Source organism: Eumetopias jubatus, unplaced genomic scaffold (genome assembly GCF_037043125.1).
Source record: "Eumetopias jubatus isolate StellerSeaLion01/CBP00866 unplaced genomic scaffold, mEumJub1_p1.0 scaffold_6, whole genome shotgun sequence".
NCBI classification, from domain to species: domain Eukaryota; kingdom Metazoa; phylum Chordata; class Mammalia; order Carnivora; family Otariidae; genus Eumetopias; species Eumetopias jubatus.
The window spans coordinates 18439231-18511319 of NW_028274812.1; the positions used below are offsets into that span (position 1 = coordinate 18439231).

The 72089-nt window shown below is 39.9% G+C and overlaps 1 protein-coding gene and 1 pseudogene across 1 annotated transcript; one reads left to right on the forward strand and one right to left on the reverse strand.

Moving 5' to 3' along the window:
* Nucleotides 1-8863: 8863 nt before the first annotated feature.
* On the forward strand, nucleotides 8864-10273 carry LOC114209294 (U2 small nuclear ribonucleoprotein auxiliary factor 35 kDa subunit-related protein 2). Its single transcript, XM_028103350.2, has one exon. It carries the CDS (start codon nucleotides 8879-8881, stop codon nucleotides 10271-10273), a length of 1395 nt encoding a protein of 464 aa, XP_027959151.1. The 5' UTR covers nucleotides 8864-8878.
* Nucleotides 10274-24666: 14393 nt separating this feature from the next.
* LOC114209220 (pre-mRNA-splicing regulator WTAP pseudogene) lies at nucleotides 24667-25362 on the reverse strand (annotated as a pseudogene).
* Between the last annotated feature and the right edge of the window lie 46727 nt (nucleotides 25363-72089).

The following is a 72089-nucleotide window of genomic DNA, read 5'->3' on the forward strand; positions in this document are numbered from 1 at the left end:
GAACAAACTAAGCCCAATAATAGACAAATCTTAAGCTAGACCTATCAAGAAAAAAGAGAACTCAAATAAATAAAATCAGAAATGAAAGAGGAGACATTACAACTGATACCATAGAAATACAAAAGATCGTAAGAGATGACCATGAACAATCATCATCAACAAATTGGACAACCTATAAACCCTCAGGTGGGCAGGTCTAGTTCCTGGATCTAGGGGGCTGGGTCTGAAGCCTAGTTCACTGGGGTAGGTCTGGCACTTGCATATGTGGTGGTAGGCCTGGGACATGGGTCCATGGGGGCTGACCCAGTGCTGGGGCAGGCTGGGAGCCTCAGTTTACAAGAGTCAGCCTGGAGCCTGGGGCTTTGGGAGGACTGCCTGAAGATTGAATCCATGGGAACCAGCTTGGAGGCTGAGACCACCCAGGGCAGCTCAGCATTAGGCAGACAAGAAACCTTAGTCTACAGGATCCTTCCTAGACCCTGGAACTGTAGGAGCTGAGGCAGGCTGGAACTGGTCTAGAGGCTAGGTCCACGGATATTGGCCTGGCACTAGTGAGGGCAGGGGCTTGGGCTCATGGAAGTTGGTCTGGCACTGGAGGGGCCCTGGTATAGGGTCTTTAATGAAATCAGATGGTCACTTCACTCTCTTTCCCCCATGGAAGGGTGTTTCTCTCCACGCTGAGCTGCCTGGGCTTGGAGAGGTGATGGGGTAATGTATCTTTTCTTATTTCTGTGCTCCATTCAGGTACTATAATTCCTACCTCTTGTGAAGGCATTTTTGTGCATGGATATTGTTCAAATTGATATTTCTTGGAGGAGACATGTACTAGAAGTTCCTATACTGTCATCTTGCTTATATCACTTTCCCCATTTTCCTTCTAAAGATTATACTTTTGGTGTCAAATCTAAGAATTTTTTGCCTAGATTTAGTTGCCAAAGATTTACTCCCATTTTTTTCCTTAAAAATTTAGTTATATTTTGTATTTAAGTTTGTAGTCCATTTTGAGTTAACTTTTTTATAAGGTGAGTCTTCAATCTAGGGTCACTTTTGTTGCCTATGGATGTCTGCTTGCCCAGTACCATTTCTTGACAGGGCTATTATTCCTGTGTTGAATCGCTTTTTCATCTTGTCAAAGTCAGTGTGAGTCCTATTTCTGGATTCTCAGTTCCAATCCATTGTTCTGTGTGTCTGTGAACAGACAACCTTGCCTTATTTCTGATCTTAGGAGAAAAATATTCAATTTTTCACTATTAAGCAAAATTTTAGCAAAAAGTTTTTTTGTAGGTACTTTTAATTGAGTTGGGGAAATTGTAGAAATTTTCTTCTATTCTTACTTTCCTGAGAGATTTTTTTTTTTTTTTTGTAATCAAGAATAGGTGTTGAATTTTTTGAAATGCTTTTTCTGCATTAATTGTCGTTTTACTTTCTAGGTAATTTTTCTTCTTTAATCTCCTAATGTGGATTATATTGAACTAGTCTTATATCTCTGGAATAAATCCTAATTGACCATGGAGTATAATTATTATTTTTTATTTTTTATTTTTTTAAAGATTTTATTTATTTATTTGAGAGAGAGAGAATGAGAGATAGAGAGCACGAGAGGGAAGAGGGTCAGAGGGAGAAGCAGACTCCCTGCTGAGCAGGGAGCCCCATGTGGGACTCGATCCCGGGACTCCAGGACCATGACCTGAGCCGAAGGCAGTCGCTTAACCAACTAGGCACCCAGGCGCCCCGGAGTATAGTTATTTTTATATTGCTGATTTCTATTTGTTAATATTTTGCTATGGCTTTTTACAACTATATTCATGAGAAATACTGGTTTGCAATTCTCTTTTTTGAATTATCTTAGTCTGTTTTTGGAATCAAGATAATGCTAGGTTAACAAAATGAATTGAATATATGTTCCTCCTCTTATATTTTCTGGAAGAGATTGTGAGAAATTAATGTCTGGTATAATTCCCCCACTTAAACACCTGGATTTGGGCAGGCTTGCTTTCTTTTTCTTTCTTTCTTTCTTTCTTGAAGTTTTTTAAATAACAGATTTAATTTTCTTAGTAACTTTAGACATTCAGCTAGGTTCACTCTTGTTGCCTATGGATTTCATATTGGGTGAGCTGTGGTAGATTGTGTTTTTAAGAAAGTTGGCCTATTTGTCTAAATTGTCAATTTTATGGGTATAGAGTCTTTTGAAACATTTCTTTGTTGTTCTTTTGTTGCTTGCAGGGTATTATGGGTTGCATTGTCCCACAGAATTCATAGGTTGAAGTCCTAACCCTCAGTACCTCAGAATGTGATCTTATTTGGAGACAGGGTCTTTAAAGAGGTAATAAAGTGAAGTCCTTAGGTTAACCTTAATTCAGTGTGACTGGTATCCTTATAAAAAGGAGGTTTGGACAAAGAGATATGCATAAAGGGAAGACAGCCATCTATAAGCAAGAAGAGAAGCCTGGAACAGCTCTTTCTTTCAAAGCCTTCAGAAGGAACCAAACACGCCAACACCTTGATTTTGGACTTACAGCCACCAGTACTGTGAGACAATAAATTTCTGTTGCTCAAGCCCCTCGGTCTGTGGTACTTTGTCAGAGCAGCCCTAGCAAACTAAAACACAGCGTCTCTATTGATATCCACATTTTCATTCTCAATACCAACCATTTGTGTCTTTTTTCTTTGTTAATTTTTATCAATTTTATGTTTGCAAAGAATAGCTATTTTACGGATTTTCTATACTGGTTTTCTGCTTTCAATTTCATTGGATTTTGGCTTTATTATTTCCTTTATTCTGCTTAGAGTTTATTTTTCTCTTTTCCCCCCTAAATTCTTGAGGAGGGATTCTAGAATACAGATTTAAAACTTTTTTTCCTTTGTAATGTGTGTTTTTAGTACGATAAGTTTGCCTCTCAGCACTGCTTTAGGAGCCTTCCACAAATTTTGATATACTGCGTTTTCATTTTCATTCAGTTCAATGTGTTTTTTTAAAATTTCCCTCCTTGACTCATACATTTAGAAGTGTTTAGTTTCCAAGTGTTTGGGGATTTTCCTGTTTTCTGTATGTTCTTTACTGCTAGTTTTACTCCACCGTGGCCAGAGAAAATACTGTATAATTTTAATTCTTTGAAGTTTGTTGAGGTTTCTTTTATGGCCCATGTTATGATCTGTCTTGATGTAGGTTCTGTGGACACTTGAAAAAAATGGTTAGTCTGCTATTGTTGGGTGGAATGTCCTATAGATATCAATTAGATTCTGTTAGTTGATGGTGTTACTGAGTTCTTTTATATCCTTGCTAATTTTCTTTCTGGTTGTTCTAGCACTTGTTGAGAGAGTGGTGGTAAAGTCTCCAATTAATACCATAGATTTGTTGGTTTCTCCTTTCAGTTTTGTCAGTTATATCTCCACATATTTTGCATCTCGCAGATCTTTCAGCTGGAAGCCACTGTTATACTGGAGCCCTGTTGGTATGGTGTTAAGGTGTGGGGAAGAGGGAAGTCTTCTATAATCTTATGATTAAATCTTAGTCTTTTAGTGGGCCTGCGTCCCTGGGCTGTGACTCTCACAAGTGTTTCTTAGCTCCCCTTCTCCTTGAGCTTAAGGTGAGATAGGAAGTAGAGGAAGCTGCTCTTATCTGATACATTGAAGAGTAGAACAGAGCAATTGTTGTCTAAAAGACTTTTGTCCCTTTCTTAGCCCTTTGGCAACAGAGAGCAGGCTTTTGTTGGGGCTGTTTTTATCTGCACCTGTTGATGTTTCTAGATTACTGACTTCTTCAACAATAAATCTTGGGCATATGAGGGGGAAAAATTCAGCAAACTCACTGCTGTGTTGTTCCTTGGGTCTCAAAATCCATAGCTAATCTGTGTTCTTCTCCACTTTTCAGAGTCTTCTTATGTTTGTCTTATATATGTGTTTGGAGTTCTTGCTGTATTTAGCAGAAGGAAAATGGAAAAGTATGTCTACTCCATCTTTCCATAAGTAGAAGTCCTCCTGTTAAATTTTTTTAAGATCCTAAATATCCATGCCCTGGCTAAAAACAGATTTGACATCTCTACTGGTACTATAATATTATTAGGAAGAATCTATTTAGAAAATTGAAAGTTTTGAAATTTTTTTTTCTAGTTGATAATATCACTATCCTCCTAATTGACTTACTTGGTAGCCTACCTCTTAAATAAGGTACACTTATATTGTATAGTAATTCTCTACATTTTAAGTTAACACATAAGTTCATTTAAACTTGACCATCCCCCCGCCAGAAGTTGATAGTACTGTACACAGTTCATATTTCATTATATTTTATAATGTGTCAATACACAAATTTGGAAAGGCCTTTGTACAATAAAGATCTAATTACAGCTGATTTTGATCCTTAAGAAATAAGGAAATATATAAACTATAGAAAAGGTCTTTCCATTACTGATCATACAGACTGTACCTAGTACAGTGCCAGGCATACGATATATACTGAAAGAATGAATGAATGAAGATGGCATTGGGAATTTTTTTTTAAGATTTTATTTATTTATTTGACAGAGAGATAGGGAGATAGCACAAGTAGGCAGAGCAGCAGGCAGAGGGAGAAGGAGAAGCAGATGCCCCGAGCGGGGAGCCTGACATGGGGCTCGATCCCAGGACCCTGGGATCATGACCCGAGCTGAAAGCAGCTGCTTAACTGACTGAGCCACCCAGGCGGCATGGCACTGGGAATTTAATAAAGGTATCTTTTCCTCTGAAATAACAAAATTTTTGGAACTAAGATGTATATAGAAAATCTAAAAGCATCTAAGGGGAATTTATAATTGTATGTAGAGATGTAGTTTATGCATCCATACATAAAGTATTTTCGATTATAAAGTCTCGTATTTATTCCTTCTGTGGTAGATACACAGAAATTTTTGAAATTTTTTTAATCAAAGAATCTTTTCTTCTTTTAACATCATCCAAAACATGAGAAAATTAACAATGACAAAGCTAGCTCTCCTCTATCTACAATAAAAGTTAGTTTGTGGTTAAACTTCCTGAGCTCACTGAGAATTATTTTATTTCAAAAGATGTTTAAGGATCTGGTCACTGTCAGAAAATTCCTTTTTTTTTTTTTCCCAAGCAAAGAAATGACTTTCCTCCTTTTGCTTTCTAGGTCTCAGGATAAAGTGTTTCCAAGTGGTGCAGTTCTCAAGCTGGGCTTCATCTGAGCTCTGTGGATTAAGCCTAATTGACAGGCAGAGAATAACTAGAAAAGCAGGCGCTGGCCCAACCGACACAAATCCAGTTTTTCCCGCCCAGCTCTCAAGTGCCAGCCTAGTTCATTTACATTCTTCATGGGCAGAGCTATAGTTGCTAAAATCACTTATATCTAGATGTGCAATGTAAAAGAAACCCTTCTGATGGCTGCAAATGTTCCAGGCAAAAGAAAGAATTCTGCTTCAGGATGTTCATCTGGTTGAGTTGACTACTTACAGAAGATGAAGGAGAGCTGTATAGAAAATCTTGGCTTTCTTCCCTATGGACAAAGTCAAGATTTTCCACAGTCATGCAGGAAGTGGATTGCATGGCTCTCTAGTGCCTTAGGTCTTTAATCTCATCTTTTCTTTTTTTTTTAAATTTAAATTCAATTAGCCAACACATAGTACTTCATTAGTTTCAGAGGTAGTGTTCAATAATATAGCAACACCCAGTGCTCATCTTTTCTGTTGATACCTTTTCTGGTTACACTGCTTAAGATTTTACCTACTCTTTCCCCTTCAACACAAAAATATAAATTCATTCCCAAGTTCCTTTCCCTGTCTAATTTTTCTTCATAACTCTTATCATTATTTTGTGTGCTGTATGTTTTGCTCATTTATGGTGTATCTCATCTGTCTCACTCCACTAGAATGCTGACCCTACAAAGGAAGGGTTCTGTTTTCTTTGTTTACTTCTGTATCCCCAACCGGCCTTGTGCATAGTAGGTGTTCAGTCAATATCATAGGAGAATGGTTGAATGCATTATCAAGGAAAAAAGACAACTGTCACAAATAGTTGAACCATCAAAATGATGACTGCTGATTGTACAATTCAGTTGGTTTTAATCACAAAGGAAGCTTCGACAGAGGGAGGGAGTACTAAACTGGGGATAAGGCACATCTAGGCTGTCACTCTGTTATCTGAGCAGGTCACTTGGCCTATCGGGGTATCAATTTCTCATCCTTAAACAAGGATGACTAAGATAGAAGATCTCTAAAGCACCCTCCAATTCCACCATTCAGGCATTCATTTGCTTTTTATTTCATGGTCCGTGAGAGACTCTAAGGCCAGAGTCTCAGGGAAAATAAAGATGGTTTCATTATGGTGTTTTGCACCTATCATATATCATAAAGTACGGTGACAGAAGTTAAATCACAAGAGATAGGCCAAAATAAGAAAGTATAAGGTAGTTTAAAATAGAGCCAAAAATAAAACAGAGGAGCAAAATAGAGCAAAGAAAAAAAGAGAATAAAAGTGGAGGTGGGGACTATTCCATTGCATAAAAGGAAGCACATAGAAAGGATGATATCAAGAGAGATGGATTTCTAACAGTGTATGCTGATCACAATCCCATAATGAATCGTGATTTACAACACAATTTTTGCAAATAGACTTGGTATATCGAATTGTTCTAACAGATCATGTTTTTAAATGACTTCTGAATGTTTAATAATAATAAAAAAAACTTAACATGTGGACCTTGAGATTACTGCCTTGCCATAAAACAAGGTGATTTTTCCTTAAATGAATTATTTCCTTAAAATGAATTATTCTCTGTGAGCCACTGCAAGGCCTATGGAGCACTATTCACACCAATTCTCTTTCTTTACACACTTTTTGCTCTTCTCCAATCATAAGTCATTGTACCAATGGAATTTACACTTGCATATAAAGTGTCTGGTGCCATGGACGTATTTACTGTCACTTTTTATAAAAAGACTATATGTTTTCAGCCATGACAAGAGACCAGCTGGCTAATTTAGAGTGCCTGCTGAACATTTGAGGAAAAGTAATCATTTTATTTTTCACTGGCATATTTAGAAGGCACATGCTGAATATGAATGATTAGAAATACAAGAATTGTACAGATGTATGGGGGGTATCCAAATGTTATCATAGGAAATGCACAGCAATCCTCTTCATGACTCTCTGGTGTTTTAGACTAAAGCAATTCAGAAATGCTTATTTTTTAAGCAACAGACAAAGGTTTTAAAACTGATTACCTGGCATTTTACACTTTTAAAGGACAGTTTTACTGTTGGTAATTGTGTCTTCTTAAAAATTTTATTAATTGACATAGGTTCTAAGTATAATAGTCTAATTATTAGTAAACACGGTCCCTCTATTGATTATTCAGCAACCCAAAGTGTGAAATTTCATTATTATAACATTCACACGCTTAGCATTTAATTTCAGAATCCAATTTAAAACTTAGGAATCCTCTACCATGTCTTCAAGAACAAAATCGTAATATGATTCCAGTGCAAAATGAAAATACTACCTTTTATTTAAATTTATTTTATTTCATTCTTTTCAATTTCTATTTTTAATGGTATAAATAAAAAGAGTACTGCAATGATGTATGCATATACTATGTAAATAAACAAATATGCATAAATTGGAGAGTGCATGGTTAAAACTACACAGCAGTTAAAAAAGAAAGGCTACTGCTCTACAAAACAGTAAGTCTGAGACACTGTCATTTCTATTTGCTGCCCATCACCAGAACATATTTAACTTCCCAAATACTTTTTATGAGACAGGCATTATGCTAGGCATAGTGTGTAGAATTACTAATAGTAAAATAGATGGCCTAGGGTTTAACAAACTATACACCATAAAATGAACTCAAATGAAATAATATAGTATAGGAACTAGCATGTCACTTCTCCAGAGATCCCATTATGTGGCTGCCTGAAATATATGAGACTCCTAAAGGCAGCAAAATCAGGCTGCTGTGTTGCCAAAATAAATGCCTTCAATCCCCTTCCATTTTAAAACAGTCACCTCTTAGGTTCTGACTCACAATGTCTCCTAATGATCTTGATAGTCTAGCTTCCCAGAATAGTAGAGACAAGTCAGAAGGGGTTAGAGGGTATAAAAAATAGGGGATCAGTAATAGGAGGAAATAGTGACAACTGAAAAGTAAAGGAAGATTTAAAAATAAACTCAACTGTTATCTCACATTATATTAAAAAATTAACTAGAAAGAGATCATATCTATACATGAAAGTTAAAACTATAAAAGCTTTAGAAGAAAATATAAGACAAAGTCTTTGCACCCTTGGTATAAGGAACTATTTTTTTAGATGTGACACAAAAGCATGAACCATAAAAGAAAGCTTTGATAAGTAAGACTTAATCAAAATTTTAAAACTTTGATTTTTGAAAGACACCGTTAAGAAAATGAACAAGCTGGGGGGATGGGTTAGCCTGGTGATGGGTATTAAGGAGGGCACGTTCTGCGTGGAGCACTGGGTGTTATGCACAAAAAAATGACTCATGGAACACTACATCAAAAACTAATGATGTAATGTATGGTGATTACATAGCAATAAAAAAATAAAAAAAAAAAGAAAATGAAAAAGCAAACCATGGGAGAAAAAAACCCCATACATATATCTGATAAAGGACTCATCAACAGAAGTTATTAAAAAAAAAAAACTCTTACAGCTCAATAATAATAAGAAAAAAAACTCTAGCTAAAATGACAAAAGATCTGAACGCACATTTTACAATAGGAGATGCAAGAATGGCCAATAAGCACATGAAAAGATGCTCAATATCATTTGTTATCGAGAGAGTACAAATGAAAACCACCATGATATAGAATGGCTAGACTTAAAAAAAACTTATCATAGGGGGGCGTGGCGGCCCTGGCAAGATGGCGGCGCCTGAGAAGATGATGTTTCCGGAGAAACCGAGCCACAAAAAGTACAGGGCCGCCCTGAAGAAGGCGAAACGAAAGAAACGACGGCAGGAACTGGCTCGATTGAGGGACTCAGGACTCTCACAGAAGGAGGAAGAGGATGCTTTTATTGAAGAACAACACCTAGAAGAAGAGAAGCTGTTGGAGATAGAGAGGCAAAAATTACATGAGGCGTGGTTACTTCGGGAGCAGAAGGCACAAGAAGAATTCAGAAGAAAGAGGGTAAAGGAAGAGGCAGCTAGAAAACGGCAGGAAGAACAAGAGAGAAAATTAAAGGAAGAATGGGAAGAGCAGCAGAGAAAGGAGAGAGAAGAGGAGGAACAGAAACTGCAGGAGAAGAGAGAGAGAGAGGAAGCTGTGCAGAAGATGGTGGAGCAGGCTGAAAATGAGTTGGAAAATGGTGCCACATGGCAAAACCCAGAGCCACCCATGGACTTAAGGATAATGGAGAAAGATCGAGCTAATTGTCCATTCTACAGTAAAACAGGAGCGTGCAGATTTGGAGATAGGTGTTCACGTAAACACAATTTCCCAACCTCGAGCCCCACACTCCTTATTAAAAGCATGTTCACAACGTTTGGAATGGAGCAGTGCAGAAGGGATGACTATGACCCGGATGCCAGCCTAGAGTACAGTGAAGAGGAAACCTACCAGCAGTTCCTGGACTTCTATGATGACGTGCTTCCCGAGTTCAAGAACGTGGGGAAAGTGATCCAGTTCAAGGTCAGCTGCAACTTGGAACCTCATCTGAGGGGCAATGTGTATGTTCAGTATCAATCGGAAGAAGAATGTCAAGCAGCCCTTTCCCTGTTTAACGGACGATGGTATGCAGGACGGCAGCTCCAGTGCGAATTCTGCCCAGTGACCCGATGGAAAATGGCAATTTGTGGTTTGTTTGAAATACAGCAGTGCCCACGAGGAAAACACTGCAACTTCCTGCATGTGTTTCGAAATCCCAACAATGAGTTTTGGGAGGCCAACAGAGACATCTACTTGTCTCCTGATCGGACTGGCCCCTCCTTCGGTAAGGGCCCGGAGAGGAGAGACAGGACGGGCCACCACGAGGAGTACTATGGGAGGCCCAGGAGGAGACGGAGCCCGAGCCCATCGCACTCCTACAAGAGGAACGGGGAAGCAGAGAGGAAGAGGAGAAGCAGGCGCCGGGGCCAGAAGTCTCACAAACGCATGGCAAAGAGTCGCGAGAGGCACAGCTCACGAAGTAGAGCAAGGAAAAGGGCCCGCAGCCAGGGCTGGGGCAGTGCGAGCCAGAGCTCCTCTAGGTCCAGGAGTCGCGGCAGGAGGAGGTCAGGCAGCAGAGACAGAACTTCTCAGAGCCCCAAATGCAAATAAACGTACTTTGTTCTTACATGATTGTAGATCTTATTTATGGGGGCTGCTTCAGACTGGGGTCGAGGGGGCTCTGAGCTCGACGGCTGAGCAAGTCTGGCAGAACCCTGTTTAAAAAGGCCTTTATTCTCTGAGAAGCAGTGTGTTTAGTATAGAAAACCTAGAAGACCTACAGTGTGCGGATGGCCTGGAAATCACCTGTAATCCTAACCCTTAGCAAGAACGTTCACACGGGAGCAGTGCTTACGACTTTTCCTCTTCTTCTGCGTCTGCACGCGTGCTTTGTTTTTTTTTCACAGAAAGATCATATATGGCTGCAGTTGAAAATGTTTTTTTCTCCTCTGCCAAACCTGTTTCATCAAGCCTCTTCCTTTTCTCACTGCCCAGCGTGAGCTATATCTTTATTCAACCATATCCCTATTGTTGGATTTTAAATTACCTTTGATTTTGCACTATTAAAGAATCCAGTACTAAAAAAAAAAAAAAAAAAAAAAAAAAAGACTTATCATACCCAGTATTGCTGAGGATGTGAAACATCTAGAACTCTCATCAGTGCTAGTGGGAACGCAAAATGGTACAGCTACTTTAATGAAAGTTAAACATACAATTACCAGACGATCTAACAATTCTACTCCTAGATATTTGCCCCCAAAATAAAACATAAGTCCATTCCAACTCAGTTCGAAGTTCCATGAAGCAAGGTGTACCCTAAATAGATGCCTCACACAGTACTTAAAACCTGGAAGATGGTCTTAAGCAGGCATTAACTGAATGGATGATGACTAATTAATTGTGTGCTCTAAGACTGAGCGTGAAAGTGTATGGTATATTACAGTGACTTACATTTTTGCTTTTGTTTTTAAGCTGTGAACCCCATTCATCAATAGAAACCTTATAAGAAACCCCAATAGGTAAAACAGAAAAACCAAACTCTGCCCTGCCAGCCCACCCCTCCTGACCTCCAGTTGCAACCAATGAAGAATCTCAACATGGAGTTGGCAGGACCTGACAGGAGTCATGAAAGATTGGCAGGAACCTGGGGAACTCACAAGGGAAATGGCAAGACTGATTAGAGGAGGAATTACATATGGATCAATGGAGCAAAGCCTGGGTACATGGAATGGGGTTTAGTAGTAAAGTGTTTTTCAAACATTCTCCTTGACTTCCTGCTTCATCTTTAGGTATTATTTCTACCTCCCAAAGTCTAAAAATTCCCTGTAGTATTTCTCTGAGCCTTCTGACTATATTAAGAAGAGGAAATTTATGCTGATTTCATGCTTTTGTGGCACTACTGTCCTTCATCAAAGCAAAAAATGCCATAAATTGTAAGACACTATTATTTTATGCAGCACTAAATAAAATGTTGCCAATTAAGTATGGCATGGTGTTCTCTTGTCACTTAGAATTCTTATTTTGACCTACTGGAATGAGCTCTTCTAGGGTCATTTACACACAGAAGACATGTGACTGGTGATCATGATCTTGACCTCTTTAATACCTTTAGGACTGACAACTTATTTCAAGAACACCATGGTTTAATTAGCATAACATTGTAGTCTCATCTTTACCCCCTGATTGAATCACATGTTGCAGGAAGTTAGATGGCTTCTGTTTAAAGTCAGCAGGAAGTTCAATGGAAGCCCAATGCTCTAACGCTAAGTCCTACACAATGAATGAATTGGTAATGCCAGCCTCTTATTGCTTTGACATTTCTTTCATCTTGTGCAGAATGTATTTTTTAAATAGCTCCCAGCCCATATGCTCTTCTAGGATTTTGCTCCCCAATCAAAAGGTGAAGTTAACTTCCCTCCCATTGAATCTGGGCAGTCTTCTGACTTGCTTGTAGCCAACAGAATGCCTCAGAAGTGATGCCACACAACTTCTGAAGCGAGGTTGTGAAGGTGATTCAGCTTCCATCTTGCTCACTGGACTACTCTCTCTGAGTGCCTTCAGCTGCCACATAAATAGTCCAACTGCCTCAGGGCCGTCAAAACAATTCAAAGCCCAAAGCAACCCATGAGGAGAGACGACAGGGAGAAGCTCTGGGACTACATGAAGTGAGACAGATGCCTGACCCGCCTCCAGGTACTTCAGTTCCCCGCTGCCCCAGCTCTAGTTTCCTTGTGACTGCCACGGCACAACAGACCATGAGCCAGAAACACCCAAGCAAACCCTTCCTGAATTCCTGTCCCACTGAGACTCTGAGAGACAATAAAATGATCAGCATTGCTTTAAGCCATTTGGTTTGGGGGCTGATTTGTTACGTAGCAGGAGATAACTAGAATACATCTATTCCTAGGAATCTGGCAATTTCTCTTAGCTTTAGTTGAATTGCTTGATTTGTGCTCTGCATTCCTTTTCCAGGTATCCCAGTAACAAAACATAAGTAGCCACATCTACTTGTAGGTATAATTTATATAAAGCTTTTGAGTTGCTGCTTCACCAAAAAAATATGAACTTGTGGTCATATTTACTTAATTAACATAAATATTTGCTTCACTAACATATATGCCTCCAAGCACTATATCCATGCCTCTAGCTGTATGGTTGATATCTATATATCCATCTATATCAATATACCAATCAATACATATATCAATATGTATGTCAATATATATCAATATCTGTAGTATCCTCAGTGAACACAACCCAGCTGAAGTGAAGGCAATCTGAACCCCCATGGGCAGGGTTGAGATTGTGCAGACAATCACAACCAAGTCATGACAACTACCTGGTCGTTGCTGAAAAAAGATGTCATTCATTTTAAGATACATCCCAAGTTTAAGATGTTAAAATGTGAACTTTTGGAATTAGAGTAAATGAAGCATGGCATTCTCTGTGCCTCTCTCATGGCAGGTATCATATATAATTGTTTTGTTTTGTATTTTAAGTATTTGTGTACACTAGTGTTATAAGTGCAGTTTGGATCAGTCCGTTTACTTCCATATCTCTAACAGTTCCAAACTTCCTGTCATGCATACTGCTTTGCTATAGGTGAATCAAATAATCGTTGAGATAGACTCTATTTTAATATCACACATTGGGACCTCAGGTCCTCAGATCTGGTTCTGAGACTTGTTTGACAATTTTTGCTTATTTCTGGCTAGCTATGAGTTTCATTTCCCACCATGACTGTTCTAAACCAGTCCTGTTCTTAATTTCCCAAGCTCATTCCCACCAACTTGAGAACTGATAAGTAAAAAGGCCACAGGGGAAAGAACAAAGGTTTGGTGGCAAACAATGTTGACTTTGCAGACTGCGTGGCCTTTGGTAAGCAGCTTAACTTTTCAAATCTCTAGATCCTTTTTTTTTTTTTTTTTTTTGTAAAATGGGAGTATCATTAGCTTCTTGGAGGGGCTATAGTAAGCACTAGGTAAAAGTTTTATGTAAACTACCTAATATCAGAGTGCCAAGCCATAATAACCTTAGTTCTATGTTTTTCCCTTATACCACCATCTTCCCATATTGCCTCTTATTTTGTAGGGAAGATAAAGATCATCTTTTCAATTGCTCTCCATTTCATCTAAAAATTTACCTATATCCTTACTGTACCTATTTTCATTGCCTCTTATCTGATTGAGAATATCTCTACTACTTCAGAGAGTGTGAACATAATAACATTATAGTACCTCAATATCTTCATAGATAGATAAGGGATAATGAAAGTAGCCACTCATGGGGTTGTTTATTAGGATTTTAATCAGTTACTGCATCTTAAAACTTTAGGTCGTTTCCTGGCACGTAGTCGGTGCTAAATAAACGTTAACGAGTCTTGGCATCTTGATTTTCTCATACCTTGCCTCTGGCAGTGAACAGGCTCTGCTTAGTGGTAAATCCAAATGACTTGAGGTGGAGAATCAGAAGGGAGATGATGAGCTAAGCTGGAGTATGTGTAATACTAGAAAGAACTAGAAATGGTTGTTAAGGAGGTGAAAATGACTTCTCTGTCGCTTCAAACGAGGCCAGATCTTTCCCTCCGTCTGTTAGTCCCTTCATTCATCTTCCCTAGGCTCTACCTTGTAAAACCTAATGCAAATTGTGTTTTGAATAAACATTCAATAAATTTTTGTTGATGAACAACTCTTGTTTTCTATAAGTCAATGGAAAATGGAGTTTGTAGACAGAATTTTACTTGAGTCAACTGTCAAGTGTACATTTTTAAAATTTACAGAACCTACTCCATGTGCACCAGGACTTGGCCCAGGCTCCTAACCGTCTTGCATCCTTATGTACAGCCATTGGCCTAGGAACACCTAACTAACGCACTTGGTGGTAATTCTATGGCAAACCATCAACCCTTCTACCCCAACACGCCACTTTTGCCTTTAAAGATATAACAAAATGCAAAAGTTAGATTTTATTTTCTTCCAAATAATGATTAACTTTTTAAAAGTTTTTTAAAAAGGTCTTTCATTATTGAATTTTCCAATTCACTAGCATTGTTTCTTCATTTCTCCTATAACTTTGGACTTAACTGACATGGGTTTAAACCCATTGTTACTACCTTGTAGAAGTTATTTTACCTTATTATATAATTGCTTTCTTCATATATAAAATACTATCTAGGAGGTAATTTTGAAGATTACATCAGATAAGCTTGAAATCAGGTAAAAGGGCACCTTGAGTACAATAGGTGATTTAACAAAGCTGAATTTCATGGCAAACCTCCAATTCCTCCTGACCTTTTTTTTTTTTTTTCTTTTCTTTTTGTTTTCGTATGTGGGCATGACTATAGGGAGAATTTTAGCATGCTGTCAACAGTGCATTTTACCTTCTTGTGTCTGAGCTTTAGAGCATTAAAGCAACAACAACAAAAAAATTGCTGGGGCGCCTGGGTGGCTCAGTTGGTTAAGCGACTGCCTTCGGCTCAGGTCATGATCCTGGAGTCCCGGGGATCGAGTCCCACGTCGGGCTCCCTGCTCAGCGGGGAGTCTGCTTCTCCCTCTGACCCTCTTCCCTCTCGTGCTCTCTATCTCTCATTCTCTCTCTCTCAAATAAATAAATCTTAAAAAAAAATTGCTGACATTTCTGGACTCTGATTTGAAGCCCCTATCTATTCAATCTTTAACAATCCGTATATGTGTGTAAATAGTTCTCTCTGTCTTTTTAGAACAGAGTTTTCCTCAGCTTATCCTCCATTAAAAGATACGCTTTAGATGATCTTTCCTGATAATCTAGGAGACAGGATAGAAACCATATCCAAGCCTATATATACTTGATTAACAAAGCCTTTGAGATTACTATAAAGTACTCTCTAAATTTATATCCTAAGCTCCTGAGGTATAGAAGGCATTATCTACATTTATTTTAAATAAAAACCCTTCTGGGTCTGTGTAAGGAAAATCAGTAAATTTATTAACAAAACACCATCCAAGGCCTCCAAGATGATAGTGGAGAGATAGTCTCCATATTGTGACTACTAAGGGCTGTGTAGACCATGGTCCCAATTATTATCTCCAAAATTCACCAGTGCCTGGACCATCTTTTTTTCATCCCTCTTGCCATCTGCCTGCTGACTTCCAGGGAATGAGACTTGGCATCTCATTTAAAATGCTAGTCCAGGGGAGGCCAGTAGCACACTAGTACCTTCCTTCATGCCCTATGGCTCAGTTCTTGACTTTGTTAGTTATAGAATAACTTTGTTAGTTATAGGCTCCCTATTTCCTGAGTTCTATATCCAAGAAGGCTGAGAAAGTAACAAACTCCATCTCTTCCACATAAAGCCCATTTTCTCTGTTCAATAATTCAGGCATGTCTACCTCTTCTCTACTATTGACACTAGAATCTCTCTTCCCTATGTCCTTGTGGAACTCACTATACTTTGTTCAACAAACATTTATTGAGTACCTACTATATGCCCAGAATAAATTCAGAACACAGTCTATGAGCTCTATCTTCTGAATCACATTTTTTTCCAGTTCTAGTCTATTCTGTGGCCCAGGAATTAACTAACTCCATGGTTCATATATTTAAGAATCATTAATTTATACTTACCATATTCAGATAGACAGTATCCAGCTCTAATAATTCAGCTATTGTGTACTCTTCTGTATGCAGCAAGAATAAAGAATCTGTCTCTAAACAGAGAAATGTGATTTAAATAAGATGCTTGGAATCCACAGTTAGGCATGGCAACAAACAAACTGTCGATGGCACCAAAGAGGCACTGACTTTAAGCACTGGCCTTGTCTTTAAGCAGCAAAGAGGCTTGGAATAAGTCATGTATCCTCACTAGAATTTAATTTTTTTTTATATGTAACATAACAGATAAGCCTGATGACCTCTCTGGACTTCACTCTAAAATTTGGTTCTGCCATGTGTCTCATGGCTAAATATGTTTTATTTTGTTTAACATGTAAAATAAGAGAAAATATTTTTAGAGAAAGCAATTGGCTGCTGAGCCAGCCAGTCACATTTATCAATCTCACACTATGCGCTTCTTACAGAATTCAACACTGGTGAGGATTAGCGTGTGCTTAGTTTGGATTCCCCAGAAGACTCCAAGCGAGGATTTGTGTTTAAGTCATCTGTGAAGGAAGTACTCCTAGCAGAAACTGGGAAGTGAGTTGGACATGTTGGATAAGGAATGGAAGAAGCCCAGCAAAGGTACAGATCCTGAGCCAGGCTATGAAGTGTAAGATATGCCTCAGGACTTGTCCAACTCCAGGCAAGGAAACTGGGCTTCATGCTCATGTACTGGGAGGTGGTTGGCTAAGGCCTGCCCTGGGGACGATATAAATCCAAGACAATTCTGGCCCTCTGAGCAAACTAGCAAAGCAGCTCTAGTAGCCTGAGAGTGGTACTCTGAGGAGTGTCATGGGTACAGGCCATTGGAAGCAAATGGAGAACAAGCAATGGGGGACAATGGAAAAGGAATCCTAGGGATCTTAGCAGAACACTGCCTATAACCACTACAGAGCCTATCAGTGAGGATGCTTCCAGTCACTCACAAGAGAAAACCTAATTCAAACTCTCCTGATCAATGATAGGAATTAACTGGCTTCATTCAGAGGTAGTGTAGGTTTCAGGTATGGCATATTCTGGGCTCCAGAACGCTTTTCCTGCAATTTTCCAGAGTTTTGTATCTTCTGGAAGTTGGGTTGTCTGGGGACAATCAGTGTCAATACTCTTCCTTCATATTTTCACTTTCCCAGCCATAAAGCAAAAGTTTAGGGCTTTACTCTAACTGGAATATATTAGGTCAAATGTCCTCTCCTGAATCAATGTCTGTATGTTCCCATGAGTGACTAAAGCCAAGATGGGGTCAATCAAGAACATCTGTTACTACAAAAGAAAGGAGTGAAATGACTCAGGAACAAGCAAAAAGACCCATTGCCATTTTTGCTAAACCAAAATCCCCACATATCTTCCTCCCCATATCCAGGTTCCCCAAATCTCCACCCCTAAGTGGAAGTAGTGGTTCTCAACTAAGCAACATGTTGGACCACTTGATGCCTGGTCTCTCCCCTAGAGATTCTGATTTAATTAATCTAGGTGCAACCTGGCCATAAGAAGTTCCTAGTAGTTCTGAATAGCAACCAAAGTTGAGAACCACTAGTCTAAGGGGAGACAGTCAAGTCTCTTCCAGTTACTAGCACCTCAAGTGTAGGATTTCTAGATGAAGTACTTTTTTTTATTTTAAAGATTTTATCTATTTGACAGAGAGAGACACAACGAGAGAAGGAACACAAGCAGAAGGAGTCGGTGAGGGTGAAGCAGGCTTCCCGCTGGAGCAGGGAGCCTGACGCGGGGCTCGATCCCAGGACCCTGGGAACATGACCTGAGCTGAAAGCAGACGCTTAATGACTGAGCCACCCAGGCACCCCAAAGTACTTTTTTTTAAATCAAATTCTGATATAACTCCTAATGATCAGTAATAAGTCAACAAACTTAAGTTACCCATTCCCTGCACTTCCCAGCATACAAATGATGGAGAGAAGATGGTAAGCTACAGTACAGATTTCACTTGTGAAAAGGAGAATAGGAGGCGACATGGAGTGGTTATTAGTTCACAGCGCATTCCATACCCTGCTGGACAGGAACACTGAGTGATTCCTGCCTTGCATGAGGAGTGAATGGTTTAGTTGGCTAATCCTGTAGACCCTGGTTCTACTCTCTGGGACTATCTTACCTGTCCTTCGTCTGGTAGGATTATGCCAAAGATGGACACTGGGGAGAATTCTCTTTCTGGGCTTGTATCACCTTGGGGGCCTATCTGGAGACTGTCCTAGCCTAACCCTTGGCTTGGGGTTTCTTTGGAAATTCTAGTTACTGGGAGAGGATCAAGGATTAGATTTCCTTCAGATAGCAGCTTTGTCTCCTGTGATGGCTCCTCCATCCTGCTTTTGCTCCAACTGACCTAACCCTAGGTCAGAGAATTTTCTTTTTTCGTTTCTTTTCTCTTCTCTTCTCTTTTCTCCTTCTCCTCCTCCTTCTTCTTCTTCTTTTTTAATCTGTTCAGTCTTAACCAGACTTTTACCAGTCTAGGAAGGAAACTCACTTACAGAGAGTGCTTTTTTTTTTTTTTAAGATTTTGTTTATTTGCTAGAGAGAGAGAGAGAGAGAGACAGTACAAGCAGGGGGAGTGATAGGCAGAGGGAAAAGCAGGCTCCCCGCTGAGCAAGGGGCCTGATGTGGGACTCAATCCCAGGACCCTGGGATCATGACCTGAGCCAAAGGCAGATGCTTAACCGACTGAGCCACTCAGGCATCCCGAGGGTGCTTCTTTTAGGAAATCTATATTGCTTTAAATTTCTTTTTCAGATTGGCTAGTTTTAGTCCAAACTTGTCACTCTCCTGAAGGATTTTAATGAAAGCTGAACATTTTCCTACTAAATCACTGAATATTGCAATTTTGGCTAGCACTTGAACTCTATTGTAAGGTACAATAGGCAATCATTTAATCAGTTATAGAATCATTTAACCAGTTATATATAATTATATATATTGTGTATATAACACGATGTATATATTATATATGTATAAAATAAAACTTACCAACTTCTGGTCATAGAAAAAGATTTTTCCTCATTGCTCTGCTTACCTAGATGCAGATAGTGCAATATCTTAGGATCTATGATGTGTAAGACACCATTCTTAGCACCTAATTCTGTACCTGGTAGGATGCTTTTGGTTGCAAATAATGGAACATAACTACAATCTGGCTTAAATCATGAAGGGAGTTGATTGGCCCATGTCACTGACAGTGAAGAGGTGGGGCTTTGGATGCAGTACAGCTAGAGGTCTAGCTCTATTTCTTTCAGTTCTTCTCGTCCCTTCATCCTTACGGATCAGCCTCACCCTCAGGCTCTCTTCCCTTGTGGCCATAAGGTGACTGCAGCTAAAACTCAACATCCATCCTTCTTTCTCCAGATCACGTGTGCTGGGTTTAGAAGGGCAGTGGGCAGATTTTTCTCCTCATCGTTAAACAAAACCTAGAGTTTCGCTCTAATTGGATAAAGTTAGATCACATCATCACCTCTGGGTAGTAACTATTGTAGGGAGGATGGGACTGCTTTGATAGATGCAGGCCAAGGGCTTCTCATCCAGTAACTGGAGAGGAGAAACCACAATGGACACTGCCCAGCTGCTTGTCAATGCCTGAAGAGGCGGCCAGCAAGGAATACATTCAAAAAGAGAAAAGTAACAATTGGCATTTACTCATATTTTAGATGTAGATGAAAATACACACAACATAAATGAAGAACTCCTATTTTCAAGTGCTTCCAAGTGAAAAAAAATGTATCAAAATGATAAAATAATCCCTTTGTGGTCTTAGTGAGTGTTTTTGTTTGTCTAAGGAAGCATTAGTGTCAAAATCTGTGAACCTGATTTTTGGATTTTCTGATATCCAGTAGGTAAACAAATAATACTTTAAACTTACAAATGTTGCTATTTAACAGTATTTTTATACTTTTAAAAAATATCCATAAATGTAGTGAACTCACACAATTGCTAAATCCCTAGGTTCTTAGCAAACACGTTATTACCGTATTATTGCATTGCTATACTAGTGCTGATGCTATAATCATAACACATGGCAAAATCCTGGGAACCAAAAGGTTAACTGTGGGGAATGCAAGTGGTGTTGACAACCCTGCATTCACAAAAGCCAATCCCGGTTATCATTTTCAACGCTTCCCCTCTCTCTGCTTCTTTTTATCCCTAAATGATACAGCTTCAACATGATAATCTACATAAAGCACCCCAATAATCATATTAAGATTAAGGAAAATATGTATGAAACATTTTATTTATGCTTAGTGACAGTGAGCAAAGAGGAAATAGGTGGAGGAATTTTTGTGACAGTTTATATTCCAACAAATAATCACATGGTTTAAAGTGTACTCCCAAAGCAGATTATACATTTTATGCATTTAATTATAATCATACTTTCCTCTTATCTGATATGAATATCTTCAATTTAAATATCAGCTTAATTGATGCCTATCATTTAATAATCATACTATGATCCGGGCCAATTATAACAATTCTTTCCTGTAAAACTAGAGTTGTTAGAAGAATGTGGAGTAGGAAAATGTTTAAATCCTGACATAAAAATGTCTGTGATAAAACCAGGGGCTTTGAATTTCATGGTCCTTTAATATTGTCTTTGAAGTAATGAAAAAGCCATTTTCCACCACTTGCTTCAAGGACTCCACTAATAACATCTTCCACAAAAGACCACCCTTTTTTAAAGAAGGATATTGTGACGTTATTTTAAAGCATTTAAAATTATATAACAAACTTTTACTGGAATTTCTCAGTCTACCTTTTTCATTCTCCCTAATGAAATACTTTTTAAACAGGTTACTCATCTTAACCTTATGGAAATGCCAATGACAGAGCATCCATTATTTAATTCAGTTCCAGAAATAAAGGATAACAAGTTGGGGGTGGTAGGGAGGAAGGATGTTATAAATAATTTAAAGAATTAGGAAACAGGCTTTTCTTTGGGTCTAGACTTCAGGTTCACCTTAGGTGGCAGAAAAATGGTGAATTGATAGCCTTGGACTTGTCGCCAGTGGACACTTGTCCTTCACACCAACCTTCTCTTTGGATGGCTGGCTGTCCACTTAGGAAGGGACCTGGTGGCAGAGAAACCACCAGGGCTTAAACGGGTCAACCGAATCAGCAGCGATCTTTGCAGACATCCGTGTGTTAAGCTCTGTGTGTCCTCAATAAAGTCAGCCACACCAAGAAGTGGGATTTCGGGAACTCCTGGAATAGGGCTGTCTAATTAAAAAATGGTTCAAGATGAAGTTTCCCAGGAGCACAGAAATCCAAGGAGAAAATGAGTTTCTTCTTTTAATTTCATATGAGATCTTTGGCTAGGAAACTGCAAAGGGTAATTATGCAAAATGCACGTGAGGATGCCACAGACCGTCTGGGCTGAGCGAAAGGTGACTTGTAGCAATAACCGCAGGCTTTGGGTTTGTGCAGTTTGATTTTCCTGGGAGGATCAGGTACTAGAATGTGGAGTGATTCTAGGAAGTGATTCTAGGAATCAGAGGGCAGTTCTACCAGTCAATGCTGAAAGAAAGAGAAAGAAAGAGAAAGAAAGAAAGAAAGAGAGAGAGAGAGAGAGAAAGAGAGAGAGAGAGAGAGAAAGAGAGAGAGAAAGAAAGAAAGAGAGAGAGAGAGAAAGAAAGAGAGAGAGAGAGAAAGAGAAAGAAAGAAAGAAAGAGAGAAAGAAAGAAAGAAAGAGAGAGAGAAAGAAAGAAAGAAAGAGAAAGAAAGAGAGAGAGAAAGAAAGAGAGAAAGAGAGAGAGAAAGAGAGAAAGAAAGAGAGAAAGAAAGAAAGAAAGAGAGAGAGAGAAAGAAAGAAAGAAAGAAAAAGAGAGAAAGAAAGAAAGAAGAAAGAAAGAAAAAAGAAAGAAAGAAAGAAATGATGGATGGAAGAGACAGGAAGAGAGGAAGGAAGGGAAGGGAAGGGAGGAAGGGAGGAAGGCAGAAAGAGAGAAAGAGAGAAAGAGAGAAAGAGAGAAAGAGAGAAAGAGAGAAAGAAAGAAAGAAAGAAAGAAAGAAAGAAAGAAAGAAAGAGAAAGAAAGAGAGAAAGAAAGAGAGAGAGAAAGAAAGAGAGAGAGAAAGAAAGAAAGAAAGAGAGAGAGGGAAAGAAAGAAAGAAAGAAAGAAAGAAAGAAGAAAGAAAGAAAAAAGAAAGAAAGAAAGAAAAAAGAAAGAAAGAAAGAAATGATGGATGGAAGAGAGAGGAAGAGAGGAAGGAAGGGAAGGGAAGGGAAGGGAAGGGAAGGGAGGAAGGGAGGAAGGCAAGAAGGCAGGAAGAGAGAAAGAGAGAAAGAAAGAAAGAAAGAGAGAGAGAGAGAAAATAAATGAATAAACTAAGTAAAAATCTGTCTCTAAAGAAAGACTTTCCTGAAGTAATGGTGGAGGGCAGAGCTGTCTTTCCCTTCATCACATACACTTCTTCACTGGTTCCCTTCCTTTTCATGGGAAGAATAATAGTACACAGCTTTGAACCACTGTCAGGACTTCAGAATAGTGCCTGGCATATTCATAGGTTAGCAATCCTCCTTATTGTTAGAACGTGATTATTTATAGATGCTGATGGTGACTATCTCTTAGAATGTCCAAATGGATGAGCCAGCATAACCAATGTAAGTGTTAAAGAACAGTTTCCTAAATATTTTATGGCCTCATTTCATTGGAATCATTACATTCCACAACACCGCCTGGGTCAGACCTAGTTCTAAAAAATAATAGAGAGTCTTACGTTCCAGACCAAACTAGATGAAATTTCATCTTGAAACCTTTTTAAATTAGCTGGCCCTGTTCTAGGAGTGTCCACAACAAATGACTTCAAATGAGTTATCGGAAAATGACTCAAATCTCTTCAAGGTAAGAGTATCTTTTAAATGTCCTTCTCTTCTGCTGAAATTTGAGTTGATTCCTTCTTCCCATCTTCATTTTGCTTTATTTATAAAAGCTGATCTATCTATAAAATATTTCCAATTTTTTTTCCTGTTGGGAATGAAGGAAAGGTTACATCTAAGTTAGCAGGTGAGATCACATAAAAGACAAGATGGCCAGTTTATTTCATGGAACACAAAATCATAAAATTTTAGGGCTAACATGGCCCTCAGAGAATATCTAACCCAAGTACTTCATTTAAAAAGTGAGAACAAAGAAGCCACCTAGGCCATATGCTTAGTGAATCAGAAATGTGGTCATTAATATAGCACAGTAATGGATCCTAAATATAGCTATATAAGTATAGCTCTATAATATATAAAGCTTATATACAGCTGAAATAGTGAATACTATTTTGGTAACTATGATGCATAAAAGGCATCAAATTGGTAATCTTGACTGAAGACTTCTTGTTAAATTTTAGAATTAGAACCATCATGTTTTCCATAGTGGTAAACATTCTATTCACAGAAATATGAAGGATCTAATCTTGGTAGCAAATTCTTAAAATATTTTTAAGTTAGAGAATTTATTTGAAGTTATAGTCAAGACATAATTTTTTTTCAAGGCACATTTAATATCAAGAGTGCAAGGGCAACCCTCTTGGGTCCCCTTCCTCCTTGGGAGCTTCATACTATCACTTTGCTATCGCTCAATAAACATTGCTTTGCTGCCCACTACACACACACACACACACACACACACACACACACACACACAAGTGCAATAGAAAAGGCCCAAATACAACGAAGGAAACACATTCCCCTATTAACACCAATGACAATGCTCTTTCAATATGTGCCTATTGAAGGCAATGGGAATTTAATTTCACTACTGAAAAAAATAACCCAGTGAGTCTCATCACAGCCAGTATCCTACTACACTTTAGTAGTGAAACAAATGTTTATAATGCTTCAAACAGTTTCAACCTGAAGTTTGATACCGTGCCTTTATGTTTGTATAGTCCTCAGTAAGATTACCTGCAGCATTAGCAACCATTCAAAGAACAAATTGATAAAACCACATTGATTTAAGGCTCAATCAAGTAATATAGAGCCCCAAACTAAATGGCTGAATATATGAACTACTTGTACTGGCATCTATTATTTGATTCTCTTTTGACAATTATATTGGTTCTTAGCAAAAACAAAAAACAAAAACAGAAAAAACAAAAAAACTCCTTAAAGGCAAAATTCACCTCATTTGAGTTTTGACCCAGAAGCTCAACAACAATCACGAAGTTCACAGTCTTACTGGCAAAACTGATACACAGTGTCTCTAAGTCACTATGCTCAAGGTTAAGCACATATTCTATTCTTACATTTTACTGGAATTTTACATGTTCAATTCATGATTTTAAGTCTCTAGGTTCTCATTCCTCCAAACTGTCTGAAGACACAGTGTGCCACAGACTTAGGACTTTCATTTCTCCCTCTATTTTCTTTTCAAAAAAATTTCCCAAGGGTCTATATGTCCTGGAAGGGGAATTTTTTGGAGGTGGCCACTTCTTTGGAATAGTTTGACACCTTCAGTCCTTTGAAGCAAGGGGAGAGGGAAGAGAAAAAAGCCGAAAGACAAGGTTCATCTGGTAAGTTTTATCTTAACCATTACAAGATAGATAGTATAAGAATGAGGCCTTTTTTAGCTCCAAATGTCTGAGTCTTGGTGTGGAAACTGAGTACTTGGCTGTCCCACCACAGCTCTCTCAGAGTGGGACTCTCAGGGAAATCTTGACTGGAGAGTGTCTCGTAAACTTGCACTCAGTTCATTTTGGGCTTGTTCCAGTTTGTCTTTAGTCTGTTCCAATTCACCTTTCATGTTTAGGAAAAACAAGCTGATCATTGGGTCTACCATTATTGATCTCAGTTAGGCAATGCTAGGCTGTTGGACTTGCTTGAGGTGCTGGATTTGAGGAGTACACTCTTGCATCTCTTGCTCTTTGGTTGCTGGTCGCATTACAAGGATGTTTTCCTCATTGTGCTTTAGTTATTCTTCAGACTCCCTTAACTCAGTTACAACATTAGAATTAAGATCTGCGTACTTTCCCTCTAAAGCTGGACATACGCTTCATATTGTTTCCACCTTAGAGTTAACTCATCTCGTGTCATAACTGTGAAGGCTGCTTTACTCAGTTGAACCTTTGTGGGAACAGTTTCCTCCATGGTCACCTTGCATCCTCTCTGGACAGAGGCCATGCAGGCACCACCCAGTCACACTACCCGCAGGCCCCCGCTCCACCTCCCACCACATCCCCAGCACTCCCCTTTCTTTGCCAAGACATAATTTTTGAAAAGGAAGATTATTCATAGGCTTAAAGCTAATCATTGCTACCCTCAAACTCTTCCTGTACTAGAACTCAAAAATATAGTTAGGGGTTTTGCTTTTGTCTATGACTACGGAGAATACAAGCGGCAGAGGGAGCCTGAGTTCACCTCCATAATATTTGAAGTTCTCTAAGTAAAAACACTCTGTGAGATATAACTGGCTAAGTTTTCATGACTGGGCTCAGAGGTGGTGGTCAGAAATGTAACAGGGTTCCCCATATGTATTTTAATCAAGACACATGATGCATAGTTTAACAGAGTTTACTTTTTCATATCATTACTGTACTTTGCTTCCTTCTAAACTCTTTTGGACACATAGTTTTGAATGGTGATTTGGCAATAAATGCTATAATTCAGGGCAACAAGGACAAAATGTCTAAACAAAATAATGTCATAAAATGTGTAGAAAAAAATCATGGCCTTGACTGAGGTTCTGCATAAAGAGTATAGAATTTCACACCGTTGAACCCTGAGTTTTCCACATTGGTGAATGGGTAGTTACATTCATTAAATTGAGTAAAAGTGGTCTGGCTTAATCCTGAAACAACAATGAAAATTTAGAGGCAATGCCTTGACATGACATGCTGGAAACTGGCTCTATATTTGTAGGTGATTTAGAGCTCTTTCTTTCATAAAGTTCTTTTAAAAAAAGATTTTATTTATTTATTTGAGAGAGAGAGAGGGAGACAAAGAGAGCACATTCAGGGGGAGCTACAGAGGGAGAGGGAGAAGCAGGCTCCTCACTGAGCAGGGAGCCTGACACAGGGCTTGATTCCAGGACCCCAGAATCACGACCCAAGCCAAAGGCAGACGCCCAACCAACTGAGCCACCCAGGCACCACTCTTACATAAAGTTCTAACAAGAGGGCTATCCTTTCCTTTTTCTAGCATGTTCCACAGAGAATATTCCAGTGTGTAGATTACCAAGGGAAAAAATACACATCTGGACTAAATAATAACAATTATAAGACTATTTAAAGGTCTGTGTACAATCCCAAACCTCAAAACCTTATTGAGCATGCAGACATGGATATAAACTTTTTTTTAAAAGATTTTATTTATTTATTTGAGAGAGAGAGAATGAGAGATAGAGAGCACGAGAGGGAAGAGGGTCAGAGGGAGAAGCAGACTCCCTGCTGAGCAGGGAGCCTGATGTGGGACTCGATCCCGGGACTCCAGGATCATGACCTGAGCCAAAGGCAGATGCTTAACCAACTGAGCCACCCAGGCGCCCGGATATAAACTTTCAACTGCAAATCACAGCAGCAATTAAAGGAGGATAAAGCTAGTAAGAATAGAAAAGTAACTTTTTAATCCATAAGGGCATACATTTCTACATTTCTAGGAGGCTCTTCCTGGCTTTTAATGCTGGCTATAGGAAGACCACATGAAGCTACCTGAGTCTGTGTGATGTCTAATTTGTTTCCCTTTATCTTAGAGCTCTGATGAGTCCTCGGGAAGTTGGGTCAAATAACCAAGCCCAAGTGTCTAGAAGATGCTTGGGTAGGTCTGCAGTGGTCCAGCCATTCTAGGAAGAGCCCCCTCCCTGGTAAGAAGCAAGGAGTCCCATGCTGGTTCATCAGCACTTTGATTCTTGAAATACACGGTAAAGTTTCTCAATAATCAAGATCATCTGATGGCCTGGGATACGAAGTGTCAGACTATTTGAGGAATTGATTCCAATTGATCTGATACCGAAGAGTAAACTTTCTTTCAGAAATAGTTTTCAGTATCTGGGCGTCAGAAAGCAAAGCACTGGGGTTACCCTCTGCAGCATGAGCGGTAAGAAATACACTTGTTCTGATCGGCAGACATTCCCATGCACACCATCTTTCATTCTCCTAGCTATTTCTGGAAAGGCATCTACTGTGCCCTGAAAAACATACAGATTAGGAGCTACTTCTTTACATTTTGTGACAGGGAATGATGCAAACTTAGTGTCTTTTTAAATCTCTAGCAAAACATCAAAAAAAGGTTGAAGCCAGGCTGTGTTCTTCAAGGGCCACACTGAGCTCTCCGCACACAGGGCAACCCTGTAGGGTGGCCTCCAGTAAAGCTCCGGGGTTTCTCCATGAAGAAAAATCATAGCAGGTTTTCATACCTTTTGTGAAATTTAAATTTAGAAATAAAAATAGACAATGAATAAAGGAACATCAAAAGAAGTAACACACATCTATCAAATATCCTATGAGCAGCTAGGGAGAGAGTGAGGGACCACAAACTGTGAAAAGCCTGGTAACCACTGATTCAAGGCCCTATGTTTTATTTAAACCCAATTATAAATACATAAAAATATTTTTTCCCTCCAAATAAATATATAGAATTCTAGGAAGCAGTACCAGGAACTCATTCCGTCCTCAGGCAGAGGACATATGCAGGCACCACACACGTGTAATTTGCCCTTGTGTTTCTGTGACGTCTATACTCCCTGTGATCACTGCTGGCTACTACTTTCTTCCCTGCTTTCCATTCCTCCTTCTCTGTGTCTCCTTCAATCCCTTTCTCTTCTGCTCTTCTTCCTATTCTCTTTGCCCTGCCCTCCTTCCCCTTTCAACTGCCACAGGAGACTATCCTCATCACCAGAAGCAAAGTGTTTGAAAAAAATGAGATGGCAAGGAACCAACAATGCACTTCATAAAACAGGAGTCCTTGGCTGCCACCAAATTGTTCTGGGTTAAACCCACCCTCTTTCAACCGGAAGCAACTTTGGGAGTTGGCAAAAGAACAAAATGAAGAGTGTCTAGTCCCAGCCTCTCATTTGGGGGACACAGAGAACAAGGGGGGTGAAATTGGCTTGCTGAGGTCCCACTATGAGACTAATGACGAAAATTCCCTGATAAACTTAGATTTTTTTTAAATGGTCTCCCCGGACATTTACTCAACAACAGAAAGCTTAAGAAAAGATGTCACATTCAATAGTCATGGTCATCATCACGTCACCGGTGAGTGCCTAGAATGAAAAGAAGCGATGGGCAAAATACAGATGTTTTCCTGAGGCTTTATGTGGAAAGGCCAAAGAGACTGGCTTTATGTTCTGCATTAAAACAACAACAGCAACAACAATAACATCAACAACAACACAACACAACAAAGCGTGACACTTTGCGGTCTGTGGAGTAGCGTGAGTTACGGTGGGCAGTTTTTCCCTCTGCCCCAAGGAAAGGCCAGGAGGCATCATGGACAGCTTGGATTAAGAACTCAGATTTCTCTGGAAAGATTTTTAAGGCCTGAAACACACAACTGCCAAGGGAAGCTGTGAAATTTCTTTTTATCTGGCAGCCTTGACAATTGTATCTTTCAGGACTGGTTTACATGCAATGTGGCTGTGACCTTGCATTACCCTTCAAAGCCTCAAAGAGGCTACGATTATGCAGTTTAGGGTCTGACGTTAAAGTCTGTGTGCTTGTGATTACCGTGTTTTAAATTCAACAAGTTGGAAAGAATGCAGCATTGTCCAAGTGTTGAATATGATGACCAGTTTGGATTTACAAAGCAGCCTCATATTCAACCTGTCCAGGTCATAGAAAGGTTCTGCTTCCCTCCCAACCTCCCCGCCAATTTGGACGGGAGTAAAGAGAGACACAGGCAGGAAAGTGACTTAGTAAAGTGTCCTCTGAGTCCCAAGCAGGGTCAGCCTCCCAAGAGTTCCAGCGCTCGCACTTTCCACAGTGTATCTGCTTTGGTTCTTAAGGAATCAGGACTCTGGTCACACCTCTTTATTATAAGGATAAATTATACAGGAAAACAAGATTCTTCATTTATATTTTCTTTTTTTTAAAGATTTTATTTATTTATTTATTTGAGAGAGAGAGAATGAGAGATAGCGTGAGAGGGAAGAGGGTCAGAGGGAGAAGCAGACTCTCTGCTGAGCAGGGAGCCCGATGCGGGACTCGATCCCGGGACTCCAGGATCATGACCTAAGCCGAAGGCAGTCACTTAACCAACTGAGCCACCCAGGCACCCCATTCATTTATATTTTCTATAAAGCTGATTTTTAAAAAAGATTTTATTTATTTATTTGTCAGAGAGCTAGACAGAGAGAGAGAGAGAGAGAGAGAACACAAGCAGGGGGAGGGGCAGAGGGAGAGGGAGAAGCAGGTTCTCCCACTGAGCAGGGAGCCCAATGTGGGACTCGATCCCAGGACACTGAGATCATGACCTGAGCCAAAGGCAGATGCTTAACCATCTGTGCTACCCAGGTGTCCCAAAGCTGATTTTTATTTAATTGTTATCTTTTTAAAAATTGTATATTTAATAGTGTTTTTCTGAGGACCACTCAAATCAGAATCTCTTATGCTCGTTAGAAAACCCGTTTCTAGGTTCTGCGGATTGTGTACTCAGAATCATGGGGGACAGCACCCCCCTCCAAGTCTGCATTTTAAACAAATACCCTAGGTGATTCTTATGCATTGTTCTAATTCTTAAGTATTACTTAAATCAGTTCTATAACTGTGCCCTAAAAATCACAATTTAATTGCTTTCAAAGAACAAGAACAACAAATGTACAGACTGTAATGCTGCAGTAAAAACATATCATTAAACAAATAATATGGGAAGATGTGCTAAAAAAACAAAACAAAAACAAGAGGCATACTGTCTAAAACCTTTTCTCTTAGTGTGTAAATCCTCTCTTTGCTTCATCTTCACAGGTCACATTGATATTTATGAGTCTATGTGCAATTTCATAGCAAATTAAGAATAATCATGTGCCTCCTTTCTCTGACTTAGTTTTTATGGGATTGACCCTGCATATATTCGGTATTCTTCTTATTGTTGGACTGAAATCCTCAAGAAAAAGCAACATAAAAGCTTTGGGAAAGGCCTTCTCTGTAACTGAAGGAATAACACAAACAACCAGAAAAATCCATCAGTGATGGAGGAAAATTAAGGTTTGATAAGGTTAGTATAGAATTCAAACCTGCCCCACATCCAAATCTCCCAACCTTGACTCCAAAAAGGGGCTTCTGTGCAATTGCCGACTCCTCACAATTTTCGAATGTGACCTTTAGTTTGAGCCTCTCTGTAAGCATTCAAGCCCTGGCTTCTCTTTGCAATAGAACCAATTTAACAATTTAACAACCTCAACAGCCTTGATGACAGAAGTTTGCAAACAGAAGTATTATGAATGGGTTTTGATTTCCAGCTGATGAAGTTGTGCACGGCGCAACTGACAGATGTTTGCTTGTGAAGGAGTTACATATGCCGGAACTACCTTTCCATCCATGGTGAGAAAGAAATAGCCATTTCAAATGTACTCTTGCCCCTGGCCATAAGCTCTTTATGTAGGAATGCCATTTTGCACAGCATAATCTCAAAAGCAGGAACAGTAAGACAGGAGGATTTAACCAGGGACAGCAAGAGATCTAATGAACAACAATCCTGCCTCCCTATTAAGTGAAAACAAATTTAAAGCCATGCCAGGTAGCCAGCTGCCTTTTTACTTTATAAGATCAATCTTTCAACATTATCTGCCAGAAATCATAACACAAGACTCTAATGTGACCAAATCCAAGCAGAATTAGTGTCAAAAAGCTGTATCTCTTGCTAATTCACATTGGTTAAAGGGAACTCACTATGAGTTACCACTAGCGGATCTGTGGACAGAGTCATTCAAGGAGATAACAATAGGAAGATCGTCTGTTCATTTATTGTGGCACAGTTATTTGCTTCTAATTAATTATGAAAGTACCACAGGCTACCAGTCAGCATGTGACAGCTGGGGTTTTGTCAAAGCAAAGATATGTCAGTAATTTGAGAAGCTGCAATAACTCTGGTATTAAATTTTTACAAAGAAGTGAAAGGGGAGAGAAATCTGGATATTTTGTAAGATCTTTAAGCATAATATCGAGGGTGCTACAGCGCACCTTTCATCAATTTTAGACTAGGGACGGAGCCAGATAAAAAAATCTGATGAAATTATTTTTTTTATTAGAGGATTAGCTCTGAGTGTGTCACCTTTAACAAGCTAACCTCTGTTGCTGCCCTTCCATGGGCCACTTGTGGAAGGTAAATTGGCCCAACTCCTCTGGATGGCATTGGCACAACATATATGGCATATGGCACGACATATATTGGCACAACACTTAAAAATATGTATGCCACGTGACCTCACAATTTAAGCCCTAGGAATTTAATCTAAGCAAATAATGATAGATATAAAGTAAAGATGAATTACAGGGTCATTCATAATGGCTCAGTTTATAAGAGCCAAGAGTGAGAAGCCACACAAATGTGCTAAAAATGAAACACTGGTCAAACTATGGTATAACCATTCAATGCACATTTGTAAAGACAATTCAGCATGGAAATCCTCAAGATATATTATTTAATTATTATTTATATTATTTAATACTTTGGATATATTACTTAACAGAAAAGAAGTCTAACCAAATACTATAATTGGTAGAATCCAAATGTGTGTGCATTACTGAGTTTTGGTGAATTTCCCAGACCAAGGGTTTATTTTAAGAATGCACCTAGAATGAAGGTTGGGTCTGAGCATTTCAAGGGACAAAAGACTCTACAGGGACAGGTGGTGTTTCTACATGTCCAGGAAGGGGTATGTACAAACTCTTATTCCAGGACATTAAATCCCAGCCCGTGGGTTACTCAAGTCCTTCTCTCACCCCCTTTCCACTGCTAGCACCCCACTCACAGAAAGCACTAGAGAAGGGGTCAGAAGTGAGCAATGGCTCTGGTATTGTTACCACTATTTCTTTATATTTCTTCCTAGATGGCAAAGGGCATATTATTTAAGGTCAGTGATTTTCTAGTCTTATCATTTTTAAATTTTCTTTATAATAAAATAATACATATATTTAGACAACATATGAAAATTTGTGAAGTTCATTAAAATATATGCAAGGGACTTGCTGAAGGCTCCAGCAGTATGGAGGACCACATACCTTGACTGTGTACCTTCTTGCTGAAAACAAGTAAAAATTTCTAAATAAAATACTGAAAGTAGTTTATGACTGGAAGGCCAAAATCCAGTGAAAGGAAGAATCTGAAGAGGTAAGATACATGCTGAAGGCAGCTTGGCTTTGAGGGCTTTGCCAGAAGAATGAACTTGAATGTTGGCTTTCATGGTCTCATGAACCACACAGGGTGGAAGACAGACAAAGCCAGAGTCCACTTAAGGTCTCTAATATGAGGTCTTACAAAAGGAGGTATCTGAATGGCCTACATGCTAAGTGTAAGGGAGAACCAGAAATCCATTCCCCCCATGAGACTGTGAGAAAAAAGTCATAAAACGGAGCGCACCAAGGGCACAAGTGCTCAGAAAGAACAGGCAGTATGACTAGACCTGCAAGGTTTTTGGATATTATAATTGCCAAGCACAGCATATAAAATAATCACATTTAGTATGTATTTAAAAACCTAGCAAGTTTGTAAACATGAGTAAAATGGGCAAGTGACTTAAAAAAAAGGCCAAATATTTTTAAAAGAGCTAAACAGAACTTCCAGAAATTATGTAAAGGTCTTCAGAGTTAAACACTTGGTTGGTACTAGTTTTTACATATAGCTGAGGGAGAATTAGGAAATTTGAAACTAGATTTGTAGAAATTATAGAGAATGAAACACAGAGAGACAAAGAGATGAGAAATGCAAAAGATAAGTCACATAACACAGATATTAGAGTGAGAAGGTCAAACATGGATCTTCTTGGAAATCCAGGTGGGAGAAGAAAAAGGGGACGAGGCAACAATTGGAGAATTAATGGCTATGAATTTCCTTAGTTTTATACTATTTAGAGTATAAGTACTGTTTTGTACTTTTTGTAGTGAATAGTATAAATAAATAAACCTAACCCATGGAAGTAAATTGCACAACATCAAAGACAAAGGTAAGATCTTAAAAACACAGGGATGGATCAAATCACCTACAAAATTTAACAATTTGATTGAGAGTTTACTTCCCAACATTAACAAAAGAAAGGTAACAGCAGTGGAATATCTTCAGTGTGCAGAGAGAAAGATAAACATCAAACTAAATTTGTAGCCTTAGTGATAATATCTTTCAAAAACAAAGGCAAAGGAATTTTCAGATAAAGGAAACCTAGAGTCAGCTAGTGAGGCATGGAGTTAGAATCTATGATCAGGGTGCTAGGCGTGCTCATGGTTACCAGGGGGTCTTTGCTTCTTGGCCTTTTCAGTGAATAGAGGAGAGAGTATCTGCATACCCACATAGGCAAACATATACCTATGTGTACACATACATGTATGCACATGCACATATTACATGCATTACACATACGTATGTATATTGTAGAAATAATGAGTCTACACTGATAGTCCCAATTCCAATCCATCCCCACATGATTCTTTCTTGCCCTGATTTCATACATGTATATCATAGTGATAAATCTGGCTCCCAACAACATATTTACTAACTTGTTGCATCCTATCATAGATCTAAATTGTTTCAGAAGTGTTTTACCTATACCATGACAAAAGCCAAAATCTACTAAAATGATTCCCAGATTTGTTTGCAGTACTTTCCCCATAATCTTGCCCAAGACAGAGAGTATATGGTCAAATACGGTGTTCATAAATTACATCAATTAGTGTTTTTTTTTTCTTTTGGGATGCTTATGGAATTCATTTAAAATACAATTAAGTTCATTTGTTTGTCTGCTTTCAGTTTTAGTTTTTCCTCTCTTCCCAACCTTGTTGATTTAATTTTATTTTTTTGAATATGTAGAACATTAACATGCTTCCAAAAGTGAAACTATACAAAAAAGGTATATTCAGAGAAAAGTCACTCTTTTCCGCATTTCTTCCCCTTGACTCCCACCATCACTTGTAGGTAAAAAACTTACTTGAAATAAAAAAGGTTAATTTATCCTTCCTGTGTTTCTTTTTGCAATGAATAACAGCTATATGAATATATCCTTATTCCCTTTCCTAGACAAGAGTTAGCATACCATATATCCTGAGGTTTTTTTTTTTAGATTATTTCTTTGAGAGCTAGAGAGCGAGCGTGTGTGCGTGTGGTGGGTGGGGTGAAGAGCGAGAATCTAGAGCGGACTCCCTGCTGAGCACAGAGCCCGGCACGGGGCTCAGTCCTATGACCTATGAGATCACGACCAGAGACGAAACCAAGAGTGGGATGCTCAACCAACTGAGCCACACAGGTGCCCCACTATATATTATCTTGCTTTGAATTTTGGTTCTATGGAGGCATCTTGGTTCTAAAAACCTCAAGAGTTAAAGAACAGATCATGATAAAAATTAGAAATATTTAAGGCAAAATTATAATGATATCGAATATCAAAACATATGGATGCAGCTAAAATAATACTCAGTGAATGAATCAAGTATTCATCTTAAGAAGTTAGTACAAAAGCATCAGAATAAAAGTAAGCAAAACAGAAGGAAGAGGGAAATGAGAAGAGAAATATGTTTCTGTTTCCCTCACAGCTATGTGTAGCCATGGGATTAACTTTGGGTGAATGAGATGTGAATGGGTCTGAGAAGGGCAATTTCTTGGTCATCTTTCTAAGAGACCTGGTCAGGACTCTGTCCCTTTTTCAAGTAGCTGAGAAGTGCCATAACATAGAAGCCAAGAAGAGAACACATAAAGCTGTCCTGCCAGCCATGAACACACTCAACTACTCCAGACTGTTACCAGAAAGAAAAGTAAATGTCTATCTTATGTACAATGCTGTATGATGAGTCTTTGTTAGAGCAGCTTAGTTTCTAGATAAATTAATACAAAATAGATATAAGAATCATAAATATACAAGTAAACTCAATCCAGCGAAGAATATTAAAAATGACCAAATTGTGTTCATCCCAGTTGGTTTAACATAAGACAATCTATTAATATATTTTATCACATGAGCAGATCAAAGAAGAAAAATAGCATGATGATCTCAATAATTTTGTTAAAAAATGTTGGATAACATTGAAATGCTTAGCAAAATAAGGATAGAGAAAAAAGTATAGCTACAAAAAATTAAGTACTAAGCTGAATGTGATTCATTCAAAGGATTCCCTTTACCTTAAGAACATCATGAAGAGTCCTTAACATTAATTCCTGTGAAGGGTGGTACTGGAAGTGGAAGCAGCATAGTAAGGTAAGAAAAAAAAAAAAAAATAATAGAAAGCAGGAAATACAATTGTCGGGGCGCCTGGGTGGCTTGGTCATTGGGCGTCTGCCTTTGGCTCGGGTCATGGTCTCAGAGTCCTGAGATCGAGCCCCACATCAGGCTCCCTGCTCGGCAGGGGAGCCTGCTTCTCCCTCTCCCACTCCCCCTGCTTGTGTTCCCTCTCTTGCTATGTCTCTGTCAAGTAAATAGATAGAATCTTAAAAAAAAAAAAAAGAAAGAAATATAATTGTCCTTATAGGCTGAAAATAAAATTGTCTATAACAAAAATCCCAAGGAATTACAAATAAAGTATTATACTTCCTAAGAAAGTTTAGTGAATTATCTGGATAATTTAGATTCCTTGGAGTTGTCTAGATAAATATACCAATTACATTTCTTCTATACATCAGGGAATAATTTTTTTTAGCCTTATTTTTAAGTAATCTCCACACCAATGTGGGGCTCAAACTCACAACCCCGAAATTAAGAGTTGCATGCTCTACCAACTGAGCCAGCCAGGTGCCCCCATCAAGGAATAATTTTAAAAAGATACCATTTTTAGGGGCACCTGGGTGGCTCAGTCATTAAGCGTCTACCTTCGGCTCAGGTCATGGTCCCAGGGTCCTGGGTTCAAGCCCCGCATTGGGCTCCCTGCTCAGCGGGAAGCCTGCTTCTCCCTCTCCCACTCCCCCTGCTTGTGTTCCCTCTCTCACTGTGTCTCTCTCTGTCAAATAAATAAATAAAATCTTAAAAAAAAAAGATACCATTTTTAGGGTGCCTGGGTGGTGAAGTTGGTTGAGTGACCCACTCTTGGTTTCAGCTAAGGTCATGATTTCAGGGTCTTGAGATCAAGCCCTGTGATGGCTCCACACTCAGTGGCAGTCTACTAAAGTTTCTCTCTCCCTCTCCTTCTCCCTCTGCTCCTCCCCATGCTCGTTCACGTTCTCTCTCTAAAAAATAAACAAATAAATCTTTTTTTTTAAAGATACCATTTATAATAATGTCAAAAATATAAATTTCCCAAGAATAAATCTAGCTACTTTTCTAGCTTATGGAGAAAATACTTAAATAAAATTTTCTGAAAGACTTCCTAAAATTTTCCTAGTAAAGACTTCCTTTCCCACCCCCACCAAAAGATATACTCTGTTCAGAGAGAGCATGACTCAAAATCATTATGAGGCTAATTCTTAACAAGTTGACCTATTGATTCAATTCCAATCAGAATTCCCATCCAAACCCGAGTGGGGATTTCTTTTTTTGTATGTGGAATAAAAGAATAAAATAAACTCATTTTAAAATGTATATGGAGGAACAAAGGGTCAAGAATAGTTAATATAGTTCTTAAAAGGAAAAAACAAAAAGTGGGGAGCTTAAGTTTATGAGAATTCAGGGATTGTTATAAAATACACTGAGATTGGGTGGTTTGGGAGCACACAGTTGGGAGACCTGACTTACTTCACAGCTGGTGCCCCTGATTAGTAGGCAGAACATGATTTTTTTTTTTAAGATTTATTTATTTATTTGGGAAAGAGAGTGTGGGGGAAGGGGCAGAGGGAGAGAATCTTCAAGCAGACTCCCCGCTAAGCGTGGAGGCTGAGGAGGGGCTTGATCTCAGGACCATTGAGATCATGACCTGAGCTGAAACTAACAGTCGGATGCTTAACCCAGCTGAGCCACCCATGTGCCCAGAACACAACTTTTCAACAAAAGTCATTAGTCATCTAAAAAAAATAAATTAGATCCTAACCTCACACCATAAACACACATCAATTTCAGGTGGATTAAAAACTTAAAATGGAACCCAAAATTACAGAACTTTTGGAAGATGACATAGGAACTATTTTATGACCTGGGTTGGGGAAGCACTTTTTATCCAATACATAATAAGCCTCCAGAGACACATTGGGAGGCATTGAAAGGGTAACATTTTAGGGCTCAGTTTCTTCAAGTAACCAAAGAAAAAAGATGCCTCACATGGGGCAAAAAGATGTCCAAATTCTAATCGTGGCAAATTGCGGTGTTTGGGGAAATCGTCAGAGATTAACCAGCCAGTATAGGCTTCTCAGGCATGATTCCTCCTTATCCTCATACCGCAGTGGACTGACTACACTGTCTGACAACAGCCAGCTAGTTTTAGTAAGGCAAAGCAATGAAAAATACCATCAACATACATCAACAGGAAATGTGTAGTTCACTGAAATATCTTGCATAAGCAATGAAATAAATCTTAAAGGTTAATATTGGGTCACAAAGGACATACTTTCCTATCAATATTAACAGATATAGTACATTAACATCTGAAAGCTACACTTAACATTTTTATCTGTGAAACAGAAAGAAGTAATTCCTAGACTGTATAAAAATGATACATAGCTAGAGACCTCTGCCATGAGCTACCCCCAAAATTATTTGGTTAGTGGACAATGAATCATGGAAGTACCATTGGAAGCTGAGGCTTCAGAACATAAGAATTTTTCCTCTAGGCCAGTCCTCACTAGCTGGTGACCCTACAGTCATTGCCATAAATATTTTAATCCTTGTGTTCCCTCCCATGAGCTACCTACTCATAGGGGCTGGAGGGAAATGGAGCTACCTGCTCATAGGAGATCTATACAATCCAGTTAACTGGAAAGAATGTCTTCTCCTTTTCTCCCTTCCCTCATCCTCCCGTCCTCCCTTTCTTCCCCTCCTCCTCTTCTTCCTCCTCTTCTCCCTTATTTTGTAAAAACAGAAATTACTGACAGCTGAAGACAACTGAGGAAAAGTTATTTTCTTTAAAAAAAAAAGGAGAGAGAGGAGTAAAAACTGAATTTGGAACATATTTTAAACTGATTTTAATAAATGAAAAATACAACCCTAATGGGTTTCCAATATCAGATGCTTATTATATTTTCAGGAGTCTTGGACATTTTTTCTCTGTATGCTGGAAAGAGAAGAGAGCACTATTCCCCCTATCTAAATAATTTCAGGCACATATCAGATCAATAAACCAGAGCTGGCATAAAACAATGATTATTTCATAAGGACAAGTCCTTGTGAAATAGTCATAAATGTCTAGACTTGTAGCTGTGACTTCTTTTATAATGACAGCAGATCTGAAACACGAATTACTTTCTTTCCTACAAAAACAACTTTGTAATACTGGGTAGGAAAACACTGAAAAAGCAATTTTAATAACTATCCTGAGAACACATTGGCCTCTACTTTCAAGTTTCTAATTTACGTACTCAATTCAAGTGAAAGAATGTGGATACTGCACTGTTCCTGTCCATGGGCCCCTCTCCTTTTCAGCCTCAGTGTCCTCAAGCTAACTTGGCTCAATGCCATCATACAACTAAGGGGACCCCATTCTGCTGATGAGTTCTGAAGATACAGGTCAAGGTCATCAGTTGGCATTAAAGTTAAAGTGGTCTTTCTGGACTAGAAAGTCACCAAGGTTAATTGGGATGTTATGTCTGCTTCTATTCACTCTACTCCTGTACATTAAGACATGCACATTGATAAAAAAAAAAAAAAAACATGTCAAAGACTCCTTGGATAGAAAACCACAGGCCCAAAATAGTGTCACTTTGGCCAGGTCACCAGGGTCTTCCCACCTAACCTACTTGCAGTTTCAACCTCCCCCAGAAATGTAACTCTTGCCCATTCAATCAGCAGTTTTCTGATAAGCACCAATGCAGTCGTCTGTCACATGGGCCCTCTCCATCCCCCAAAGGAAGATGAGGAATCCACCTAAAGACTCTCTGCCCTTCCACCTCAGGGAAAGTGACCTGGCCTGGAACAATCCTTTTCTTTTGCTAATAACTTTCTGGCCCCACCCTCCTTCCTATAAAAACCTCTACAACATCTCCAAGCTCCCCTCTACTTGCTAGATGGAACGCTGCCTGTTGCATGAGTCACTTAATAAAGTTAATTAGATCTTCAAATGTACTCAGGTGAATTTTGTTTTTCTTTAATGGAGTCTTTATAACTGTATTCCCCTTCCCTCTGGTGTCTTTTGGACGTCTGTTCCTGGGGCGCTGCCTCTCCATTCGTGGGCTGGCATCAGCAACGAGCAGAGCTTGGAATCCTTGGGCTGACTCTTCACATGCCTCATGCACAGCTCACACTTGGGGGTTTTGCTCTCAGTAGTCCTTGCCATTTCCTTGGTCCTGCTGTGGCCTCTTCTGAAAAGAGATGATACCATCTTTGGACAAGGACTCAAGGGAAACGGATCCAGGTCACCTATTTTGCCTGAGAAGGCACAGTACTTTTCCCATTGAAAACTTTTACAGTTCTCATTAGATCCCCACCTTCGCATGTGTTTTAGGTGTTTTTCATCTACCATCTCTTTGCTTATATCTTCAGGGTTTCCCCCTTAGCTGGGGTTGAAACTGGAGCTACAGCAATAGTAATGTGACCGGCCACGTTTTGAGATATTAAATTTGCGGCTAGTCAGAATTTTGACTCCCAAGCCCTCCGCCCTTTGGTGACATGCCACAGTTCTGTTCTATTACATGACGAAAAGGACTTCAGATGTAATTAAAGTTATGGGCCTTAAAATCGGGAGATTAACATGGATTATAGGATGCGCTCAATCTTATAGCAGAGGACTTTCTCCATTTGCAAGCAAAAGATGTATCAGAAGAGGAAGTAAAAGAGATTCACAATGTAGGAGGAACTAGGCCCAGGGCTGCTGGCTTGGGAGATGAAGGGGGCCATGAGCTAGGGCATGTGAGCCCCCCTAGAAGCTGGGAATAATATCAGGCTGTTAGCGGGGAAGGAGAGGGGGACCTATAGCTACATGGAACTCATTTGTGCCAAAAGTGTAAATGAGCCTAGAAGCAGATGACCGCCCATCCCGTCCCCAGGGCTTCCACATAAGAGCCCAGGATGGCCAACATCTTGATTCTGGCCTTGGGAGGCTCAGAGCAGAAGAACCAGCTGAACCCACTAGGACTTCTGACCTACAGATCTGTGAGATACTGAGTTTGGGCTGTTTTAAGCCATTTAGTTTGTGGTAATGTGTTACAGAAGTAATAGAAAGCTAGTAAAATAAGTTATTGCTTTTCTCATAATTTCCTATCTCTCTTCTCTCCATTCAAACAGGAAGTTGGTTCTGTGTTCTAGTTTTGGGGAGCCATGAGGTATGGAGTGTGCCCAGAATTTGTCAGCACATTTTTCCGGCTTTTGTTTACAGAAATAGAAGATTGAAGGGAAAAGAGGCCTCTGGGCTTGGATAGGATGTCCAAGTGAAGAGAAACCAGGGGAAAGGGGAGAGTGTCTTCTGAACCTGAGCTATCCCTGGGTTTGTGGGCAGGAGACTGGGAAGGAGGACGACAGGGATCACCAGAAGGGTTCTCAGGACCTGGTAGCCCAAAAAAGGACCCACTGCCTGGAATGAGCTCAGTGGCCGGACCAGGTGAAGAATTGACACTGAGAGCATTGCTGGAAAGCCCGCAAATGATGTGAAGCCCACCCACTGCTCCCAAGCTACGCCTACATTGTTGGTGCCTCGCTCTTCACAGGGAGAGCCCGATGCAGCACGCCGGAGGGCCTCCTGAGCCGGGGCAGGTGTGGCCAATAGTCCCACCCATCACCTAACTACAACAAAACCGTGGTTCTTGGCCTTCCACGGTATCCGGGGGTGGTAGGGTGCGCTTTCCCTGCTCTCCCAAGCTCCTTTCAGTCATGCCTGCCATGGCCCTTCGCCTTGGCTTCCCATCTGCCTGAGTGTGGTGCTACTGCTCCCAGGCTGCCCTGCGTTCCCAGTCCCACCTGCTCCAGCCCATGCCGCCCCTGTTTCAGGCCTCTGCAGCCATCTGGGAGCAGAGCGTGGGGCCGGGGATGCGGGGCGGGGGGGGGGGTCCTCAAGTCACACCCAGGAGCTATGGTTACACACTTGCAAAGTAGCAACACCTCCTGGCTTTCTTCAACCTCCAGAAATACCAGCACGGAGCAGGTGACCACATACTTCCATATTCAGACTGAGGCACCTCTTCTTCTTCTTTTTTTTTTTTAAAGATTTTATTTATTTGAGAGAGAGAGATGGTGAGAAAGAGCATGAGCATGGGGAGGGAGAGGGAGAAGCAGACTCCCCGCGGAGCAGGGAGCCTGACGTGGGGCTTGATCCCAGGACCCTGAGATCATGACCTGAGCCAAAGGCTCAACCGACCGAGCCACCGAGGCACCCCTGACTGAGGCACTTCTGATAGTGAAAGCAGGAGCAATTGCTCATTATGCCAGGACAGCAGGCATGTAAACTGAGGTCATCCCAGACAAAGCAGCATTGTGGTCACTCTAGCACAAAGGCTCTTTCCTTTGTTTTGCTTTGTTGGCCCCGGTCCCTGTTGTCTGGTGTGCTGTGACAGGGGTCCCAGTGTGCACTGGATGGGTATGTCAGGGGTGGGGCATGTTCTAAGTGATACACTGTGCTGTGCTCAAGATCTTTCTGCTTCACCAACCTCTTGTTCCTTGGGCCCCACTGGGCTCATTTTCCCTTCTTGTAGTTCAGGTCTTCACTGGAAAGTGCCTTGTCCCTCAAGCAGATAGCTTCATGTCAGATTATCCCTTCATCCTTCAGGCAGACCTGGGCCTGGACTCAAGGATACACACCGTGTACCATCAAGCCATCCGTTTGCACATTATGGGCTTAGGATCACACAGCTAGAAACCATTTGAGCTGGAACTAGATTCCAATTCTTTTGAATTCCATTTCTGATGTTTTTTCTTTTTTCTTTTTAAGCACCATTAAGTTCCAGATAGCTAGACTGTAGGCTTCTTGAGGGCAATATCTATAATTCTTGGCTGGGCCAGAACCAGGTTCTTAAAGTTTCTTCACCAGGCACTTCATTCTTCATGCATATCCTAAAAGAATTTAATGATTGAACCCACATAGCTTTCCAAATATAATGCTTCATCTATGTATCCAGAAAAATAAAATATAGCCACTTCAGAAATTACTGTGAACCAGAGGCACAGAAGGAAAATTTCACCTAAGCTGAAGTTTTCATTACATGAGAACCTTTTAAAAAAATTTATTTAAATTCAATTTAGTTAACATATAGTGTATTATTAGTTTCAGTGGTAGAATTTAGTGATTCGTCAGTTGCATGTAACACCCAGCGCTTATGACATCTCATGCCCTCCTTCATGCCCATCACCCAGTTACCGCATTCCCCACACCCACCACCCCTCTGGTGACCCTCAGTTTGTTTCCTAGAGTTAAGAGTCTCTCATGGTTTGTCTTCATGAGAAACTTTAATAGCTACTTAGCCCGAACACCTGTGTCACTGGTCATAGGAGATGCAGAGTTTCCTTAATGGCAGGTGGAAGAAAAGAGTTTGGAACTTGGACCTTAAGAATGGTTGGTCTGTGTGGTTGTATCTCCATAGAGCCTTACCTAGTTCTCACTACAGAGTGTGAGGATTCTAATGTCTGTGTAGCCTTCAGAAAGAGTCATACATTTAGATTTTATTGCTACAAAGTGATCAGGTATAATTTTATAAGGTAAGGTCAGAAAATATTGCAGCCTCTTGTGCTCCCCTTTTAGAGCTAATTTATTCAGTTAAAAAAAGGAAGAAATGTGCCTTCAAACAAACAGACTAAATTAGACCTTTCAAAACACTTGTCATTAAAAGATGGTTTGTTGAAACTTCAGACAGGTTAAACGTATGCCACAATTTGAGTGAAAAAATTAGCTTTCCAGGGTTGCAATTACAATCCTACTTAGTTGCCATGGTGATCACACAGCATATGGATTTTGTCAGATAAAGACATCAGGGCTGGTGAGAAGGGACAGTGTATTTTTTGAATCACCACATGCCAAGTGTCAATTCTTTTGCAGTTCTCTTGCAAAAAAAAAAAAAAATTAAGGAAAAAATTTGATTTGGAGGGGGTTTGGGAAGAGGAACAAGGCTTTGGAAAAGCAAACAAGGGAAGATTACTAGAAATGTTTAAAGAAAATCTGAATTTAAAATAACTTGAACATGAATGTCCAATTGTATAATAAGGGCTCCGTGGCGTTTCAGAGTTAGAAGCACCTGCTATTTAACAAATGTGTTCCAATAATGGGTGGCCAGTGTGTTCCAGTTTCCTCTTCTATTCTGGTTTTTCTTATATTTATATGCCCTTTCATTTGAATGTTTTTTTCCCTGTTTTAACTGTATGTGCCTCTAGGGTTATTTTTGTTAATGCTCCTGTCAAGAGGCTGGGGCCAGTATAAAAACTATAATGTAGACGAAGAATGTCCCTGGACTAAAAAATGGTAAATGACCCCAGATGAATTTCTTATTACAAGAAGAAGAAGAAGAAAAAAGACTAAATACTCCGTGAACTCTAATAAAACTCGGAATTCTCAATTTGTAGTTATCTTCATTTATCATTCAGAACTTATACACTCATGATGATTACATCTGTTCTGCCAGCATGAAAGTGAAATTGAAAGATTGTGTCACATCACTGCTGTGGTGTGGTAGAGAGTGCCAGAGTCGGCTAGCCTGGTCCAATGGCCTAACTGGTTGTGTGATGTGGTGGTGGCAACAACTCATCAGCGGCCACATCAATCACTAGCTCCTGGCCTTGTGGCCTTTACATTTTAGTTGGTAAAGAGGAATAATCAACAGACGACAAATAATACATAGGATATTTACAGAATATGATAAGAACTGGGAAGTAAGGAAATAGGGGTCTTAAAATGAAAAATCCAACCTGGGGGAGGGGGGAAGTGGGTGGTGAGGCACTCGAGCCTACCCCAGATGAGTGTCCTGAGATCACTCAAGGAAGTGATCTATGAGTTGGGATCTGATGAATGAGACATTGGCAGCCAAGCAAAGATCTGGGGAAAGATTAGAGCAAAACAACAATGCAAGTACTTTGTGCACTCAAGAATTTGGCTAAAGCAGAACGAGGAGAATGGAATACAAGAAGTTTTAGACAGGGGAGCTCAGGAAGGGTCAGGCGGTCCAGGATATGGAGTTTTGGTTTCACTCTATCTTCTCTTTAGAAGTTATATGATTATACCAATTTGCTTCAGATTTATGAAAATCAGTATTAGACATCCTGGAAGGACTGCCTATGAAAAGAAACATATGGGGCTGGACGGGGTGCTTTTAGGATCTTTTGCAGAAGTCCCAGCCAGTGTTTGGGGCTGATTTTACAGATGAAGGGATGGAACTCCCTCTTCCTGCCCCTCCGCTCCTCCCAAGATTAAGTGATTCAGCAATGGTATCCAAGTCTTGATGATCATAATAATAGCTCGGGGAGCTTGTTAAAAGTTCAGGTTCCTGAACCCTCTCCCAGGCTTGCTTAATCAAAATCACATGATAGGGGCCAGAGATCCTCTTTCCTCCTAGATGACTCAGCTCATCAGCCATGTTGAGATGCAGGGCAGGGGAGCAGGCCAATTCTATTGAAGTCAGTAAGACCAGGAAATATGAGGGGAAGGTACTTCTTACCTTCACAAACTGGGAAGGTCAGAAGGGGCTAAAGTCACCTGTGACCAGTGCATTCGGGCTGACTCTCTTCCTTTTTCTCTTGTTGTTCACACAATAAGACTCCTCTGGTGAGGGCTTTATGAATCTAGGTTGCCCTTACAGTCCCAAATTGCCAGTCTGTTTACGGGCTTGGTGCTTCTCATTGCTGAAATGGAGATGATTTCTCAGAATGGCAAACTTGTCTGGGTATATAAATAGTGCGTCTGTGTCTTTAAATAGAAAGACATTAGGGGATATTAGCCCAGACTAATTATACAGATCAGTTATAGCTAATAATTAAAATTTGCCTGAGGCTTTGTGGGAGGGTCGCTCTTAGGGACTAAGGGTTGGTTCTCTCTCCCTTGTTGTTTTACATATTTACAAATTAATTTAAATGTGATAATCTGCAACATTGATAATTATAAATGCTTAACTAAATAGAAATGCGTTAGTCTTGAGATAGGCTCCTTATGAGATGACTAAGACATAATCACTGATCCAAAAAATCTCCCTATAAGTACTCCATTGCAGTCATGGAGGGGCTATCTACACACGTGGAAAAAACACAGGCCAAAAAATCCTCTCTGATTTCATTCAGCCTAGTTTCTTGGAAGCCAGTGTGGGGCTCAGAAAATGTCCACTGTGTAGACATGTATTTGAAGCTGGACCCGGATCAACATCCAATTTAGTACAGGTCAGTGAACAAGTGTTAAAAAGCAAGGTCACTCGCCTGCTTCCAATCTATACTGGATTAAAAACAATGATTTAGAGGTGAAAGGCTCTGTGTACCGTGCTATGAGCTCAGTGCCACTCAGCACTTTGGCTATTCTTCAGTGCTGAAATCCATGGCACCATATTTTCCTGAGGTCATCTTCATCAGACAGGATATTGCTCAGTCTCATCCTGCCAGGGAATTTATTATATCGATTTGGGGAATAAGGTTAATTGAAATGAACTTTGGGTTTTAAAGGTAGGTTTGGTGCAAGCCTTAACAATTAAAATGGAATTCTTCTCCTTTAAATGACTTGGGCTCATTTGACTGCATGGACGGTACTGTTTAGAACAGAGGCAGGCATAATTTTACAATGTGAAATGCTCATTTACTTTTCTCCTGTTGCTATAACAACTCACTTTTGAACCAGACATGGTGATAGGAAGCCTTTAAAATTAAAAAAAAAAAAAAAAAGAGAGAGAGAGAGAGAGAGAGAGAAAGCCTTGGCTTTGCAATGAATTTCACATTGGTTTTGTTTAGATTTTTCAATCATTTTACTTGGAACTTACAGCTGGAAGCACAGGAATAGATTTTACTCTTTCTTTTTTTAGAAACCTTGCTTAGGACTGAGGCTTTGTGCTTCCATCTTGTCTCGAGGGTTGCAAACAAAACAAAACAAAACAAAACAAAACAAAAAGCAAAACCAAAAACCTTAGACCCCATGCACAGTTTGTGATTTCTCTGACATAAATCATGTTTCAAACTCAGATTATGTGCTATTCTTTTCCTTAAAGGTGACACCTGGGTTTTTGCTGCTTCTGAAAGAGAAACACGACTGTCCATTCTGTTTTTCAATCTTTTTCTGTCCAAATGCTACCAGCAAGACCCATGTCTCTGCAGGATTTTGGGATCTGTAAACTTCAAAATCTTGTTAAGCCTCTAACAGCACAGCAACATGCTTTGTTTCTTAATGACTCCAAGGAAAAGGCAAATAGATTTGGCAAAGTTAGAATAGACAAATATTTGCAGAGAAACACAAAAGAGTAAATGCACACCCAACAAGATTCCAATTCTGCTTCTCTCTCCTTCTTAACAATCCCACCGATAACAGATGCTGATATAGGCCTAAAACATATGCCCTTATTTTTGGAGCATGAGGTTCTCAAAGGCCAATTTAGATGCAGGTAGAATTAAGAATTAAATTGAGGAGTAATGTCACCAAGATGGTGACATAAGTCATTCCTGACTTTGCTTCCTCGCTCAAGAACAGCTACCATCTATTCAAAAACAAGACATCACTAGGACAATCCTAGAGCACAGGGTCAGGAGTGAGGCTGAAGCGTTCCCTGCACTTGAAGACCAAGATAAACCGCATTAGAAGGATAAGAGCAGGGACTACATTGCCCCTCCCCCAGGCCAGTGCAGTGCCATGCACGGAGGCCTCCCCTGAGCCTCCAGTTCTCCAGTGGAAAAAGAGAATGCAGGGGGCAAGCAGCCTCCTCCAGCACTGTGGGCCTCTTTGTGGGAGCCCCTATTCTGATTGTGCCCCATACAGATCGCAGGGGAATCTGTAGGGCCCAGCCACTGGGAATCTGATGGAGAAGAGGGGAGGGACTTGCAACAACCAGTACAGGGATCTTGGTGGACTGATTTCATGCCTTCAGTGCCCAAGTAGTAATCCCACTGTTGGCTTTGCTCATCTGTAGAACCACATTGGGGGCGCACTTTGACCAGGGAACTCAACAGAGTGCAGATTTGCCTGACTAGGATCTTCTAACAAGGGGTTTTGCTGGTCCTAGAGTGAGTTTGCCCCCACTCAGGCAAGATGCTGAGTCACAACCCCACCCATTGTAGAGAGTGCCTTCCAGCCACATCAGGTGAGAAAGGCTGGTGATAACTCCTGAAAGCTATGTGGCCCAGCAGCGTGGTAGCCCAAAGGTGGTTAGACAGAGCTGACAGTTTCCAGAGCAAAGCCATTACCAGGCATGGAGTCTTCCTGTGCTAGACACAGACAGGGATTAATTCATAACTGAGGCTTAGTACAGATCTCAGCCCACCCCAGCCAGAGAGTCCATTTGGGAGATTGAGAATAGCCTGCAGCAGCCCCTCCCGCCCAGCCAAGGAGGCTGAGACCTAGCCCCATCCACTGTGGAGGGTGTCTTCCAGCCCCATTTGACCAGAAGGGCTGGTGAAAACACTTGAATGCTGTGCAGCCTAGGGGCACTCAAGCCAAGAGAACAGACGGAGCTAATAGTTTGAAGAGCAAAGCTAGTGGCCCTGTTTGGCCAGGGAACTTGAGGTGCAGGTCAGCCTGAGGTAAGACAACAAAGAGCTTTACTGGTTTTAGAGCTATTTCTCTCACTGCACCCCGGCAGGGAATCTAATTTGTAGTCCTATTCACTGCTGAATACAACCTTCAGTCTGTCCGACCAGGGAACCTAACCAGAGCACATGGGAAACTGCATAGCCCATTCAACAGCCCTATGTAAAATGGCACTTGCACAGAGAGCAGCCTATGGCGTACCTCATCTGCACAGCAAAACTAGTGGCCTTACCTGATCAGAAAATTCAGTGTTTCTGGAAAATAGTATGGAGGTTCCTCAAAAAGTTGAAAATAGGGGTGCCAGGGTGGCTCAGTTGTTAAGCATCTGCTTCAGCTTGAGTGATTGTCCCAGGGTCCTGGGATCGAGCCCCACATCAGGCTCTCTGCTCGGCAGGAAGGCTGCTCCTCCCTCTCCCACTCCCCCCTGCTTGTGTTCCCTCTCTTGCTGTGTCTCTCTCTGTCAAATAAATAAAATCTTTTTTAAAAAAAGTTGAAAATAGAGCTGCCCTATGACCCAGCAATTGCACTACTAGGTATTTACCCCAAAGATACAAATGTAGTGATCCGAATGGGCACATGTACCCCAGTGTTTATAGCAGCAATGTCCACAATAGCCAAACTATGGAAAGAGCCTAGATGTCCATCAACAGACGAATGGATAAAGAAGATGTATATATACACAAGGGAATATTATGCAGCCATCAGAAAATGAAATCTTGCCATTTGCAATGACATGGATGGAACTAGAGGGTATTATGCTAAGTGAAGTAAGTCAATCAGAGAAAGACAATGACCATATGATCTCACTGATATGAGGAATTTGAGAAACAAGACAGAGGATCACAGGGCAAGGGAGGGAAAAATGAAACAAGACGAAACCAGGGAGGGAGACAAACCATAAAAAACTCTTAATCTCAGGAAACTGAGCATTTCTGGAGTGGAGGCGGGGAGGGATGGGGTGGCTGGGTGATGGGCATTGGGGAGGGTAGATGCTATGGTGAGCCCTGTGAATTGTGTAAGACTGATGAATCACAGACCTGTACTTCTGAAACAAATAATACATTTAGATGTTAATAAAAAAATAGTTAAAAAAAAGAGAAAAAAAGAAAAGAAAATTTAGTGTACACTCAGGCCTGATTTGGACCCCCAAACAATGAGCTGTTAAAGCCCTGAGCTCTAGCCTGCTCCCCTGCCAGGGCAGGGAAGCAAATTCATAGCCCCATCTATTACTAAATATAGTGTCTAGTCCTAATGATTTAGTAAACCTAACAAGAGAATTCAGGCAGTCATGGAGCCCGTCCTACAGCCACATTTGGGCAGGGAACCAAGCCAGCAGTCCTATCCAACTGTTCTCAGATGGTGGCAAACCATCCCACATCCCTGTCCTCAAGAGCTGAACAGTTGCCTTGCCCCAAAATAGACCACAATAGCAGGCCCCACCTGCCCAATTACTGGTAGATACACCCAGAAACCAAAAATGGAGATGACCAGCAAAGAACTGTCTCTGCCAAAGCAATCTTATAAAGCCTGAAAGAGGAACTCCATTACTTAAATGTACAGACACCAATGTAAGGAATCAAGGACACACAAAAAAAGTCAAGTAAATATGATACTATCAAAGGAAACGAATAAAGCTCCAATAACTGACCTTATAGATACAGAGATCTATAAACTGTCAAAAATTCTGAATAATCCTCCTAAGAAAGTTTAGTGAACTACAAGAAAATAGACACATAACTAAACAAAATTAGGAAAACAATGCATGAACAAAATGAGGAGCTTGACAAAGAAATACAATCATCAGAAAACCAAAGCAAACTAAAACATAAATCCTAGAGTTGAAAAATACAATAACTGCACTGAAGAATTCAAGAGAGAATTTCAAAAGTAGACCTGGCTCTGCAGAAAAAAGAATCAGAGACCTGGAGAATAGGACATATGACATTAGAAATTACACAGAGGATCAAAAGGAAATAAAAAAATGAAAAAGAGTACAGAAAGCCCACAGGGATTATAGAACATAATAAAAAGAAACAATATTCTGGGCGCCTGGGTGGCTCAGTTGGTTAATCGACTGCCTTCGGCTCAGGGCATGATCCTGGAGTCCCGGGATCGAGTCCCGCATCGGGCTCCCTGCTCGGCAGGGAGTCTGCTTCTCCCTCTAACCCTCCCCCCTCTCATGCGCTCTCTCTCATTCTCTCTCTCTCTCAAATAAATAAAATCTTAAAAAAAAAAGAAAGAAACGTTATTCACATTATGGGAATTCCAGAAAGAGAAGAGAAAGAGAATGGGACAAAAAATAAACTTAAAGCAATAATGGCTGAAAACTTCTCTAACCTGGGGAGAAAAATGGACCTCTAGATCCAAGAGGCCCAAAGGATCCCCAAAAGTTTGAACCCCAAAAGGGCCACACTTTAATTTAATTATAATTAAATTGTTAAAAGTAAACACAAAGAAAAATTTAAGAGTAGCAAGAGAAAAGAGAGAAGTTACATATAAGAGAAGCCCATAAGACTATTGGTGGATTTCTTAACAGAAACTTTTCAGACTAGGAGAGAATGAGATGACATATTCAAAATATTAAAAGAAAATAACTGTCAACCAAGAACTCTATAGCTGGTGAAGATGTCCTTCAGAAACAAAGGAGACGAACCATGAGAGACTATGGACTCTGAGAAACAAACTGAGGGTTTTAGAAGGGAGGGGGTTGGGGGGATGGGTTAGCCCGGTGATGGGTATTAAGGAGGGCATGTACTGAATGGAGCACTGGGTGTTATACGAAAACAATGAATCGTGGATCACTACATCAAAAACTAACGATGTATTGTAGGGTGACTAATATAACATAATAAAAGAAAAGAAAAGAAAAGAAACAAAGGAGGGATAAAGACTTTCCTTTACAAATAAATGCTGAGGGAGGTCATGACCACCAGACCTGCCTTACAGAAAATGCTAAAAGGAGTTCTTTGAGTGGAAGTAAAAGAACATTAAGTAACATCATAAAAACACAAAAAGTTAGCATAAATCTCACTGGTAATGGTAAATATATAGTCTTGGATTCTGCAATATGGTAATAGTGATGCATAACTCTTAGTTCTAGTTTAAAAGTTAAAAAGACAAATATAGCAAAAATAATGATAAATATAAATTAATTGGTATAAAATACATGTAAATTATAACAGCAATTACCTAAAATGTGAGGGGGAAAAGAAGTAAAAGGGTAAAGTATCTGACTTCTATTGAAGTTAAGTTGCTATTAATTTAAAATAGTGTTAATAAGTTCAAGGTATTTTATGTCAATCCCATGGTAACCACAAGGGAAAATCTTGTAGTAATTACACAAAAAAAACTTGATAAAGCAGTCAAAGCATACTGATACTAAAAGGCATCAAAACACAAGGACAGCAGGATGAGAAACAAGGAACAATGGATCTACAAAACAACCAAAAAAGTAACAAAATGGCAATAGTAACTCCTTACCTATCAATAATCACTTTAAATATAAATGGATTAAATTCTCCAGTCAAAAGACAGAATGGCTGAATGAAAACAACCAAGATCCAATAATATGCTGCCTACAAGAGATTAACTTTAGTCTTAAAGACACACAGACTGAGAGTGAAGAGAGAAAAAGACATTTCAAATAAATGGTAACAACAACAAAGAGGCAGGGGTAGCTACACTTACAGCAGAAAAAGGACTTTAAACTAAAAATGGTAACAAGAGATAAGGAAGATCATTATGTAATGGTAAAGGGGTCAATATCTCAAGAAGATACAACAATTATCAATATTTATGTGCTCAGTATTAGAGCACCTAAATATATAAAGCAAAAACTAACAGAGCTAAAAGGAGAAATAAGCAGTAATTAACAATGGTTGGGGACTTTAATGCCCCACTCTCTACCACAAACAGATCATCCAGACAAAAAGTCAACAAAGAAACAGCAGATTTGAAAAATGACAGATGAAATGGACCTGACAGACATCTACAGAACATTCTATCCAACAACAGCAGAATACACATTCATCTTATGTGCACATGGAACATTTTCTAGGATAGGCCATATGTTAGGCCACAAAATAGGTCTTAGCAAATTCAAAAAGACTGAAATCAGACCAAATATCCTCTCTCATCACAATGGCATAAAACAAGAAATCAATAACAAGAGGAAAACTGAAAAAATTCAAGAACACATGGAAATTAAACAACACTGTCCTGAATAACCAATGAATCAAAGAAGAAATTAAAAGGGAAATAAAAAAATTTCTTAAGACAAACAAAAATGGAAACACAACATACCAGAACTTATGGAGTACAGCAAAAGCAGTTCTTAGAGAAAGTTTATAGCAATAAATACCTACGTTAAGAAGCAAGAAAGATCCCAAATAAACACCTTAACTGTATGCCTTAAGTAACTAGAAAAAGAAGAAACTAAGCCCAAAGTTAACAAAAGAAAGAAAATAATAAAGATTAGAGCAGAAAAAAGTGAAATAGAGTGCAGGGAAAAAAGAGAACAAATTAACCAATTAACCAGATTTCGTTCTTTAAAAAGATGAACAAAATTGACCAACCCTTAGAGAGACCATCCAAAGAAAACAGAGAAATGAACCAAATCAACAAAATTATAAATGAAAAAGAAGACCTTACAACATATATCACAGAAATATAAAGTATCAAAAGAGGCTGCTATGAACAACTATATGCCAAAAAACTGGCTGACCTAAAAGAAAGGGAAGAATTCTTAGAAACATGTAGTTTACCAAGACTGAATCAGGAAAAAATAGAAAATTTGAATAAATCAATGAAAAGTAAGGAGATTAAATCACTAATCAAAAGTCTCCCAGTGAAAATAAGCCCAGGACTGGATGGCTTTTACCAAACATTCAAAGAAGAATCAAAAAGCAATCCTTCTCAAACTCTTCCAGAAATTTGAAGAGGAGGGAATATTCCTAAACTCATTTTATGAGGCCAGCATTATCCTGATACAAAAACCAGAGACACTACCAGGGAAAAACAAAACAGAAAGAAAAACTACAGGCCAATATTCCTGATGAATATAGGTGCAAAAATTATCAGTAAAATGCTAGCAAACTGAATTCAGCAGCACATTAAAAGTATTCCAACATGATCCAGTGGGATTTATCCCTAGGATGCAAGTATTATTTAACATACATAAATCAATCAATGTGCTACATCACATTAACAGAATAAAAAAAAAGAATCATCTGATCATCTCAATAGATGCAGAGAAAGCATTTGACAAGATTCAAACATCCAATCATGATTAAAATCTTAAGTTAGGCGTCGAAGAATATCTCAACATAGTTAGAGGCCACATATGATAAGTTCTCGGTTAACATCAGTCAATAGTAAAGGATAAAAGCTTTTCCTTTAAAATCAGAAACAAGACAAGGGTGACACTCTTAACACTCTTATTCAACAAAACATTGGAAATCCTTGCTAGAGCAATCAGGCCAGAAAAAGAAATAAAAGGTATCAGAATTTGAAAGGAAGAAGAGAAATTATCTCTATTTGTAGACAAGGTGATTTTATATATAGAAAATCCTAGACTCAACCAAAAAACTGATCTAATCAACAAATTCAATAAAGTTGAAGGATACAAAAGTAACATACAAAAATCAGCAGCATTTCTATATACTAACCAACAAAATTTCTGAAAAAGAAATAAATTATCCCATTTATAATAACACTGAAAACAATAAAATACTTAGAGATGAATTTAAGGAAGAGAAAGATCTCTATGCTGAAAACCACAAGACATTGATGAAATAAATTGAAGAAGACACAAATAAATGGAAAGGTACCCTGTGTTCACTGATGCAACTTAAAACCACCATTAGATATCACCTCACGCCTCTTAGAATGGCCATCGTCAAAAAGACAAGAGATAACAAATGCTGGTGAGGATGTGCAGGAAAGGAAACCCTTCTGCATTGTTGGTGGGACTGTAAATTGGTGCAGCCACTATGGAAAACAGTATGGAAGATCCTCAAAAAATTAAAACTAGAACTACCATATGATCCAGCAATTCCACTTCTGAGAATATATACAGAATTCGCAAAAACACTAACTCAAAAAGATATCTGCACTCCCATGTTGATAGCAGCATTTAGAATAGCCAAGACATGGAAACAACCTAACTGTTCATCAGTGGATGAATGGGTAAAGAAGATGTGAGATACACACACACACACACACACACACACACACACACTGGAATATTATATGGGCATTAAAAATGAGGAAATCCTACCATTTGTGACAACATGGATGGACCTTGAAGTCATTGTACTAAGTGAAATAAGTCAGATAGAGAAAGACAAATACTATATGATTTCACTTATATGTAGAATCAAGGATGGGGCATGGGGATTGGGAGAAAGTGGTCAAAAGGTATAAACTTCCTGTTATAAAAGAAGGAAGCACTAGGGATGTCATGTACAACACAATGACTACAGCTACCACTGCTGTATGACATATAGAAAAGTTAAGAGGGTAAATCCTAAGAGTTCTTATCACAAAAAATTTTCCCCTCTTCTTTTCTTCTTTCTTTTCTTTTTATAAGATGTATATTAGCTGAAACTTTTTTAGGATTTATTTATTTATTTGAGAGAGAGAGAGAGTGGGAGGTGAGAAGGGCAGAGGGAGAGAAACTTTTTTTTAATTTATTATGTTATGTTAATCACCATGCGTTACATTAGTTTTTGATGTAGTGTTCCACGATTCATTGTTTGCGTATAACACCCAGTGCTCCATTCAATACATGCCCTCTTTAATACCCATTACTAGGCTAACCCATCTCCCCTCCCCTCTAGAACCCTCAGCGGGAGAGAGAGAATCTTAAGCAGGCTCCACACCCAGTATGGAGCCCAATGCGGGGCTCGATCTCACAACCCTGAGATCATGACCTGAGACGAAATCAAGAGCCAGACGCTCAACTGACTGAGCCACCCAGACACTCCAGTTTTCATGTCTTGATAAAAATTTTAAAAAGCAGAATTCTGGAGGCTAGGAAAGAAGATGTGAAAGACAATGCCTGGAAATAACTGCACCTCCCTCCCCCCCGCCACATCGCTAGTAAGATAAGTGGCCATTTGCGGTTCTGGCTCCTTCGACATTGTTACCCCTTCTTATCCACGGGTCTTATCATGAAGTAGAGTTGGAATGGTGAGCTAGGAACTGTTCATCAATAGCCTCTACTCCTTAAATATTAAGCTAAATACATAGACAACAACGTGGTATAAGTGTTTAAAATGCCAAGGTATCATGTGAATATCAACAAAATGGTGCAACGTGTAACCATGCCAGCATTTTGGCCCTCTGTTCAGTCTATTTTTCTCTTGATCATCCAGTTAATTCCATGACCCATAATCACAAACATGGTTAGAAGCTATGTTTTGTGGCAGAAATGTAGACAACACATTTGTTCCTGTGGCATTACAAAAAATGTGACCTATTTGGAAACAATAATGATGAACTTAAGGTAAGGATATTCATTTTCAATACTGGAGGCTCTATTAAAAGTAATCTTCAAGGACAGAATTAAAAGGGACAAACCTAGTAACGGGCCTGACTCCCTCTCTTTCTCCCTCCCTCCATTGCTCTCTTTTCCTTTTTCACTTCTTCCCTCCTTCCCTCCTTCTATTCATCTATCAGTAGAGAGAGAAATGCCAAACAGGATCCAAGGGGCTTGAAAGCCACAGGGAGAATGTGAATTTCTGTTCTTAAGGAGATGAGCACAACCCAGGGTACAGCCCAGCCTCTTCTCCAAGTGGGCTGTCTTGGAGTCCTTGCCTGATAACCACCTGCTCAGGAGTGTAAATTTGGAGGCATCTAAATTCGCAGCTTCTAGTTAACTTTATAAATGATTTGCAGAGGAAGGAGAATCAATATTTGGGCACCTCCAAATGCTAGGTGCTAGTTTTATTTAAAATAAATCACATCCTAAGCAGTTTTCTAATCATATGTGTAAAAAGTGGGTTAAATCAATTTAGGAAAGCCTATCGACTTGTTATTTGGCCAAACTCAGAGCTCTTATCAGTCCATACATTCACTAGTCCTGATTTTCAAGTCTGACTTGACAAACAAGTAATTTTTAAATATTTTTATATTTTAGAGTTATGAGAGGAGGAAAAGGTATATTATCATAACATCAGCAAGGATTTTCATTCTCCCTAATTTCTTTGTAATTTATGACATATCTGTTTCCCAAAAGGACTGAAGAAGCCATTTTTCCTCTTCTTGTGTACATAGATTAAAAATTATCTGGATACATTTGCAGGTAAAATGGACACAGTTTATGGGAGAGTACCATTCAAGAATATGATTGATACTTTACGGGCGCCTGTGTGGCTCAGTTGGTTGAGTGTCCTACTCTTGACTTTGGCTCAGGTCATGATCTCAGGGTTGTGAGACTGAGCCCCACATCGGGCTCCATGCTCAGTGGGGAGTCTGCTTGAGATTCTCCCTCTCCCTCTGCCCAACCCACCCCCCATGCTTGCTCTCTCTCTCTCAAATAAATAAATCTTAAAAAAATGTGATTAATATTTTAATAGAAACCAAAGGGGACATAATTGGGCTGGCACTGAGCTCTCTGAGGCCTGCCTTAATGACCTGGGTGAACGAGGCAAGTGCTGTCTCCTCCTCCGCATGATTTGGGCAGGATTCCCTATCACTTTGACAGCTAGAGAAGTTGTCACAAGCGACTTGCCCCTATCACAGTGTCATGTGTGGCCGGGCCCAGAGCACGAGCCCTTGACCCTCCGCCCATGTCCTGAACTCCTGTGAAACACGGCCTCAAGAACAGCTTCATTCAGAGATGAACACATTTTATTTTTTATTTTTTGCTTTTCATTTTTTTAAAGATTTTATTTATTTATTTGACAGAGTGAGCGAGCACAAGCAGGGGGAGTGGCAGGCAGAGGGAGAAGAAGCAGGCTCCTCGCTGAGCAGGGAGCCCGATGCGGGGCTCGATCCCAGGACTCTGGGATCATGATTTGAGCCGAAGGCAGATGCTTTTTTTTTTTTTTTTTTAAAGATTTTATTTATTTATTTGACAGAGAGAGACACAGCGAGAGAGGGAACACAAGCAGGGGGAGTGGGAGAGGGAGAAGCAGGCTTCCCGCCGAGCAGGGAGCCCGATGCGGGGCTCGATCCCAGGACCCTGGGACCATGACCTGAGCCGAAGGCAGACGCTTAACGACTGAGCCACCCAGGCGCCCCCCGAAGGCAGATGCTTAACCAACTGAGCCACCCAGGTGCCCCGAGATGAACAAATTTTAAAAACAACATTTTGAGGGGGAAATAGCTAGAACAAATACACGGTGTTTTGAAAGAACTACCTGGCCAGGTGGAGGGAGCCTGAAAACAATCTTGAGGTAAAAGCGCACCTACTGTCAACCTACTACACACAGCTGTACGGCAAGTGCTGGAGAGAAATGAGACCGTAACAGGGTGCAGACATTCATCCATTCACTGGATCATTTGGAAAAGCGTACTTTCACTGTGCTAATTGCCTGGGAAACCAAGGTGGGTAAGTGGCACCTTGTTCTCAAGTAGCTGAAAGTCTAATGAACAGAGATGCAAATAAACAGTCATCACATAACATTAAAGGCTGAAATAAAGCACATGGGCAGAAGAGCTGGGCAAGGCACTCCCAAAGAGGTGATGTGTGAACCAGGTCTTCAATGAAAGAGGAATTTTCCAGATATAGATAAGGAAAGGGAAGGGAGAGAGAAAAGATCCAGCGTTGGGATCATGTTTATTACTCATGTGGTTATTCAGTGGTGAAAGGTCTTTAAAGTCAAGCTCAAGGTTTGAGGATACACTGCCTCACTACAGAATTTTTTTTAGCAAGGTAGTGACCATGATTAGGTCTGAATTTTGGGAAGAGCTCCCATAGCAGTGTGGTGAATGGCAGAGGGATACAGATAGGGATACAGATATACAGAGGTGGGTCAGCTTTTCAGGAGACAAAGGCGTCATCTGGGTAGCAGGGCTGAAGCCTGAATTAAGTCCAGGGAACAGGGTCCTGAAAGCTTATTCTAAGCATATACATTTGCATCACAATTTGCTGAGGAGAGTTCTGCATAGCTCTATGTAGAAAGAAAAAAATTGCCAAAATAAGAGATTTAAGCTGAAATGTTCGTGAGTTTTTAGATTACATACGCGGTTTTCAGTGCAGTTCAGAGAAGCATGCATTCCTTCTTTCCTTTCTACTGTACTTTTCTGAGCTCAATTCCTCATCGGCAAAATGATGGTAATCACAGCACCTTCCTCATGAGAAAGAACGTGGTGGGGGTGGGTAAGTCCTTAGCACAGTGGAAGGCCCACCTTAGCCACTCAATAAATGTTAGCTCTGGTTATGTTCGCTGCACATTTACTTTAACTGGCTTGTGTGTGCATGCGTGTGGTGGGTGGGGTGTATGTGTGTGTGCACATGCATGCACATCTGTATGTCTGCATATATGTGTTTGTGTGGTGGCTATGAGTATCGTGGGATGCATGTGTGCATGAGTGTGTGGCATGCATGTGTGCATGAACCTGTGTGTGCTGGGCCCCCAGATAGTCTTGTTTGTAACTCCACTGCATTCCTTAGTTTCAAAAATTTCCTAGACAATCTTTTATTGGACTATTTCTGGTAGCCGAGCCACTTAAAGCATGAAATCTTTACTTCCTGAAGACCAAATTTAAAAAATAAAGAAACAATAGAAAAGAGGGAAGAATACCATATTCTGATGGCACTGAAGAGTCGTTTGTCTTTAACTTGGATCCTCCTTTGTCAGTAGACCTGATTGCTGATGTCGAATGTACTTTTTTTTTTAAGATTTTATTTATTCATTTGAGAGAGACCAAGAGAGCGCACAGGACGTGGGGAGGGGCTGAGGGAGAAGCAGACTCCCTGCTGAGCAGGGAGCCTGACTTTGGGGCTCGATCCCAGGACCCAGAGATCATGACCTGAGCTGAAGGCAGACGCTGAACCGACTGATCTACCCAGGCACTCTGAATGGACATTCCTGCCCTCATCCTTGAAAAAACTGCTATAGGTGTAAATACTTTCTGTATTTAGGGGAAATGATCCCAATCAAGATCAACCACCCCACAAAGAAAAAGAATTTAACAAAGGGACCTGTGAAAGAAATAATGACTTTCAATCTTTGATGGGGAAGTTTTACAACATCAAACTTTTTCTATTTTTCTAAGATATTCTTAGAAGCAATAGTGAAGTTACTCTGTTGTTCAATGCCCTTATCAAAACATCTCTCCCTTCTGTTTGAAATGTGGGAAATGAATGATAAGCATCTTATATGTTAATCCTATCTCCCTTGAGTATCTTATTCCATTAAAAGGATTTATTTAACTCTGAATAAGCCAGCAGTTATCTAGGTAGATTGAGTGTGCTATTAGAAATTACCTCTCCAAAGTGGTGTTTCACCATATTTATGGTATGTCACTCTAGCACTTGCTCATTTTCCCTAGGCCTCATTGAGTCATGGAGAGAGAGGGAGTTCTTGGTGGCCGGAAGATCCAGGTTCAAATTGCAGCTTTGCTACTTGGTAGGTGTTTGATCCTGGACAAATGAGTTTACCTTCATTCACATCGTAAAATGTAGAAATACTACTTAGCTTTTAAGCTACTTTAGGAGGTTCAAAAACGAATGTATAAAACATCTTATCACATCACCCGGTGCAGTAGAAGCACATCACCCGGTGCAGTAGAAGCACATCACCCGGTGCAGTAGAAGCACATCACCCGGTGCAGTAGAAGCACATCACCCGGTGCAGTAGAAGCACATCACCCGGTACAGTAGAAGCACATCACCCGGTGCAGTAGAAGCACATCACCCGGTGCAGTAGAAGCACATCACCCGGTACAGTAGAAGCACATCACCCGGTGCAGTAGAAGCACATCACCCGGTGCAGTAGAAGCACATCACCCGGTGCAGTAGAAGCACATCACCCGGTGCAGTAGAAGCACATCACCCGGTGCAGTAGAAGCACATCACCCGGTGCAGTAGAAGCACATCACCCGGTGCAGTAGAAGCACATCACCCGGTGCAGTAGAAGCACATCACCCGGTACAGTAGAAGCACATCACCCGGTACAGTAGAAGCACATCACCCGGTGCAGTAGAAGCACATCACCCGGTGCAGTAGAAGCACATCACCCGGTGCAGTAGAAGCACATCACCCGGTGCAGTAGAAGCACATCACCCGGTACAGTAGAAGCACATCACCCGGTGCAGTAGAAGCACATCACCCGGTACAGTAGAAGCACATCACCCGGTACAGTAGAAGCACATCACCCGGTGCAGTAGAAGCACATCACCCGGTGCAGTAGAAGCACATCACCCGGTGCAGTAGAAGCACATCACCCGGTACAGTAGAAGCACATCACCCGGTACAGTAGAAGCTCTGTAATTGTAGCTGTAACTAACCCCCAATCCTGCCAATATTTCACGTGGTGGAAAGTACTGTGTCTTCAGGAGTTCACATAGCTTATACATAGTACATATGGTGATGCACAAGGTGGCGTCCAACAACCTCAATTCACTGGAATTCTTAATTACACACCAAACAAGTATTTAGAAACATCCCTTCCCATGACTTCATATAGGTAAGGACTTACATTAGCTATACCACTTGCATCCTGCAGGGTGTTAATGCAAAAATGAGAACTAGAGGTACAGACAGAAATTTACTCAGCAGAGGTGCTAATAGAAGACTTGGAAAACCATAGGCATCTTCAAAGTTCAAACAACATAAAAATAAGCAACCACAAATTCACTGCAAGCATAGCGCTACTTGCCTTATTTAGGCAACACCCAGGCGGATGCACTGTATCCTTGCAGTAGCACTTTTAGGAAGGTGCCAGGAGCTTTTGATCACAATGCTGACATTTCTTCAGGGAAAGGCACTTGATTTTGGAAATGATTCTCCCAGACAGGAAGGACAATCCATGTGTGATTGGAACCCGCACACAGAAGGGCCAGCGTTTCAGCCCCAGCCAGTCTCTGTGTTTTGGTTTATGCTTTGATCTAATAGCTGCTCAAGTTCGGTGATCCCTTCTGAGCACTGCCTGGGGTTGTATTTGGGCCGGCCAGCACGCTTCCTATAAATCACCGCTTAAAAAGCTAGAGAGTATAGACCACCCCTTCCACCCAAAGAAATCCACAAATCAAAGGATAAAAGAAACACAGCTACATAAAAAACCAACCATCCACTTAGTTCAGGGTAGATTAGAAGGGGAGAAAAAAGGAAATTTTAATAAAGACCTTTAGTTCAGGGCCAGGGCCCTCGGGCTTTCCCCTAGCCAGCCCAGCAGCTGTAGGCAGCTGAGGGCTTTGGGTTTTCTGTAATGCTTCCTCCAAACAAACAAGAAACGTCTAATCTTCCCATGGAGCGAACATGCTCAGCAAGCAACAAAAGCAAACTGAGATGAAGACATTCTTCAGGCTACCTTTCTTACAGACACTCTTAGGTCTGTAATCCGCAAATCAAACACTTCTTTCTCATGTTTGCCTCCCCAGGTAGCTGTAAAGAGAGTGGACCGAGCCCCAGGACTCCTTCCAAGTTTACTGTGGGATACTGGGTGAAGCCGGCCTCACAGAGAATCTAAACCATCCAGAGCACACTGTGTCAATGTACTTTGCATCCCCCTCAATGACCCCCAGCTGGGATCAACATGTCTAATTTGAAAAATCGAGCAGCTGCTTCCCTGATGGTACACATAATTCCCATTGACGATGGTTCTGCCTCACAAAGGAGCAAGCATCCCCTTCTCATCGATGGCTGAAGAAGGTCTTTGGTTGGGACAGGGCAAAATGTTCTCATCATTTGAATCCAACTTTGCCTATAGCCTCAAACACTGCTCTGTCTCCAACAGCTTCTGCCTGGTTGAAGCAGAAAGGTTAGAACTAGCCACAGGCTCCTCTCTGTTGATTTACAGGTGGTCGCTTGAAAGAGGCCTCATCTTAATTAAGTCAAAATCCCTTCATCAATGTAGTTGTCTTCGACTGAGTCAGCCCCAAGCATACGGTTAGGCTACCTAGGTCTTTACTGTAAGCTGTGTCTTAAAAGGAAGCCTCTTAGAGGTACAGAGGACTGCCCTTTTGTCTCTAAAATTGACTGATTATTTCAGCGCTGAGCAGAATAATTGCACGAAGCTGTAGGAATCATACAAACAACATGCCATTTGGACAAAGTTAGACTGCCCTGAGAAGTATGGATTTGAAGAAGAAAACATTGGGTGCATTTATTTAAATAGCACTTTCTTTTCTAAATGGTATGTAGTTCTGAGGCATCCTATGAATTATTTCCATTTATAAATGAAGAGTTTGAAGAGGCCAACTAGACCTGCTTCTGTGTCAGCCATGTTGGGTTGGACATAGGCCCCTTGCCCCTGTGAGAAGACCAGTAGCTGCCACTTCAATCTGGTGGCAGGCTCAGCAAGACTCAGTTGGAGGCCTTCAGTTGCGCTCCAGTTGTTTGCTTCAGCAAGTCTTCTTGGCCTTCCTGTCATTAGCCACCCCCTACCCTCCCAGAGCAAAGCGTTTCCCGAGAAATCTAATACCCAATCCAAGGGAACATCCCTATGGAAAAGATGCCACAATTTGAGCCTCTGGGACACAGTTAATAATTTCCAGGGACTGTGTAGACACTGATGTCAAATTGATAGTTTAAAATGGGCCCCTTGAGAATATTTGCACAATGGAAATCAGTAAATACTACAAATTAGAGCCTCTCTCTTCCCTCAAAAGCCAAATGTTCAGCAAGTAACAACACACCATGGACAAAGATATATCAAATAAGATAAAGCCAAAGGGAGCCATAATTCAGCCTGAGACACTCAGTACCACACCTGCTTGAGGGAAAAACCAGAAAGTTCCTTTACAACACAATAAACAAAAAAGAGATGACCAGGTCAGTCCACTTTTTATTCTTTTTTTAAATTTTATTTATTTGAGAGAGAGAGAGGGAGCACCCAAACAGAGGGAGCTTCAAGCAGAGGGAGAAGCAGGCTCCCCGCTGAGCAAGGAGAGCTGGATGTGGGACTTGATATCAGGACCTTGGGATCACCACCTGAGTCGAAGGCAGACCCTTAAATGACTGAGCCACCCAGGTGTCCCCACTTTTTATTCTTGGTATCATTGTGCATTTAGGCTTTCTTGCTACCTACCTACCTACCTACCTACCTATTTTCACATAAGTAAACAATGAAGACATTATCATTGCAAACAACTGAAAAAATACAGTTGTATAAGGAATAAAAAACAAAAGATCCTTTTCATCCACCCTACCTCATTTACACTGTTCTCAAGATAAGTATTCATTAGCTTCAGGTACCTCTTCTATTTTGTAAACTCATACACATATATATGAATGTAAACATATTTTCACACACATACATGTATATACACATATGTATTTGTGTGTACTTTTCTGCATTTTGTATTTTCTTAAAATCTAGTCTGCTGAAGGTATTCCAAGACTCTCTTCAAACCTGAGATCACCAGACCTCTCCCCAATAACGGACGCTCATTCTCAGGGGGCAGAAATGACTTCTCCTCATTGTACACTTACTCTGTCGCCATTCATTCTTCAGGATGGGCTTCGACAAGTTGTAATTTATGATAAATACAAACCGGTATTTTTTTGGTCACACCATAAAATGCCTACTGTAATGCCATTGATAAACCTCTTTATCTTTGTGAATACAAATTAGAAACAAAGAACTTGAAAACATAACGATGGAGATGATGGACTTAATATGTAAAAATCAATTATTTTGAAATATTTGAGGCTGACTTTATGTAAATAGTTCATAAAATTGGTTTTGTTTATTGATGTTTCAGGAAAACAGCTGTATATTTGAAATGTCAATGATATTATTGAAACATCTAATGAATTACCTGGATTAAAATAAGAGTATTATCTCATATGATATAACTTATGGAAAGTACTTTAAGAACTGCGATGTGCTATACAAACAGTAGCTATTGGTGTCATGCATAAAAAGAGACATTTGTTCTCTCTTCTTTGCATAAAAATATTATTAAATGGGCTATATATCAAGCACACATTCTTTATGCTTTGACACATGTTTCACATGATTTTCTCCATGTAAATGTTTATTCCTCACTCACTGAGCAATTGTTATGCATTATGCATAAGCCTTCATTTTCGATATTCAGATAATTTAGAATTTCTGTATATAATTTAAATCCTCTTCATATAAAGGACTATCAATATATTTCAGTTAAATACTGCTAATTCTCAGGTTATTTAAGATGGCAAGCAATTGGCTTGGCAAGAACAATCCAGAATGACTGATAATGCTGCACACACAGAGACTTTGCAGGCCATGCCATGTCTTTCCATTATGAATCTGAATAATCAAGCATTATGCTAAGACTGATTATTTTCCTAGTGGCACATGAAGTCCCCCAGCTGGCGCATATCTTCATTTCCTTCTAGGCTCTTCTGTATTTGGCATAATACAACCCACTAAACACTATTAAATGAATAGCTGCAAAGGTAAATGAAAACAGTAACCAAACCATGAAAGGTACTGAAGTCCATTCAAACATGTTGGTACGCTTGACATTTCTTTTATTCACAGGCTGTTTCCTATGACCACTGAGCACAGTTACACATCAGCATGTTGCTAGTGGCATCCACATTTAATGTCAAAATAGCCACTTCTAAATCTTCAGACAGTGTGGCAGGTGTAGCTGCAAATCTCATAGCCTTAGGAGGTTAAAGCAAGCGTTGATTTGATAGACTGAAGTTTATGCCTTTTTCTCCTTTTAAATAAGCTCACTCTTTTGGTAGCGAGCACTTAGCGGATTCCCAAAATATTTGCAAACATTTCTGTCAGATAGCATCACCGTCACCATATGATTTAAACAAGCATGTATTCATCACACTTAAACCAGATGTCATCTGAGTAGATGAGAAATGAATCATTTGCTCCTGACAGCTTGTTTATTTCTGGCAACACTTTCCAGCAGGGATTGTCTAAATGCACAACACACTTTCCTCATCTCTAGACCCTGGAATGAAAGTCCAACTGCTAGAGGAAAAGCCTTTCTTCAGGGTGGTGCTCTTTAAAAACAGACTCCCTTCCCCCTCAGATCAAGGGATGTGTAGCAAGAAAAGAGATGGGGTCTTAGAGACTGATGCTCTCTTTGTGGCATAAGAATGATGATAATTCTGTTACTATTACTACCTTCAATTCCAACCTGAAGGATCATTCCTGTTCATGAAAGAACAGCACCCAGTAACTAAAATGTGCTAGGAACGCTGCTAAGCATTTTGCGAATATGATCTCACTTAATCCTTACAACTGGAGACTTCCATATCTTCCCTCTGAACACAGAGCTGAGAAAACCAAGGTATGGGAACGACCTAGGTAAACTGCTCAAGGACTCCCAGAGAATAAGCGAGAGGTAAATCAATGATCCAGCAAAGCCTCTGTTAGACTGTGGGCTTCTCAGGTTTTGGGCCAACAAGCTTAAGCTCTCTGAACTTCCTCTTCTTTATTTGTGGGACTGGGGTGTTTGGCAGTGGGAATAACTAAGGGTCTTTCTAGTTTTCGAGTTCTAAAAAGAATGTAAGCACTTCCCAACACCTGTAAAACAATTCCTACAATATTTATCATTCGCAAACATTTGTCCCCTAGGTACTGTAATTGGGCAGGAGGTCAACTTTTCAATAAATAAAACTTTTTGTTTTGTTTATTTACAACTCCTTTAATGCAAAAGCCCTGAAGAATAAAAGACATTTGTAAATTTCCTTTGGGGGGAAGGTTAGGCCAAATGAATAGAGAAAGGTTATGTATATATGTATATATCTGTGCCATGGAGAATTATCACTAGGGGCACCTTACAGCTCCTGAGGCAACTGAGTGGCTTAAAACAATGATGGTTCTAATAATGAGGATAAAGAGGAGGAGGAGGGAGATGCTGAAGGAATGATTGGTGAGCACTTCCATTCTGCAATATTAAGGTCTTTCTGATAAATCCTATAGATCTGGGCCAGCTCCTGGGTTGGAACGTCATGATTCAAATGGCAAGAGGAACTGCTATGTCAACTTTCAATGGTATCTCTCCCTGCCACAGGTCTAGGAAGAGGTGGCACTTAGAGAAAAATATCGATTATCACTGATCCCCTCTGTACTTATATCACCTGCTTCTCTCTCTCCAGGGTAAGGATATGAAGACGAGAGAGCCTAAGCTGCACAAAGTTGGCTGGTGAAAGAGAACACCTCCTAAGAGCTATACCACAGATAAGGGAAATGACCCTTTTTCAGGGCTCATTCCAATTTAATTCATTTCCATCCCAGTCTTATGTCATGGGTTTTAGAATGCTCCTCCTTTTTCACATTCAACCAAGATTATACCTTCCTCCCACTTTGGGGTGGGGGGAGGATAGCCCCTTATGGGAATAAATTGCTGATAATCAGAAATTTCTTTCTTTCTTTCTTCTTTCTTTCTTTCTTTCTTTCTTTCTTTCTTTCTTTCTTTCTTTCTTTCTTTCTTTCTTTCTTTCTTTTTCTTTCTCTCTCTCTCTCTCTCTCTCTCTCCTTCCTTCCTTCCTTTCCTTCCTTTTCTTTCTTCCTTCCTTCCTTCCAAGGGAGAGAGAACAAGTGGTTGGAGAGAGAAAGAATCTTAAGCAGGCTCCATGCCCAGCCCAGAGCCTGATGCGGTACTTGATCTCACAACCCTGAGACCAGGACCTGAGCCAAAATCAAGAGTTGGATGCTTAACTGACTGAGCCAACCAGGTGCCCCCAGAAATTTTTTCTACGAGTGAGTGTCAGTATTACAGAATGCAGATAGACAGAGGCTGTGGAGGTAGCATTTGTATTAGGGTGGTGAGATTAGAGGAGAATTTGTATATTTTATATTTCCATTATTTTATATTCTCCATTTCCATTATATGGCTATAGTACTGTTTTAACCACATAGGCAGAAGCTAATTTGGTATAATAGTAATTGATTTGCAACAACATAACTCCTACACATGGCTCTCCATAAGCAAAAGCAAGCCTCTGTTATATGTGTTCTCTGGGATCACCCATGGGAAGGATGCGAATTTCTGACAGTCTTAAATGTGACAGCAGCCTTTTAGCATGTAGACGAGTACAGTAATTTGGCAGCAAACTCAAGACTCATGCTCACCAGACTGGTAGATCGGAAATAAATCACAGATGTCAGACACATGCTCTCTTAGAAAGGAGAGAATTGATAAGGTGCCAAACTCCATCACACCCACACCATTCTTGTTCCAATTCATAGAACCTCTCACCCTTGAAATTCTGACAAGTACTATTAGGAGAAGAGACTCTAACTCATAGCTCTTCCTGACTCTTTATCCATCTTTCCAAACAGTTTCTATCTGAGCTCCGTCTCAGGCTCATTTAATTATGACATCTGAATCAATACTCCATACTAGACCCAGCCTGCACTAGCTTGCTTGGCAGTTTCCAATATCTGTGACAGCCTTTCTAAAAATGTTCATCTTCTCATTTTGAAGAGAAGGTATCCAGCTTAACATGAGGTATCTGTATTTATTTTTAGTTTTTGAAATCCGTTGTTACTTACAGGTCTAACAAGATTTAACACACATTTCAAAAAAATACATTGCATTTTCTGAACTCAGATTCACTTTCTGTCTCTGGAATACTAAGCTAAGGACTACAGAAATGGAAATGAAGCCAATAGCAATTTAAATAAATTACGAGTTGACAATAACCTGCCTTGGTGGTATTTTAAATGAAATGTATTAACTGCAAAAATATCAGAAGTCTTTATGATATCTTGAGACTCCATTTTTTTTTTAACTGTAGTGGGGTTTTAGATATTTGCATGTAAAGGAATATACCATAAGGGAGGTTTAACAAAAAGATTGCACAAAAATTATATGCTAAATTTGGAGCCTGAATTGAAGTAAATAGGATCAATTAACCTGAATCAATGTTCTATGAACACAGAGTATACATCTAAAGAGGATTTGGGTTGAAAACCTCTCTTAATATGTAATATGTAGCTATGGTTATGTACTAAGAGAATATAGAATGGCCTTGAATCAGAATACTTCGAGTCTCATCTCTGTGGATCAAATCTGTGAGCTTAGCACAAATTATCTAGAGTTTCAGCGTCCTTGTTCATCAAATGTTCATAAGGAAGAGAGAGTCCAGGATGATAAACCCCAAAGTTTGAAAATTCTATGATTATAAGGACATCTCAACTGTGTGTACTTAGGCCTTTAAAATGTTCATTATGGAATTTTTGGTCACTTTCTATAAGATATAGCCTCTGTGTGTCTATAAGCTATAGGCCTACGGTGTCTGTAGATTATATAGGCCTATATATGTATATGAGGTAAAGTCTTATACATGTCTCTAAGGTCTTACAGGCCTTATAAGCCTCGATCAGTCCATATGGCTTTAGGCCTATATGTATCTATATAGTATAGGCTTTTAAGAGTCTGAAGAAATGTAAGCCAATATGTGTCCACAAAGGGTAGGCCTATGTGTGTCTATTAGGTAAGGAGCTCTGTGTTTATAAGATATATGCCTTTTTGTGTTTATAATGTATAGAACTATTTGTGTCTAGAAGGTATGAGACAATGCATGTCTCTAAGGTTTAGGCTTCTATGAATCTGTATAAGATGCAGGCCTCAAATGTCTTGAAAATGTCCGCATGGGGTCAAGGAGTTAGTTACATTGCCTTAATAAGATGCCTTCTAGTTTTCTGAATGAAGTGTAATTTTACCACCAGGAACAAAAGAGACACAAATAGACACAGACATACTCATTCACATACGTAAAATTACTTTTTTGAAATGCTCAGGGAGAACTCTGTATGAAATCTACACATAAGTCACAGGTAAGTTCTTTTTATCATGAAGAATATAAAAAGAGATTAGAGAAAATCTTTTTAATGACACTTTGGAAGCTGTCAAATCAGTCAATTGTTTGGTGACTATTTTTAGTGCACCTACCAAAAAGGAAAAAAAGAAAAAAGGCCCTCTATATTTTTCTCCTGAGAGCACTTAGTTTTACTGCCACTGGCAGGACTTAAAATCTTTAAGCTTGGCATTGTCCTAAAGGAGAAACAGCCACGATGACTGGTTGCCTTTAGGAATGATACGTGATTGATGAGTGCTCAAATGTTCTCATGAAGAAAATCTGAGGTCTAATACAACTTGATGGATGCCCCAAACAATAACATTAATAGTATTGTCACTATCTTTTCAAACTTCTTGATTAGACCACTATTGTATTTATGTACCAACATATTATTTCTTGCTCAAACCACTATGGCTATCTTAGAGAAGCAACCAAAACACAAAAGTCTTTTTCACAAAACACACAAAATAATCTTCTAAGTGTTTTATGGACTGCTGCATATTTTAACAGCTTCTAGTAACTAGGTTCTAGCAGTTACCAAAGTATGTGTCACTCAATAAGCCCTTAGGAATGACCATAGAATAAAACTTCATCTCATTTCCCATACATGCACATGATAATCTTTTATGAATCCTAAATATATCCTTCAATACACTTTCTAAAATACCCTATTATTTTTTTGCTTATAGGAGAGAATGGAGAGAAGATGGCACAACTCTATTTTCCTGCTTTTAAACTAATTTCCCATCATTTGCAGAGCACTCAACTTGTACATTTTCACAGAAGGGAAGAACTAGAGCTACCTCAGTCTGGCTTCTTAAACTTTGACTTTACCATGACTGCAAAAATCTTCTAGGATCATAAAGAGTATTGTTAGACCCTCCTTTCATAATCTGATTGGTTAGGTGTGTTTTGTCTACTAGAATTCTACATAGAGGGATGTTTTTGTTGAGACATGTCAGCAGTGAAAGCCAACCAAGACTCATTTATCTGATTTGGGACTGTTCTCTGATGCCAGAATCTATGAAGAAAATCTGTGTAATTCCAGTTCTTTGAATGTCCTACATCACTATCACATGCAGATCCAAAGGGGGACAGAGTTAGCATAAGAAACAGTCAGTGTGATTGAGCAGAAAGAGCCCTTACTTAAGGCAATCATTTAAATTATTTTCCAAATCTAAGGGCACCTGGGTGGCTCAGTCGGTTGAGCATCTGACTTGATTTCAGCTCCGGTCATGATCTCAGCCTTGTGGTACTGAGCCTTATATCAGGCTCCCTGTTCAGTGGAGAGTCAGCTTATCTGCCTCTCTGCCCCTCCCCTCGCTCATGCTCTCTCTCTCTCAAATAAATAAATCTTTAAAAAAATAAATAATTTTCCAAACCTAGACATTGATTTTTGTCTGGAAAAAAAGTTTCATTAACTATGTCACTAGGACAGCTAGCATAAACTGACTATTCCAGGCAGATTGGGACATACGGTCACACTGTTGTAATTGGCTGGGCAAACATTTGCTCATCATTCAATGTCTCCAGGCCTCAGTTTTCTTATCTTTATTGTATTAAAAAATGTTACTCATCAATTTTTTTTTTTTTAGTCCTTCAGGTTTGCAAATTGTGGATAATCCTCAGTAGTAGATAACTGGAAAAATATGTACAGGCTAAAAGCCATATGGTGTATGTAGGTAACTATTCTCCAAATAATCTATAAATTCATTTCAACACATAAACTGTTAGAGGTTTGAGCTAACTAGAAAATCCTGAGTTCGTATGGAGAAGATCTGGTTTCTGTTGATTGCAAGCTTACTTTGTGCCAACAGTGAACTTGCCCTGCCAAAAAAGTGCAGCCTTAGGTTTCATTAGTGGAAGTCAAGCCTTGGGAGCATTGGAGAAGGCAGGTCCTATATATTCATCCCTGGCCAGTCCATACCTGGAAGAGTACATCCAGAATGATCTGGAGCAATTCCAGATATAAGCAATGGAGACCACATCATTTCTGGAGAGGTAGAAATAAGTAAGGATACTTAGACTGACAGAAAGAAGACATTACACCTATCTTTACAAAACTGAAGTGCTGTGGTGTGGAAGAGAGATTTAGAGTTCCCAAGACAAACACAATAGCCAATGAATTGAAGTTACAGGGAAGTTTGCACCGATGTATGGAATTCCTTTCTAATACTCCTGATATGTTCACAAATATAAAAGGATGCCCATGAGGGAGTGGGGTCCTTGTTGCTTACAATTCAAGCAGCAGCTGGATTATTCCATGGGGGAGAGAGGGCAATGAATGAGATCAGTGGTTTCCACACTGTGTTGTGCAGCATCTGAGGAGGGTCCACAAAAGTGCCTCTGGGGATGTGTGGGGGGAGGACGGTGAAGGCTGCTCAGTAGCTTCAGGAGGACTGCACGCCTCCAGCTCTGACTTGACCAGAGCAGCTCTGTTTCTGTTTGTTGTTAAGCTGTTTTGGTTTTGCTCATTTGTTTGCTTGATGTAAGGGCTCTGCATAGTGTGTCTTTTGGATAAAAATGGGTGGAAGAAGTTTCTATTAAAAAAATCTGTTTTAAAATCGTTGACGCCAAAGCTTCCTTCCAACAGTAGGTTTGTAGGGGTCTTTGATTTTAAATTCAAGGAAGATGCCCACTGTGAACATCTTCATCTGCACTCAGCTTTCTTATAGTCCAGCTCTCAGATTAACTCCTGGTTTGTATCTTCTCAAAAATAGGCTGGGAAAAAAAGATGTAGCTAGAACGGTTTGGTCTTCTTGTTATGTTCTATGTGTAAAAAAATAGGGGGAAGCCAAGGGGTGTAAGACACTCAAACATTTGATTAAGAACATAAGTTAGTAATGATGAAGTCATATTTGTTGAGGATCAAATATAATTCTGGTAACAAAGATGTGGTTGTATGTGTTTTCTTTTTGTCCACCTCTGGAAACCCATTACTCAGATAGGTCTAAAAAATAAAGACTAAATTAAAGAACTAAAATGAAGTTTGAGTATAAGACTTCACTTTTGTTGAAGTTTCAAAATTTCATTAAAATTTTCTTTCA

Bases quoted from the DNA above. Each gene is read 5' to 3' on its own strand.
- LOC114209294 (XM_028103350.2), top strand. From the start codon at position 8,879: ATGGCGGCGCCTGAGAAGATGATGTTTCCGGAGAAACCGAGCCACAAA.